At 41.3% G+C, this 72089-nt stretch overlaps 1 protein-coding gene across 1 annotated transcript; it reads left to right on the forward strand.

Annotated features, from left to right (window-relative positions):
* Nucleotides 1–31753: 31753 nt before the first annotated feature.
* On the forward strand, nt 31754–34517 carry LOC122646047. The gene has a single exon (XM_043839503.1). It carries the CDS (start codon nt 32275–32277, stop codon nt 34339–34341), a length of 2067 nt encoding a protein of 688 aa, XP_043695438.1. The 5' UTR covers nt 31754–32274; the 3' UTR covers nt 34342–34517.
* Nucleotides 34518–72089: the final 37572 nt, after the last annotated feature.

Raw genomic sequence — 72089 nt, forward strand, 5'->3', positions numbered from 1 at the left:
AGTTAAATGGGTCATGAGTTAAATGGGTGGATCCAAGATAAATGGATCATTAGGCTAAATGGGTACTTTAAGTTAAATGGGTCAAGAGGGCTTAATGGGTGGATCCAAGATAAATGGGTCATTAGGCCAAATGGGTACTTTAAGTTAAATGGGTCAAGAGGGCTTAATGGGTTGATCCAAGATAAATGGGTCATTAGGCCAAATGGGTACTTTAAGTTAAATGGGTCAAGAGGGCTTAATGGGTTGACCCATTAGTTCTACTTGGTTAGAGAAAGGAATACCCAACCTTGGGTCAAATAGAGTTAGATGGACCCTTAGGTTAAATTACCACTTAAGCCCAATGGGCCTCTTAAGCTAATGGGCCTGCCCACTAGTTATAATTAGGAAAGAACCTAATTAAAAGATGAGCCCACAAGTTATGGGTATAATTGCTCTTCACACGTTTCCCCAGGGCAAGTGGGACCCACAAATAAATTATTTCCAACTCAACTAAAATAGCCCGGGCGGTCCAAATCTTGACCCGCACTTCGAGGGCATCGAGGAAAAGGTAAATAAATAAAATTAAGGGCTAGAACTTACTATTTTCTTGTCATGGTTTGTCCCCCATTTCCCTGAATAGTTTCCTCCACAGGTAAACCCGCACTGTGGTCAATAATTTTGTAGCTGGGTTTGACCACCAGTGAGAACAGCTCACCAGCATACGTGGCAGTGATAACCACACGTCACGGGGAAGAAATAATAATTAATTATGATCCGGGGTGCGGGTATAACATCCTCCCCACCTTACAAGAAATTTCGTCCCCGAAATTTGAGGTAGCAAGGGTCTCAAGTGATAAGAACTGTTGGATAACAACATCCCAAGTCACCCACATCTTGAACTAAGTCAAAGGTCGGGTCAAGATGAGGCAGTGCCTATATGACACAGCAAGCCAGGTTCCACAATTCCCTTTTCCTTACATGGTCACATTACCACAGGGGTGTGGTTCACAATAACCCTAGGAACATAGGGTTCCTACTACTAAGTTAAGTCTCAAGGAACAGAGGTTGCCAGATCTTCCAGATCAGGTGATACCACTCTAGCCTTCACTACTCTGGTCAGTCTTGGGTTACAGGATTTAACCTGTTCATGTCCCAATATAGGGTTCACATTCTAAATGCTTTCACATCTGGTTGTCTCATTACCTAACCCAACTTTAGAATGATTTGGAATATTGATGGAATCTCCTATTGTTCACTCCCAGTACGGAGGGAACGCATTTGGTGATCCATTACCCCCATTCACATCTGTCGTTGGAGAAGGTCTTGTTACATCCTTCAGTTTTAGCTTTCACAACCTTTAAACCTACTACACCGTTATCCCATAGGGAAGAGTCCACATCAGTCCTCTTTCGAGAACCAACAACCTTTACTAGCTTTTGTCCAAGTCAACTCTTCAAGCATGTCTCAATAATTTAACCTACTCGATCATTAAATTCATTATTCATTTCCCTAAGGTTTGGTCAACCAAGGTCAAGGCTCCAACTAGTTTCATAGTAAGGTCGAGGTAAGTCATACTTGTAGTACCAGAGAATCACTCTAGTCACACAAGTCCAAGGTTCTAAGGGATATCTATATATATTTATCACACCAATACGTAGGCATAAATTCAATAATTACATTCACATCCCTATGGACATATCTGTCATCTAGGTCAATCCACAAGAATAAGAAGTTCTCAGGTACGGTTTGCTAAGTCTTTTTTTTTTTTTGGAAAGTCAAATCACGGTGTAGGACTTTCTCTATGAGTCTAAACAAGGTTTGGATAAACCAAGTAAAGTTCAAATAGAGTCGTCACTAGCTTGAGGTGTTATGAATGACTTCCAAATACACGTGACCTTCATGGCTTACTCAAATAAACCAGTCTATTATTTTCCTTTCCTAGTACCTACCCACAGGTTTAGATTCTACGCACCCCATTAAAGGTCTCTACCCGCATAGGTTTAGGTTTCCCTATCCATAAGGTTCGGGTCTTTAAATTCATAGGACCTAAGGTCTTCATCCTCAAGGGTAACTCTTCTCCTCTTATGTAAGAGAGGAGTCACAGTGATTACCAATGCCTACTAGTTCTTATTAGCTGGCCCAGTCGGGTACAAGTCCTAACCTCTTTAAATTTCAAGGTATTAACTAGACTTAAGTGGTCCCCACAAATGGGTCACACAACGGGGTGTCCGATCTAGGGTATAGGCACATAATCATCACATATAGGTGTGGTCAAGAGGTCTCAAAATCCTAAAAGAATCAGGCGGACTCACGGGCGGTGTCAGTACTCTGGGTCCATTCGTGGCTCCTCCGCAAAAATAGGTAGAGTGGACTAACGGGCGGATGTGGAATGCAAATCCGTTTGTTCGTCCGGTCTCAGAAGTCTCAATGGCTGAGAGGGTGTAAGTCAAACGGATCTACGGACGGACGCATGAGTGTGGATCCGTTCGTGATCAGCACAACTTTAAAATGATAATTCCAAGTGTGTTTTTTTTTTTTTTTTTTTTTTTTGGGGCGGATTCACGACAAGTGGATCCGTTCGTCCGTCTGTTCGTAGAATTTTAACAAAACAGAGCCGCGAGTTTTAAAACTCACTTTTGGCTCCAAAGAAAGGGACATAACCGCGAGGAGAAAATCTCTACAGGGACTTCCGTTCAAGCTTCCCTTGGGTGGTTTTTTTTTTTTTTTTTTCTTGTAATCTCAAGCCTCAAGGTTCAACTCTCAGTTGTTCAAGATATGACTTTCTTCCCATTCCTACTTTCTCTTTTCTTGGATTTGGGATGAATCATTTCAAGTTGTGATCATGTCTTGACTTTGCTTGTAATCCCATGGCTATGTACACCAAATCCATACCAAACCAATTGGAACTAGGGTTTTTGTGTGTAAATCAAGTCCTATTTGATCGATGGCACTAAGTTGTTGGATCCTTGTTTGATTATTACATCTTTTATAAATTTTAAAGTCTTTGCAAATATTTTAGAGATTGTTGCTAGGTTTATCATGCCTAGTTGAATTTTACTTGGATTATGCCCAGGTTTTGGTTGTGGTAAAATCCTCAATTCACAATATTTTAGGAAAACTCTCCAAATTCAAATCTAATTCTTTTACATATCATAAAATCTCATAGAAAATTATCACATTGTCTTATCTTTAAGCATATTCTCTTGTACACATGATTGTTGATAAAATCCTTAAAATCTTTCCTCTTTTCCTCAAATAAATAATTCTTGTCTCTTGTTGGGGTATTTTCATCCAATAATTGGCTTGTTTGATATTGGTTGGGATGTAAAGTAGCCAAAGTATATGTTGTCCACATTGATCTCATTATTCACATTCACGCATTAGGCATCTCACATGGATTTTACATGTGCATTGATCTTATTCATATCTCTTCACTCCAAATATCTTCCTATGGTTATCATGTCTCATTTTCCTTATATGCTTTTGTCATAATACAATTTCCACATCTTGTAGACATTTCACTTCTATACTTTTATTTGTCAAGCATAAAGCTTAAGTTACCGGGGTAAGATATGCCACAAGAGGGGCGAGGGAAACATCAAATGGAGGTGATAAAAGCCTAACATAGGTTAGTTCATCAAGATAGGGCAAGAAAACCCTTTCTGGCTTGGGCGGTTTTAGGTGTGGTTTCAGTAAGTTGCAACCACAGGTAAATCCGGGCTTTTACAGAACCAAATTTTATTCTCAGAAATTCGTGGATTCTCAGTGGGTTTCACAAAATTGAATCCGCGGGTGAAACCGCATGGCCCAAAAATTAAAATTTTAAAACCCGCGACTTAGGGGTTTATTTCCCTCCTTCCAAACACAATCCTAATACATTTGAAGAACCAAAAGCCGTGATCGTTCTTGCTCTCTCTTCCCTCCTCGGTGGATTTTAGTGCTCCAATTTACTCCTTAACTACATCCAATCGCATTCAGGTAAGATCTCTCTTTCTCCCATCGATTTCTCTCAAGGAGAAACCCCAAAATCGATTTCAGGTTTATAAAACTTGGGGTTTTTGTTTCCTTTTGCTTGGTAGGTTACTCACAACCTAATCTTAACCATTTTCTCATCATAAGCAACCTATACAAGGGCTTACATACAATCTTGGCATCTAACTCAAGGATTTAGGCTGGATTTTGGAAAAACCAAAACCTAATCAAATTTTCCTCTTCCCTTTTGCCTGTATGAATCGGTCTTACTAGATAGGGCTTAGTCTACACTATTTTGAGTTGCCACAAACCAACTTTACTTGTTTCTCAAGATTCAAACTTCCCATCACAAAATCTGAAAATTCTTTTTGAAGCCAAAGGCATGCTCCATGATCGAACAAGTCTACTTCTTGTTTGAACTTACTACTTTGTATAAAATATCATGTCCTAGGCATAATATGACCATGAATCTTCATCATTTATCATGTCATTCACATACTGGCCATGCCTTTCCTTTTTCCCTAACTTCTTAGATCACAATTGGATAAAATCAGAATTTTCTAGCCTAAGAATCCTGCTGTAATTTAATTTGCTTTGGAAGGAAAATCAAGGGCTAGGTTTTAAACTTCACAACCTTACATTGATCATCTACTTAGGCCTTAGCATTCAAGGTATTAATTTGCTATCTACTTGGCTTTTAGCTGCAGGTTAAAATAATCAATGGCTCCAAGAACACGACGTGCACGCGTTGAATAAGTTGCACCAACTGTCCTAGATCCACTATGGTTTCAAAAGATGGAGGATCAAGAGCTTTACCAAGACTACTTCAGCTTCAAAATATATTGGAAGGGCAGGATGTAGTGTTGGATGATCTCAAAGCATATAAGGTGGGGGTAGGGATTTGAGGCATTGGGGTGGACCAACATTCTCAACCTTCCTGAACCATACTACCAGAAACTCATTTGCCATTTCTATATAAATCTGGACATCGAGAACCCGGGCACACAAAACTATCGGGTTGTTTCATATGTAAAGGGGGTTCCTATAGCCTTTATTGCAGCACAGTTGACCGTCATTATCAATGTCTCCATTGGGGAAGAGAAGACCTACTATTCACCTGGAAGGAATCTCTACTCCTTCATCAGATGAGAGGTAGTGACATTCTGACGACCATAAGGTAGCTGAACCTACGAGTGGTGGATGGCTTCGATGAGGTCATGAAGCAACTCTCCGACCAGACTCGACGCCTAGAGGGTATCGAGAGAGGGGTAGGTGACATCGACACATCTCTTGGTCGCGGTGGTGGCGGTAGTGCAACATCTAACCCAGCTTTCTCTCAACAAATTGAAGTTATTCTGGATCAGTTCTTCTAGTCCTTGTCTTAGGATGACCAACTGGGGACTTTTAGAAATGATAGACTTGTATATTTAATCTGAGATAAATAGAATCAAATATTTTGAGTTGGAACAAATGAGATCTTGCATTTTGAGTTGGGAAAGGCACAGTTATGCCCAAACAGAGAATCTGGAACAATTATAGTATTTAGATTGGTATCTTTTGATTGAGCAGGATGGAATCATATGTTTTTGTCGGAATAGATGAAATCATGAATGTTGAAATGGGAAGGATATGATTGCCTCCCAAGAAGATTTGGAACGATTGGATATTTGTAATTAATCTTATATGTATCTCTACGTATTTGCTTACTTCTTTCTTGTTTAAATCATTGTTGATAATTATACTTGGTTATAATTGATTCATTAGTGTTTATGAATTATAGCATATAATTGTCCATCTATGACCTACTTAAGACTCAACCAAGTAATTACATACTTATAGCTTAACAGCCTATGGTTCAAGTCCTAAGTTTTATGTTACCTATTATCTTCTAAGTTTTTGTTTCACCACAACCGGTCTTCTCCTATGTCTGCACACAATCGTTTATGTTCTTGAAGATTTTTAGTTTAGAACCTAATTTTGGAGAGTAAATCAAGAGTCTGCGAGACTGTGGTTGGTGCAGAGCATCATGCTCTGATACTACTCTGTCACGCCCCCATCCCAACAAGGGATACAATACATTATAAGGGGTGACTAGGATGACGCTTGTCATCCTACTAAGCTGCCAGGATCACTGACACAGTGTCCCAACGCACAGTCATAACTAATATTAAAACAATATAATATCAGAGTGCGGAAAGGGAAGTATTACATTCCAAATGATCAATAGTTTTGCGGAAGCGTATAAAATCAATAGTTACAAGATGATCAAAGCCTAGATGATAAATACTGTAGTTAATCTATTTTTCATTACCATCTAATAATGATCAACAAGGGTATAACAGTAAATGTTTATACATGGGCCTACGCCCTAAAATAAACAAAAGGGGAACAAGTCCCTAGAATTCTCACGGCCCGTAGGCGCAATCGTCACAAGGACACCGTTGCCATGTTCCTCTAACACGCCTTCCGGCTCCTCCGTACTGTATCATAATCTAAAAATTGTGTACACGAGGGGGTTAGCTCTCCACTGAGCCAGTGAGGGGATGGGGATGCACAAACACACAATTCACATAGTCCAATGATGCATGCATTTGTTAAGTAAATTTTCCACCTAACATCACAACTAAGTCAGAGGTATATGCTACTGTGACAACTCGGGAGACACTGTGGGTCACTTAACTTATCGCCACAATGAAACCTCAATTGTCACCTGGGACCTACGCCGATCGAAGCCTCCAAGACCACTCAGTGGCAGACCCCTGATAACCAATACTATCATGACTGGCCTCTCCCACCTCCATAGAATCCGGTGTACTGATTACCCAACACCTAAACCCCTGTTGTTAAGGGTCGTAGCATAAGGGTGTAAAATCCTAGCCACAGCTACATGCAAGTCCTATCGTCCCGAGAGGTAATCCAGGCGCATCAACTTTTCATCTGGTTTAGTGCCCGGTTACCAGCACGGCACGGCGCATACAATTCAACATGACATTCAATATAATTTCTTCATAATTATATATAGTATCCGGGGTTCCGGCACCGGCACCCACCGGCACCGAGACCCATCAAAGTAAAGCATCTCCAATTAACATCATAACATTCATATATAAAAATATGCAATATGCGCAAGCATGCTTAATAATTTATAATGATGACATAATATACAATGCAATAATAATATCAAACCCAAACAACCAAACCCACTCACATATAAGTTATGTTCCGATGTTATGAGTTGTCGCCGCAATTAAGTAACACGTCGCAAGATGAAAACTTTAAACCTAAATAAAGAGTGAAAACAGGGTTAATTAAGTAAAGGGACGGATCCCCAAAAGGTCTCCCATAAATCATTTAAGTATAAGGTTTCAGAGGCAGGGTGGTTTTATGGGTGGTTTCATGCCCAATTCCTGCAACCACATGTAAATCCTAGCTAACCAGTGGCTTAGGAAGGTCTCTGCCAAGGGCGGTTGCAGGTGTGGTTTCATGCCCAAATGCTGCAACCACAGGTAAATCCTAGGAAACCAGGGGCTCAGGACAGTCTCAGTCAAGGGCGGTTGCAGGAGTGGTTTCTCAGGAAATGAAACCACACATAAATCCTAGGAAACCAGGGGCTCAGGACAGTCTCAGTCCAGTGCGGTTGCAGGAGTGGTTTCTCAGGAAATGAAACCACACATAAATCCTAGCTTTCCAGGGGCCTTCTCAGGGAGGTAATCTCAGGGTGGTTTCTTGCAGGTCTGAAACCACCTGTAAAACCACATACCTGCAGAATCGAAATTGAAAGGTTTCTCACCCGGGATTCCTTTCCCAAGGGGTTTAAAGGTAGGGAGGCTTCAAGAAAGCTTCCTCCTAGGTTCATTAGGGTTCTAAGACCTCATTAGGTCCATGTAATCCCAAGGATTTAAGAGGAAAACAAAGAGAACCTAATTTAGGACATAATAGGGTAGAAACCTTAAATTTCTCAAATGGAAAGAGATTGCTTAGGCTTAGAGCTTGTAATGGAGTGAAATAACTCCACCATGGTCTAGGTTTAGAGGTTCCATTGATTCCTTGGGTTCCAAGAGAACCCTAGGTCAAATCTCTCCCATTTCCCAAACTCCAAAACCCAAAATAGAAGAAAAGAGGTGAGATTGAATGGCTTACCTACCCCCAATATAGAAGGTTCCATGTTGAGGCTCCAAGAAGTGATCTTCAAACCTCCAACCAAGATTCTCCATCCTTCTTCCTCCTTTTCTCCTTCCTTCTTTCTTCTTTCTTCTTTCTCCTTTCTCTCCTCTTTCTCTCCTCCACAATTTAGGTTAGATGGGAGAAGTAATGAAAATGAATGCTTCTCCCCCCCTTTTGTCTTATTTATAGAAAATGGACCTTGGGTCCTTTAAGTTAAATGGGTCATGAGTTAAATGGGTGGATCCAAGATAAATGGATCATTAGGCCAAATGGGTACTTTAAGTTAAATGGGTCAAGAGGGCTTAATGGGTGGATCCAACATAAATGGGTCATTAGGCCAAATGGGTACTTTAAGTTAAATGGGTCAAGAGGGCTTAATGGGTTGACCCATTAGTTCTACTTGGTTAGAGAAAGGAATACCCAACCTTGGGTCAAATAGAGTTAGATGGACCCTTAGGTTAAATTACCACTTAAGCCCAATGGGCCTCTTAAGCTAATGGGCCTGCCCACTAGTTATAATTAGGAAAGAACCTAATTAAAAGATGAGCCCACAAGTTATGGGTATAATTGCTCTTCACACGTTTCCCTAGGGCAAGTGGGACCCACAAATAAATTATTTCCAACTCAACTAAAATAGCCCGGGCAGTCCAAATCTTGACCCGCACTTCGAGGGCATCGAGGGAAAGGTAAATAAATAAAATTAAGGGCTAGAACTTACTATTTTCTTGTCATGGTTTGTCCCCCATTTCCCTGAATAGTTTCCTCCACAGGTAAACCCGCACTGTGGTCAATAATTTTGTAGCTGGGTTTGACCACCAGTGAGAACAGCTCACCAGCATACGTGGCAGTGATAACCACACGTCACGGGGAAGAAATAATAATTAATTATGATCCGGGGTGCGGGTGTAACAGGAAGAGCTGGTCTTTCTGTTATAGATGCTAAAAGGCGCGAATATTCTCTCTTTTATGAAATTACATAATATACATTATGTATATATTTACAGTATTTACACTAAATGATAAGTCACGAAAAACTACATTGTAAATGATGAAAAGGTAATACATGTACCTCAATGCGAGTGTACCTCAGATCTCGGTGATTCCCTGGCTCAGGGGAGACGGACAAATGGGCCAACACGGGCTTTTGAACAGCGTAATGGCTCTCTTTAACGTTCTTTTGTTATCTATATGCGGACAGAATAATGATTATGAAAGGGGATTTTCGCTATCCGTACACTGAAGGGATAGTGAGATAGAGGGGTGGAAACCGTTCTTTCACTCGAATGGATAATCGACGGATCTATCCATACATTCAGAGTCTTGCTCCAATGGGCACTCAAGAGGGGGAGAAATGAGGAAGAGAAGGCTAAAAAATGAGCTTGGAGGGTCTCTCTGCCCGAAAATCCTTGGTTTGGGGGGAGGGGGACCCTCCTATTTATAGGGAGAAGCCCCTTCATAATCCAGGTGGGGACCACCGCGGTGCTGTGGTTGACTGCCACGATGTCGTGGTGGCCCCTGCCACAAAGTTGTGGCCAATGTCAAAAAAGTGCGGCATTCATCGTTCGTATCCCGTTGTCATCATTGCCAAGGGTTGACCAAAATCCAGCGTCTATAGTTTACCCCTCTTTGACCGAGGCCTGTGCCAATAGCCGAAGGGTAAAGACAAAAGACCAACTGATTTTGTCACCAAGAGCATGTTCTACTGACGCTTTGCTCAAAGGCGGCAGAGTTGTAAAAATAAACGGTTAATCACAATAAAATCCTTCGATAAAGTTCAAAAGGAACACTCGGGAAAAACCGAATCTTTATTATGTGAGGGTAATATGGTACCACTCAACCAGAGTTGCCAAACAGGCTGTTAATCGCGATGAAATCTTTCGATAAACCTCAAAAGAAAAAATAACCAAATCTTCATGGGTCAAATGACAACACAGATCATTCGGCAACTCAAAGTAACTTCATTTCGCACCCTTTTATCGAGTGACCCATCTGGTCACAGGTCTAAGAGTAACGGTCTTCATTCTATCATTCCGCACTCTATTATCGGGTGACCCATCCGGTCACACGTCTAAGAGTAACGGTCTTCATTCTGTACTCTTCTGGCAAGTGACCTTCCGGTCCTGAGAGTAACAAGCGACCCGAATGGTCAAAAATCAAATGCTCTAACGGTCAGGAATCTCTTGCTAAATTTTGAAGAATCATCCGTTAAATCTTGAAGAAGATTCAGACGGGTTAGAATCATTCGCTAAATCTAGAAAAAGATTTAGACGAGCTAGAAGTTAATGAGGAAATGACTCCACTTAACCAATAGAAAATGCATGAGGGTGATATGGCACCGCTTGACCGAGAATCAAGTTTTGAGGGTGATATGGCACCGCTCAACCGAGAACCAAGTTTTGAGAGTGATACGACACCACTCAACCGAGAATCAAGTTTTGAGAGTGATACGGCACCACTCAATCGAAAATCAAGTTTTAAGGGTGATGCGGCACCGCTCAACCGAGAATCTAGCTTTGAGGGTGATACGGGACCGCTCAATCGAGAATCAAGTTTTGAGGGTGATACGGTACCGCTCAACCGAGAATCAAGTTTTAAGGGTGATAGGGCACCGCTCGATCAAAATTTATTTGTGTGCTGGAGGAGCACAACTGATTATTTCACTAGGATATGGATAAATGACTGCCCCACAGGGGAATGAAAATCAGATCAGATGCATGGGGGTAATTTGGTGCTACTCGACACCTTTCGGTTGATCACCTATACCCTTTGGTTGACTACCAAGTAACATAGGAATGATACGACACCCTTCGGCCGATCACAAAGCATAATGTGGTTTTGTCTGATTTGGACGACTATTGAAATGACACTCTTCTGTCGATGATGGCATGTAGAAAGTCACTCTTCGGTCAATCCAAGACAATGGTACGTGGAAAGACACCCCAAGACATGGACATGATGTACTTATAACCGATCTGGCTGATTTGTGAAACGACACACTCCAGTCGTTCCGAGGGAAAGATATAGTTTCAGTGAGGGACAGGTCTCATCTGAAAGGCTTACTGGGCAATGAGTAATTTATGAGTTTTAATAATGGTTGGATGACAAAATTACCCGCGAGTGCCAAAGAGATCACGGCGATCAGACTGTTTATGAATCCGGTGGTGGTTGGATAAAACAATGATTTGGATGATAAATTGTTCAAGGATTAATTTGTACACGAGTACAATGGGAATTGATCAATCTGTATGTGAGTTCAATAGAGATCAAAAGATTCATTGGGTGATCGAACTATACATGAGCATAGTGAGAATCAGAAAGTTCAATGATTAACTTATAAAGAGGATTAGATGATGGACCAATCTGTACACGAGTACAAGGAGGATCAAATGATGGGTCAATCTGTACATGAGTACGATGAAGACCGAAAGATTCATGGGGTGATCAAATTACACCCGAGTAGTGAGGATTAGAAGATCAATGGTTGGATTAACTTGTACATGAATACAATGAGGATCGGATGATGGATCAATCTGTACACGAGTACAAGGAGACGGAAAAATTCATGGGATGATCGAACTATACGCGAGTATAGTGAGGATCAAAAAATCCAATGATTAACTTGTACACGAGTACACGGAGGATCAGAAGATAGATCAATCTATACACAAGTACAACAGAGATCGAAAGACTCATGAGATGATCAAACTACAAGCGAGTATAGTAAGGATCAGAAAGTTCATAGGGTGATCAAACTTTACGTGAGTATAATGGGATCGGAAAAAAATAATGAATGACCAAGCTATATGTAAGCATAACAGGGTTTAATAGGGGACCAGCAGATTGACATGGTGATCAAACTACACACGAGTATAGTTGTAAAGAATCAATGGGGAATTAAGCTATACACGAGTATAGCAGGGATCAAAAGGATCAAATTGCACGAGAGTGTGGAACCATACGTGAATCCGAAAGATCAAACTGACAGTGATTCAAAAAACCAAATACACATGAGTGCAGAAGTGGTTAAAGACTTGGTCAAACTGTATACGAGTCCAATGGAACCAAATGATCAGAGATCGAATACATGAATCTCAATAGTGATTAGATAGTCCAATTGCATGTGAGTGCGGGAATGATTGAAGGTTTGGTCAAATCGTGCGAGGGTCCGATGGAACTACATGATCAGAGACTAGACTGTATATGAGTTCTGCCATGATCGGATGAATAGATTGCATGTGAGTACAAAGGAAATAAGAATTCAGATGGTATATGATCAAGGCATTGGCTAGGAAAATGCAATCCCAGCATGTGCAGCCATGATGAAAATGGAAAAGCAATCCAACATATATACCATTAGATGTCAGGTAGTGCATGGGCACTATGATGACGAAAATCAGATAGTACATGACTGTTGTAATAATCAGAGTACTAGAATGCTTAAAGGAAAATGCAATCCTATGCACATGGATCTATGATGACAATGGAAAAGAAGTCTACCATTAAAACTCAGGTAGTTGCATTATGGTCCAAAATGCAACAAAAAAAATCTTATGCAAGCAATTTTTCATATTTTTATATATTTTTTATTTTTTATTATTTTTTATTTTATTATTTTTGCATGCAAAGGAAATCACAGTCCTAATGTAAATTATGTCATGCAAAAAGGAAAACACAATCTCATGCACGTAATCAATTTTATGCAAATGTTTATAACACAAATAAAGCAATCACATACAACCATAGATACTTACCAAATATTCTTCATTCTTATGTTGCACAATGCTTGTCCTTCACAAAAGCTTAGTGAACAATTATATGTTACAACATCACCAAAAAACCTTGATAGAGAAATCTGGGATTTACTCAAACAAATTTTTTTTTTTTTTAAACTTTATTTATTAGAGAAATTTATTCTGAAAACCTACTGTTGTTCATATTCTAACTCAGTAATGCACAATTTCACATAGGCATATTATTCACATCCCGTTACACACGTAGGCTCGACAAACATCGATTGGCCAACATCGAATGGGTGTGGGGTGAATTTTTGACAAAGCGAGTCAAAAGGGATAAATTGAGGGAATGTATATGAACAAGATGGGTGGATAGGTCACTCTTCCCTTCCTTCATGGAGAGTCATGGCATTTTATCCCAGACAGTATCATCCTTCTCTGCTTGTATGGTCATTTCGCCTTTTAGGCTGAGACTCTTCATGATTGGGAGTCGATCCTTATGGACAACATGCCCCTTTAATTTCACATGCTTTTGCCTGGTGGATTGTTTCAAGGAAACAAATCATTTTCCTAATGATCCTTTGTCCTTCTTATCTTGGATAGAGATTGCCCCAGTGACAAGTTGATTTTTCTGGTCATCTTACTGGTGGAGAGGGTGAGTACAATGCTGCTGGCATTTAATCCCCTAATCATCTCTTCATAAGCCATAAATCTTCATGATCTTGGCAGATGTGCTTATTTTTCTTTACACCATCGGATCGCATCATAGACGAATGGGAAATTGTACATGTGGGAGGATCGAACTTGATTATTACTTCATCAAGTTTCCTACGTACCCCAAATAGGGATCAGATCAAAAGTAGTTCAGAGCAAAGATGCCTTATCATCAAAGCCTTGATAATTAAGTTCCATCATAGCCGGGTGAGCTCGAAGCTGTGGATGAGATTCTCATCATCATTTAGCCCGGGAGGGCTTTACCAGGTTGTAATGGGGCTTAGGACTGGGTTCTGAGGAATGGCAGAGGCTCAAATGTGTCCCTAGGGTCTAACCATGACTCAACACTTCTGCTCCCAAAATTCTACCAAGAGTCTGGTAACTGAACTTGTTGGAGAACTTTCTTTTCAATAGTGTAATCGAGAAGTTTGACAATCCTTCGAGTGAAGACTTTGGTAATTTCAACTTTGATAAGTTTGACAATATTGTCTTCGAAGGAAAAGTGGCTCTTTTTTTGCCTCATGGTCCAAGTGCTCCCAATTATTGGCAATGTCTTGAGCCAATGCATCTTCTCTCTTTTCTTTTTTCTTTTTTTGAACCCTCATCTCCTTTTTTTTTTCACTATTTTTCTTTTTGCTTTTATCTCTTTTTTTTTTTTGAACTCTTGTTTCTTTTTTTGTTCTCATTCTTTTTTCTTTTTTTTTTTTCTCTCTTCTTTTTTAAACTCTCATTTTTTTTTTCTTTTTGAGATTGGCCCAATTTTGGTTGTGGAGACAGAGCTACCTTTGTTTTTCTTTTTAAATCCTTCGGAAACGTATTACCCTTTTGACATCTTACTTCACCGAGAGACCTCTTCCAGTTAGACCCTAGAAGCTAATGGGACATTTTGATGAGCAGGAGGATATATGGATAATGAGGTGTAGGTGGACCAAGGTGGGTTTTTTGTTTTTTACAGGCTAAGGCACAATTGGGGGGCTAGCGGATTTTATTGTCTCAAGGTTTATTTGAGATGACTAGCGGCCAAAGGGGGCCTCCCTTAATAGGCTTTATGAGATGAAATCTTCATCGAGGCTTCCGGCTCGTTGGAAGGGGATCAGATGTATGGAAAACTCTAGATCTTTGACCATCAAGACTTTGACATTGGAAAAATGGGTAGTAGGTTTTTTTTTTTTTTTTTAATCAGTCATGAGATCATCATAAACTACTATTTGAATGGAAGCGAAAAGAAAGAGATTGGATAGATGGTAAAGAAACGTATTCATTGATAACTGTGGAACATAGTGGATGAGATTACAAAAAGAAACTTGACTGAATGAAAACCTAGAGACCTAAGGGATACAGACCTGATGATGTTTTCAGTGCAATCCTATCTACACAAGAGTGAAGTACTATCACTGTTTTGTCATGGGACTGGGCAGTTTGTACCATAAAATATGCCCCTTCCAACCAGAGCTGGGTATTGGATCCACTTTAAGTTAGCCAGCGAAACTGATACTCATCAAGTTAATGACCATAGTGTAACGCCTTCGGGCGACAGTGATGTCCTCAATCAGTGTCTGCCACCATTCCGTTGGAGGAATATAGAGAACTTTCTTTGGCGATTCTACCACTTTGCAGGCTGGCAATGTAAAAGAAGTATTCTCTTTTAAAACTGGTGGTAGCATCAAAAAGATTTTTCCATAAACTTGGAGGAATCTGTTCTTTAGGGACTCCGTAATCTCACCTAAATGATTCCTTATCTTCTGCCAATCATCCTTTCTGTATCCTCTGTTAAAGAAATCCACCAAACTGAATGTTGTACCAAAATAAAAGGTGCAGTGAGGCCAATGCATGATCAAATTCGCATTTGGTTCTTCTCGCGACTCCTGTATCCACTAAGGATTGTGGAGGGTATAGATGACACTCAATTTTGCAAAACTGAATAATTGCTCGAGCTATTGAGTCTGAGTCTAAAATCGAAGAAGGAATTTCATTGTGTTTGACCGAGGGGGAACAAATTCTGGATGCAATTCATCCTGGCTCATATAGGTCAGCAATTCTAGAACACGAAAGCTGAATGCTACCACGTAGCTTTTGCAAAGATACCAGAGAAAACAAAGGGCTTCAGTAGACAACTGGTAGAGGTCTCTTATCCTGAAGATATTGAAGAAAAGATAATCTGGATGGACAGGAACTCCTCTGAGGTCGTCATTCCCGCGGTTGAGGAGAGTAATTTCATGAAATGAATCCAGACAATCTTCACTCCTTGATTGTAAGACCTGATGCATGATCTGTTCTTGGAGATGGAAAGGCAAAAGGTCAATCCGAGATTGTAATCTTACCAAAACCTCTTCTTCCTTGATCTCTTCATTGCCTTCAGACCCATTCAGCTTGGTCATATCGGTTGTTGAAGGAAGAGAAGATTCATGGACATCCTGGGTGAACATCATTGATGGAAACCTTTGACCTGTCACTACCTCTTCTGAAAAAATCGACAAAGCTTAGATCAAAGAGGTGGGATCAAACCCTTCTAAATCTTCTTCGAGGGCATTGATTGTCTAATTAACAGACCATTATTTTGCCCCTGGCTTGAATTTTCCTGCTTCCAGCAGGTCTTGGATAGCATGCCCAAGTGCAATGCATTCCTTAGTGGGGTGCCCCTCTTGGGTATGATAGTCACAGTATTGATCTAGGTCATACCAAGATGGTGAAGGATCCCTGACCGGTCGTGGAGGAACTGTGCCCAAAAGTTTCAGTTTCTTCAATTCAGCATATGTCAAAGACCTAGCCACACCCAAATCGGTGAACTCACGTTGTCTTGAATTTGCCATATTCACCTCCGAATTTTGGCTCTGATAGTGCATTGTGTGGCTATACTGGCCATGTGCCTTTTTGAACAATTTGTCTTCAATATGCTTCCCTACGACCATTAGCTCTTCAAAAGTCTTGAGGTGTTGGTAGTAAAGGCAATCGTGATATTCTCCGTATAGATTCTCCAAGATTATCTCCACCTGTTCCACTTTAGTTGGACGATTCCACATCCTTATGGCCTTCTCTCTAAACCTCATAATGAAATTGTAGAACCCTTCAGTAGGGCCTTGCCTTAGTGTCTCCAACTCTCTCCGTGTGACATCCACTTCAGTGTTGTATGAGTACTGCTTTGTGAAGGCTTTCACCACCGTTAACCAAGTCTGAGTCTGTGCCTGATCCAACTGTGTCAACCATCACAAAGTAGGTCCAGTAAGTGAGTAGAGAAAGGCCTGCCCCATTTGATTTTCCGTGAGGTCCCAAGATTTAGCCACTGTAGCAAAGATTTTGAGGTGGGCCTTAGGGTTTCCAGTCCCATCAAACTTGTCGAGTTTCCATTTGAAATCTTTTGTTATCTTTCCTTCAGTGAAGAACACCAAGTCATCTTCAGGCTCCTTGTGAACCATGTCCTTGACAGCAATTTTAAGCTTTTCCACTTTCTCCCTCATCATACGTTCCCTTTCAGTCTCGGGATACTCTTGAGGTGCATTGATTACGGCATCTTCTTCTTCCCTCACAATCCTAGCGGGTACCCTAGACATTGTCGGGGTTACCTTGGGGGTCATTGGTTGAGCACACTCCGGCTCCCCAAGAATAGGTGTTGTGCCTCCTTGGGACATGTCTTATACTATTTGCAAGATTTGCACCATAAGCTGCTTCATCTCTGCCATCTCAGAATATAGTTGGTCCATTTGCCGACCCAATTGTACTTCGGGTGGATCATTGACTAACAAATCCATGGTGATTTTGTGTGGGAAGAGCCTGACCGAACTCTGCCTCACGATGTTGAGTGAAGAAGGGGAAGTTTTGAACACCTTTGGATTGGATCAGGCCAATTCAGGTTAGCCTATTGTTATAACGGGCTCACGCGGGTAACATGAAGTCTTTTGATGTGAATTGTGCTTTACATAAGAGAGAATTATTTCAGATCACAAGGAATTTACTTGAGTATGTAAAAAAAAAAATGTATTAGTTTTTTTTGTATTTTATTTTTATCATTTTTTTTTGTATTTTATTATTATCATCAAATTTTTTTTTTGGCTTAAGTAATCGAAGTTATCATCAGATCTTCCGATAGAAGTTCTCTCAGACCATACTTCAAATGCCATTGTCGCCCAAACATTTATTAAAAGGAAAAATAAACAAAGAAGAAAGCCTAGTTTCAGGTTCCAGATGATTATATCTTGAATCAATACGAGATGCCCCATTTTCGAGGGATATGTAGGATTCCATCATATGGGAGTGGACTCCCATCTTTCTTCAAGGGACTTGACTATGGAACTCCCTACTTTGGGTGGCGTCTTGTATTGAAGCCAAATTAATCATCAAGTGACCTTAAACTCGGTCCTTCTTGCATCTAACAAGGGTCAGTTTGTGTCGTACCCTAATCATATATGGTCTATTTTCCTACATGATGCATGCAATGGGTAGGCTGATAGGACAGAAAAAGGTCAGCCTTGACAGAACCGATATACCTATCGCTTGTGGTTATGAATTGCGAGTACGTGGTTCTTTTAATATACCTGGAGAGTAGGTTACACAATCTCAGAGTAACCGTGCTAGTGCCTTTTTTGAGTGGCTAAAGCACCCCACAACACACTAGTGATTACCATCGCTGGTGATTCTAAACTCGTACAGTAAATATCAAAGGCTGTGGCTTTGCCGCGAATTACCCATGACTACCCATGGGGTCCAACGACTAACCACGAGGTAAATGTGCATTGTTCTCATGCTGTGTGTGTGTGTGTGCATGAAAGTGGTACAGGAAGCGGCTATCATCCGATCTCAGAGTACTTAGTATGGCATACCTCACCTCCCCGAGGGTAAAGGTACAACAGGGAGTACCCTCGTCGTTTGATTTTACTTCAAGCACTATGCATGATGTAGTTAGTACACAGAAAAGTTAGCCACACAGGTTTGCACACAAAATTGGAGAGAATATTCTTGCATTTATTGGTAGCATCTATTTTAGAAAGCTTGACCTCAAGTGGATGTTTATCCACCTATTCCCCAGTGGAGTCGCCACTATAAGTACCGTGGTCCTCTGCGATGAGGTTTCCTCAGCCTTATTGGCGATAGACTTTTTGGGTCTGATAAAGTGGGGTATCATTTTGACACATCATCATGGGGGAAGGATTATGCCTCATAAAATATTAAAATAATAAGGAGTTGCCACCTAGGTTTAGGGCCTAGGACCCACAAGGTATAGCCCTATCCGTTATGAACAGAAACGGGCTACAGAACTCTATATGGTCTGGTCAGAGATTCGGGTAAGGGGTCAGGTTACAAGCATGGGAAGGTGTTAGGCACCCATCTTGCCTGGTAAGAGCCGGTCTTTCTGTTATAGATGCTAAAAGGGGTGAATATTCTCTCTTTTCTGAAATTACATAATATGCATTATGTATATATTTACAGTATTTACACTAAATGATAAGTCACGAAAAACTACATTGTAAATGATGAAAAGGTAATAAATGTACCTCTATACGAGTATACCTTGGATCTCGATGATTCCCTGGCTCAGGGGAGAAGGACAAATGGACCAACACGGGCTTTTGAACAGTGTAACGGCTCTCTTTTAATGTTTTTTTGTTATCTGTATGCAGACAAAATAATTGCTATGAAAGGGGATTTTCGCTATCCGTACATTGACGGGATAGGGAGATAGAGGGGTGGAAACCGCTCTTTCACTCGAATGGATAATCGACGGATCTATCCATACATTCGGAGTCTTACTCTAATGGGAACTTAAGAGGGGGAGAAATGAGGAAGAAAAGGCTAAAAAACGATCTTGGAGGGTCTCTCTGCCCGAAAATCCTTGGTTTGGGGGGAGGGGGACCCTCCTATTTATAGGGGGGAAGCCCCTTCAAAAGCCAGGTGGGGACCACCACGGTGCCGTGGTTGACTGCCACGGCGCCGTGGTGGCCCCTGCCACAGAGTTATGGCCGACGTCATCCGGCTGATGTCAGAAAAGTCCTCGGCGCTGTGATTTTGTACTTGGGTGCCATGAGGGGCCTCCACAGTGCCGTGAGAAACTGTCACAGTGCTGTGGTCAGTGAGATTTCTCTCTTTTCCACTTTTTTGGGCCAAAAATGGGCTTTTTTAGGTGTTGGGGTGTATTTGGGCCCATGGGCTTTGTCTTTTTAGGTTCTTGGAAGGGAGGAAGGTGCGGCATTCATCGTCCGGTAATCATGGCCCCCTGTTGCTTGAGGAGTGGGGTAGAAATCCGGGATGGGGTCCAGGCCATGATTATCGGGGTCTTCCCACGGGGAGGTATTGAGTACTACTACCGATGTGGGTTCCATGTAACAATTAAGGTTACGTCTCGGGGAAAGGGGAAAGTTCCGAGAATGTTTTCTCGAGTTGTTGATGTAGCACAGACCTAGAGACTTAGGCATTTTTTGATAGGTGGAATTAAGAATAAAATTGAAATTCATGCATATAGGATTTTTTTTGCTTATGCTTGTCTGTGGTTTATCCTTTACTTGATGGGCTCGGTGGAGCTCACCCTTGTGCAACCTTTTCTTTTTAGATGATCTTGCAAGTGGATGTGATGGTAGCAGGGAGGATTACTTCGAGGCGGAGGTTGATGACCATAGTGAGTATGTTGGTGTGGATCTAGAGGGGTGTGACCCCTATCATGTGAGTGATTAGGGTGTCCCTGGAGAACATGAATTGATGACGTGGATGTAGACGCTGAATTTTGGTCACCCCTTGGCAATGATGACAATGGGATACGCCTGCTGGTAAGGGTTGTAGCTCCAAGGAATGACATTCCTAGGCTTATGCAAACTAAATGGTAGAACAAGGTTCACAGTGCTCCTGCATCCCATACTATGACACACTATACCTCTCGTTTCCAAGCCGACTACGGCATCTATTCTATCGCCAAAGATTCACCTTCCAATACATTCCATATCGCATCAACAACAATCCACAATTCCATATCCATAAGCCATAAACAAAATAACTAATAGAACATTTCCAAATAAGAATAGTACTCATACATGTGCATGATTCCTAACAAACAATCTAAAATGGATTAAACATTCCCAAAAGAATTCAATGTCTATCCCCACTCACCTTGTTATACTTGTGTTAGCATAACTGGATTGATTCTCGAGTCGGTTGTTGATAGGTTTCGATGACCAATGAACTATGTCCTATGATTATGAAGTCATACATATGTGTTAAAAGGTGCCCAAGTGATAATGGAGTCCTAGGGTAGGTCAGGGTCTAGTTAAAATAGGTTTGGAGTCAAAATCACAATTGACAATAGCTCTGGTCGATGGAAGGTGTTGACCACCCCTATCGACCAGAGGGTTACAGTAAGAAGCTTATAAATTTTCCTGATATTTGCATTCTCTGGTCTATGGAAGGTGTCGACCACTGACATCGACCAAAGGCTGTACAATAGCTGAATTTTAAAGGGAAACAGGATTTTAGAAGGGGGTTTTGGGTTGGTTTTCTTAAATTGGTTTCAGGGATGATTCTTACATATGGAATTGAGTTCCCATAGCCCAATTTAGGTCAAAGATATGGGCAATTTGATGGATTAGAGTTGGGATCATCCATGCATGGGGGTTTTGGTTCCCAACACATGGATTCAACCATGCATGGCTGATTATGAGATTAATGATACAATCTGAGCATAATCAATGAAAGATAGTTAGTAATTGGGTTAGAAATAGGATTTGCTTTATGCTAATGGCCTTGGGTTAGACATGCATGGAAGAATTTGGGTCTTGATATATATATATATATATATATACCAATTCAAATATAGAAGAAGGGTATTTTATCAACTTCATAATCCAAAACAGAATTGTGTTAAGTAAAAGAGTTTGATTGCAATTAGGTTCCAATTGCATCAATTTAACCAGGCATGGTAATAGATGATTAAATTCATCACAAAGCAGAATTTTAATTAGGTTCCTAGACTATTGAATAGGTTAGAGATGGAGGGTTTGGGTTAGTCTAGGTCTTACCTTCAAGGGATGAAATTGGGTAGGGGTTTGTGTAGGTATCCAAGGCCTCTCCCCAAGTTTCTTCTTCCTTCTCTTCTCTTCCTCTTCTCTTCTTCTTCTCTTTCTCTGCTTCCAACGAATTGAACAGTGAAAGGTTTTTTTAGGTGGTTTATATAGTTAGTGGTTATAAGGGTCTGTTTGGTAATGGTTTAATTGGCCCAAAACAAAATTTTAAGCCAAAATCGCATACTTGGATCAATTCGTGGGTCCCGTGTACCAACATTGTTGGGGAATCACTTCAACTAGGTAATTGGGACGAGGCAGTGAGATCCCCGACTCGAGACATCGGGCCCTGTACTTTAAGACAAAGATTTGCTATGACAACAACTCTGGTCGATGGAAGGTGTCGACTAGGTCCATCAACCAGTGGATGGTTCCATGCTGTCCAAGTGTTGGGACACCCCATGCATTGGTGTTTTCGCGCTTTAACACATTCCCAACAATATTTATATGCCTAAAATACCCAATACGTAATTAAGGTTTCTTACCATGAATGGTACATTTGATTGTGAACCTTGCAATTGCACAGAGGAGGTATCTGTCGTTTTGCTAGTAGGTGACATATTGACACAAGTAGGGGTGCAAGTTTGGCCCTGCCGGCCCGAAACCGCCCTGGCCCGCCCTGAGCCCGAACAGGGTCTGGGCTGAGATATTTGGCCCTGAGGGCGGGTTAAGGCTAGAAACTTCTGGCCCTGAATTAGGGTCGGGTCGGGTCGGGTCGGGTTAGGGTTGAGCCCTCAAGCTAAGCTTGGCCTGGCCCGGCCCGACCCTGATTTAAGTTATACTATAAAATATATATTGATATAATTTATACATTACGAACTTTAAATTTCACCCACATTTTTTTATATAATATACTATATATGAAGACAATAAGTGTTATAATATAATTTATTATATTGTTATTTTATGTAAAATTAATAAGTTCTTCCCAGCCCATTCCAACCCATGCATTTCTTTCCCCCTCCCCATGATCAGGGCCAATTAGGGTCGGCCCGACCCGACCCTACCCTGAGGGCGGGTCAAGGTTGGATTTTTCTGGCCCTGAGTAAGGGTTGGGTCGGGCTTGGGCCCAGCTAAGGGAACTTAGGGTTGGGCTACGGTTCTATAAAGCCCGGCCTAACCCGACCCTGTTGCAGCCCTAGACACAAGGGTTCCTTCTTCCCTGTCTACCCTCGAACACTCAACCAACATTCCATAATGTACACGAGGCTACAACTTTGGGTTTCGGACCTACAATTGGATTCGAGTTAGGGTTCGGGTTGAAATTGAGCCAAACTGTAACACAAACTGATAATCAATTTTGATATGTTTGTCTGTTTATGAGAAACTTCATTGTGACTTATTTGAATGGCACTTTTGTTGTCACTAAAAAGTGGAGTTGGAGTATTAAAGAGACACCTGTAAGTACCGTGGTCCTCGGGACGAGGGTTCCTCAGCCTCTTGGTGAAAAGAATTGGCTTCGATGAATAACAGTGTATTAGTCCGATATATCATCATGGGGATTAGGATCATGCTTTATAAAGAAATGAAGTCACCACCTAGGGTTAGGGCTTAGGACCCAATGGGTGTAGTCCCATCCGGGATTAGCAGAAAGGGCTACGTGATTCCATATGGTCTGGTCAGAGATTCAGGGTAAGTAGTCAGGTTACGAGCGTGGGAAGGTATTAGGCACCCACCTCGCCCGGATAAACCGATATTTCTACTATATGCTGGTTTTCGAATATTCTCCCTTAATAATATATCCCATACTAACATGTAAGGCTAAGTTATGATGCACTAATCATGACAAAGAAAGAAAAATCATTTACTATGTACACTAAAACGAGTTACTTTAATTGTCTACATTATGCCAAAAATAATAAGAAGGAAAGATACAGATACCTATCAAGAAATACACGAAATAAACGAAAGCGCACCGAGTGCAAAATATGTGATGTCCCATGGCTTAGGTAGAGACGGACGATCGGCTTGTCTCTCTCTTGTAGGACAGAGTAAGGACTATATGAGATGGGTTTTGCTACTCAAACTTCGGGCAGAATAACGGCTATATAAGGGATTTTTGTTATCTGTATGCAGAGAGAATAACGGCTGCGAAGGGGATTTTTCGTTATTCGTACACTAACGGGATAAAGACGTTGAGGGATAAGAACCGCTCTTTACTCGAATGGGTAATCGAAGGATCTACCCATACCTTCAGAGTCTTGCTCCAACAGATGCCCAAGAGGGAGGGAATTGGGAAAAAGGGGCCAAAGAATGAGCTGGGAGGGTCTCCCTACCCAAAAAAACCCTATTTTGGAGGGAGGGGGACCCTCCTATTTATAGGGGAGGGAGGACCCTCACCCTTGGCCAGATAAGTCCTCCATGGCGCCGTGTAGATGTCCACGGTGCCGTGGGGCACTTTTCCATGGCGCCGTGTGTGACGTCAGCAGGCTGATGTCACACCCCTTCATGGTGCCGTAGAAATCAAGTACACGTCCCCACGGTGCCGTGGGAAGGAGCCCACGGCGCCGTAGGAGCGCAGTACCACTTTTTCCTGAGTTTGGGCCATTCTAGGCCCATGGGCTTGGTCTTTTCGGGTTTTCCCCTCCTTTTTGACTCTTTAGAATATTTTCTATCGGGGGGCTCAGCCCCCCTACACCCCTGCAGGGGGGCTGCCTGCCCCCCTAGACCCCCACGGCCCGCTAACCGACTAGCAGGACCGCCGTGGTGGGGGAGGGTGAGCAGTACCTCCTTCAGTGTTCAGTAAAGGGTCTTATGAGTCATTTTATGGATGTTAGGGTGATTTGGTTCAGATGTAGGGATAAGAGTCCTTCTTGAGAGAGATACCGATGTTTGTCCGTGTCCTGTTGTCATCATCACCGAAGGTGGTGACAAAAATTGGTGTCTACAACACCCATATCATGAAGGAGCCAGCAAAGCCAAATTATCTCAGATGTAGTATAAAAAAGGCCTCGATACTTAGCTTCATTACTGGAGCGAGACACAATATACTGCTTTTTACTATGCCAAGAGATGAGAGAATCTCCAAAAAATAGATAAAAACCTGTTTTCGATCGATGATCAGTAACATCACTGACCCAATCAACATCTGAATATACCCGAAGTTCGAGAGATGAAGAGGTAGGAAAAAGTAATCCTTTAAATAATCTACTCTTTAAATATCAAAGAATGTGAAACACATTAACATAATGCACAGACCGAGGAGCAGCCATGAACTAACAAACTACATGAACAAGATAAGCAATATCAGGCTTGGTGACAGTAAGATAAACTAAGCTCCCCACCAAGGTCCGATAGAGTTTAGGACTAGAAATGGGCTCACCCATCAGTGGGATGAAGTTTGACATTGAGTTAGAGGGGAGAGTCAATTGTCTTGTTGTCAATGAGCCCAGCCTTGGAGAGAATATCAGAGGTGTACTTTGCTTGAGAGATAACATAACCATCAGAAGTCAAAGTAACTTCAATACCCATAAAGTATCGTAGATGACTGAGACCTTTCATCTCAAATTGTTGGTGAAGAAAATGAAAAGATTCTGAATTCCCTCATGATCATCACCAACAATAATCATATCATCTAATATAAAAGCAACAATATGATGCCACGATCTATCTATCGAGTAAAGAGGGAAAAATCATGGGAGCTTGAGGAGAACCCAAGTGTGACAATGGCAAAACTGAATTTTTCAAATCATGCCAGTGGTGTCTATTTAAGACTATAAAGAGCACGATGAAGGCGACATACTGCATATGGCGGATGAGAATAACCAGGGGGAGGTTTCATGTTGACCTCTTCTTGAAGATCTCCATTGAGGAAAGCATTTTTTTGCATCCAATTGATGAAGTGACCAATCACGGAAAGATGCAACTACAATGGTCATTCAAGCAATTGGACCAAAAGTTTCTTCATAATCAATACCATATTTTTGGTTATAGCCCTTTGGAACTTATATGGCTTTGTAGCATTCAATTGTTCCATCTGATCGGGCTTTTATCTTGTACACCCACTTACTTCCTATAGCAGTTTTACCAAGAGGAAGTCCCAAGTATGTTGTTTTTGCAAGGCTAGTTCTTCTGTCATAGCTTGTTGCCACAAAGGATTAGGAGATGTTCCCGAAAAGATGTTGGTTTGTGGAGTGCAAAAAGCGCAAAGAAGTAGCAATGAGAGTAATGGAGTTAGATTGATTGTTCTCTTGTCCGTACTGGATACCATCGAGGATAGATTAAAATAGACTCTGCAGGAATGCATTCAGAAATATCGATCTTCTATTATGAGATCCGGCAGTGAGGGAGTTGCAATGGGAGCAAACTCTTGTGAAATGTTAGACTGAACATCAACTAGCGACCATGAGTACAATCGTTGTAGGTTTAGAAGTTTCGACCTCAGCCACGATAGTTGCTACGACCACGTTGATTTGGGTACGAGCTCTTGGCAGCGACGTTGGCCTCAACAGTTGGGAGATCGATCGAAGAGGCCCTTTGATCTTTGAGGATTTCTTGGCTTAATAGAAGACCAATGAAATCATCCAAAGGTACATGGTCCAATCGAGATGTAATTGAGGTGGCAAAGGATTCATAATCAGCACTGAGACCACGAAGAATAGAAAGGATCGTATCAGCTTCGGAGACTGGTTGGGCAGCGGCAGCAAGGTTATCGACGATGCTCTTAACACGCTGCAGGTATTCAGCCATGGTGAGAGTTCCTTTTTTTATTTGGAACAGCTGGTAGTTGAGTTGCATGACCCTGGCCTGAGATTGAGACGCATATGTGCGTTCAAGAGTGGTCCAGGCAGCATGCGAGGTGGTTGCACCAACAATTTGAGCAAGTGCTCCCTCAGTTAACGATGAAATAATCCAAGAAAGGATTATTTGATCTTGCTTGCGCCAGAGGAGATATGCTAGGTTGGGAGAGAGAATAGCCGAGGATGGAGATTCAGATGAAGGAGGGAGAGTTTGAGGTGGAATGGGATGGCTGCCATCTACATAGCCATACAAATCATGCGCATGGAGTAGTGGCAGGAACTGGGATTTCCACAGAATATAATTCGTTCTATCAAGTTTGACTGGTAAGAGAGATACAATGTTGGTAGGAGAAAGGAAGGTGGAGGGGGTGTTGGCGGAAGAGGTGGTTGAGTTATCTGAGTTTGCCATAAGGACCGAGTACTCTAAGTCTTAGGCGAGTGATACCAAGATAGAATTTCGAAATACTCGAACTTGATATTGCTGAAATCTCCAATATCACTTCTGTGATTGGAGTGGTATATTTATATTGTATTGTGAGGTTACACGTTGTATTTGAATTTCAAAATACAGATGAGAGTTTGAGTTTATCTCAACTCAGATACATAGGAGAAGAATTAGGAACGTCCTTAGCTATGCTTGGGACTCTTTGGATTTGATCCACATGGGATAACGATGAGTTGTTGGATGAAGATTTAAAATTCAAATTTGTATTTGAATTTCCATTATCCATTACAAATAGAATTAGTGGTACTGTAAGTGAGTCTCAGAGGTACAGATGTCTGGAAACAAATCAAGTATGTGGTCAGAGGGTGCTGACTCACACGGGCGATTCTGAGGAAGTGTTCAAAACATATTGTTTTCCCAGAAAATAGTTTGATAAGAAATTTGTAATTTTCAAGCAACTGAATTATAACATCTATATCCCTTATGCTCAATGCCATAGTCAAGAAAAACATAGGGAGCGGAACGAGTAGAGAGTTTGTCACGTTCATGTCTCAGGAGAAGGCTGAAACAGGTGCACCAAAAAAGATGAAGTTCAGAGTAGTCGGGACTAACTCCAAACAACTGTCCAAAAGGACATAATCCATTAATAACAGAGGAAGGAATTCAGTTAATAACACAGACTGATGTAAGAGTAGCCTCTCCCTAAAAATTTTGGGAATAGTAGATGACAAGATCAATGCACGAGTGGTTTCAATAATATGTCTATGTTTATCGCTTAGTGACACCATTTTGTTGGGAAGTATGAATACAAGAAATTTGGGGTAATGTACCTTGACTCTGAAGTGAGGCTCAAAAGTCAATGGAGATATATTCCCCCTAAATCCGACCAAAATTTCTTTTATTCTTTTTGAGAACGTACTAAGTGTGGACCATGGTGACAAATTGTTGATAAACAAACAATACTTTAGAACGAGAGTGTAACATATATAACCAAGTAAATCGTGAGTAGTCAGGTAGATGGTTGGGGTTGCAGGTGTGAGATGGTGACAATGCACAGGGGCGGACTTACAAGGGCTGGATATGGCCGAGCTATCAGAGACTGGTCGGTGCTGTCAGGAACTTGTGCACAGAGATAGAACTTGCACACGAAGGAATACGACCACTGGTTGAGGATGGCGATCAGGTGAGAGCTGACACAAGTTGATTTTGGTTGAGGCAGGCAAATCATGTGAGAGCTCACATAGGCTGTTTATGGTTGAAGCTGCAATAGGAACAAAGAAGGGGAGGGACAATAGAGTCGGATTGAACATACATGCTGTGATATCATGAAAATTCCGGTGAAAAAGCATACTTTGTATATTCACAGTAAGGTTAAAAATACAACGAGATGATACCCATACAAGGTAATAAGAGATACATGGTAAGAGATATGCTAAAAAAGAGAGATACATGGTAAGAGAGGTATACAGGAAAAGAAATATTATACACAATATTCTCAGAATATACAGTTAACAGGGTTGCTTATTCTTAGTGACACTGAAGACTTTTTTGGGTCCGTTGGGTCCTACAGATCATTTGTACCTAAGTTCGACGATTGTCGGTGAGGCACTAACATTTAGACTAGGATTGAAGACCTGAGGCTGGATCATGTCCTTGTACAAGTACCGTCCAAGGCCACCCACATGGAATCCACTCCTCCTGTGAGTGGCACTGAAGGGCCTTGGATTGTACTTGTACAAGGACACTATCCGTGCTTGACCTGATGTCAGGTTTTGGTTTGATGCTTGGTTGATGAAGTCTTCCATCTGTTGACTGAAGTCTCTACCATTATCAAGGATATAAAGCTTCTATAGGGAAGTTTTGAGTCATGTTCTTTCCTTTATATAAATAGATCTGAAAAATGTATTTGCCCACTCTATTTCAAATGGACAATAAGTCACCCTCATCAAGGACTCAAGGAGTCCTTGTTTCTTGGGGGGCTTCTAAATATTATACTTCACTTTCATCTCTTAGAGGCTACATAAAATATTCCCCACTATAGAAAATATATGGGCAAGAGATCACTCCCTTGTCGCATAGCTCCTGCACTAGCGCGGGGACCAATGAGAGCATATGTAGGGGCAGCAACATGGATGTGATTTTTGGCTTCACAAGGGACAGGGTAGTAATTTCATACGAGCTTGTGTGTGAGCGCAGGGACCATGTGACCAGGCAATGTTCTTTTTCCCGCATATATATATGTAATACAAGGGACTTTTTTTTTTTTTTTTGGTGGAAAAACAAAAACTTTACTAACTTAAGTAAACATAATACTTACAGTCTCAGCTATATCGTCTGATGAGGACTTAGTAATACGTGCATGTCTGGCTAGTCTATCTACCGGTGTGATGAAAGATCTATGTTGTTTAATAATACTTACAGAATGGAGGGATGAAATAAGGTGGGAGATATCAAACAACAAAGTAAAAAGATGATATGGCCATTCACATGTAGTCGAATGCTCCAGCCAATCTTTCATCTCCTGTGAATCCGTCCATTCAACTACTTCTTTACAGTCTAGTCAAAGTGACCTTTGGAGCCCTGCTTGGAGTCCTCGCAGCTCCGCCTCCTGTGCTGACCCTACATTACCACAATTCATAGCAGAAGCCAAGAAGGTGTTGTTATAACATATTAAGAAACCCCATCCCCCATATGAAATTGACTAACAAAAGTTGCCATCGGAAATGATAATACATGTCTCCTTCAAACCCAATTGTAGATAATCGGATTGTGAGAAACTGATGGAAGAATCCTGTGGCGAATTAGGAGAGTAGGAATGGGATTGTTGGAGGGGGGAGGGATAAAGAACCAACTCATAGGTCCAACGCAATATATTTTGCAGAACCTGTTGTGGGTTTAGAGGTTGTTTAGAGAATTGAATTTGATTCCTATGGATCCACACAAAATACAGGGTAATGCAGATGATGCTCAGAATATGTGAGTCAGTAGGCCAAGACTCAATACAGTTATTGAAAAAACTTTGTATAGCATTAGTTGTGGTAGAACCAGTGAAACCCTCAGTTCGGAAGCCAAGAGGCCCCGCAGCCCAAATTAGTTTGGTAATGGCACATGAAAAGAAAAGATGCCACAATGTTTTAGATTCAGAAGAGCAGAATGGACACCAATTGGGCAGTTTATCATTCCAAGCTAATTTGGACAGAGTAGGGATCCCATCGTGAATCACCCGCCAAGCAAATAGAGTGAATTTGGGTGGAATCTTTAGCCCCCATAGTTTCGTCCAAAATTTTTTGGGTAAGCTAGGTGTGGTGTGGTGTGATTGGGATGCTAGCATAGCAGCCATTTTTTTGGTGGTCAAGGAGCCCGATTTTGTGAGGGGAGAGAACAAATGATCCCTAAATGGGTTAACCGAAAGTTTAATGGAGAGAATGGAAGCACATATAGATGGTGGAAAAATAGATGCAATTAAAGGTCTATTCCATTCCCTATTAATTAGGAGTTCATGCACTGTACCAAATGATGGGTTTACAAGCATCAATTGGTTTAGAGAGGTGAATCGTTGAGAATTAATGTTCCCAATTGGGATCTAGGGTTCCTCCCAGAGGTTAATTGAGGAACCGGTACCAACCCTCCATCGTACACACCCTCGTAAGATTGGAACAACCGAACATATGCTGTTCCAAGTCCAAGAACCACGTTTAAGTGGTGTCAAAGGATTGAGGAGGGAAACCTTAGCAAAATATTTACCTTTAAGCAGACGAGCCCATAAGGACTGTGGTTCAGTGAGGAGACGCCATCCCAACTTAAGAATCAAAGCCTGGTTATGCTTCCAACGAGTTCGGATCCCAAGTCCACTCGATTCCTTTGGTTTACAAATCAAATTCCAAGAGATGAGTGACAAGGTTTTACCAATAGAAACCCCAGAATGGAAAAATTTTGAACTGAAAGAATCCAACTTGGTGCAAACAGATTTGGGGAAGAGGAAACATGACATGTGATAGGTTGGAATGGAGTGGAGCACTGAATTGATAAGAGTTAACCGTCCAGCTTGGGAGAGAAACTTCCCTTTCCAGGTGGATAACTTATTGTGGATTCTAGTGATAATGGGGGATAGAGCAATTGTCTTAGAGCGGGCCGGAAACAATGAGGTGCCCAAGTATTTAGAATCCAGTCCCATTTCCTTTATATCAAGAGCCTTACAAATCTTCTTCCTGAGATTAGGGTGTGTGTTTTTGCTAAACATGACACTGCTCTTATTTAAGTTGAGTTGCTGGCCAGACAGGGATTCAAAGAGATTTAACACAGCTTTAATAGTATGAACGTCAAATGGAGTTGCCCGACAGAAAAGCATGGTGTCATCAGCGAAGAACAGATGAGTGATTTCAGGCCCACCCCTAGATATTTTGATGCCTTTGAATAGATTTAGGTCTCTATAAGTATACAGTAAGCGTGATAGGCATTCCATGGTTAGAATAAAAAGGTAGGGGCTAAGCGGGCATCCCTGTCGCAGTCCACGCGTTGGTTCAAAGAAATCAAAGGCGCTACCATGGAGTTTAATAGAAAAGGAACAATGCAAGAGAGCAGACAACAGGTGATTCCAATGTGGCTCAAACCCCAAGAATCGAAAAAGTGCCAAAAGAAAACTCCATTCTACCCTAATACAAGGTACTTTTGACCAATATAGGGATGCATTAACATTTAACATACATGGAATATGTGTTTTTTTCTTAATGAAATACATGGTACATGGTAGTATTTGATTGAATTTGACTTCAAAATTTTACATATGGTCGTAGACCATTTTTTATTTTTTTATATCCAATGGTTTAAATTGCCACAACACCCTTCCCGTGGTACATATAGCTACTTTGCCTGGCTTGCTTGGAAGACTTCTACGATAAATATGTTAAAGTCATGGGGGGAAAATGAAAAGGGTGTATTTATACCTTTTTTTCAGTGGCGTTGTTCGTGTAACCAGTCGTTATGGGGAGCGAGGAATTCGTAAATCTTTAGTCCCTTCTTCAAACAAAGCTGAGGGGAACCGAACCAGAGGGCGTCCGTCAGTACCCGATGCTTTCGCCATGGTTTATCGCTTCTGCTTTACTCCCCAGGTACGAACCCCTTATTGGGGTAATGGATTTGGGTTTTGATTTTTAGGGTTTTATTTGCTTTCCTGAAAAAAGAAAGCAACAAACCCTCTTGTTTACCCCCATATTCAAAGAACACAAATCCTACCCTTCTTGTTGATGATGTTTAATTGCGTGTTTGAGCTTTTGGGTTCTTGAAAACCCGGTGAATTTTCCATATCCGAAGCTAGAATGAACTAGGGTTTTGTACCTTGTTTTGAATGGTGATGAATTTTAGGGTTCTGTGCTTCTTTTTGGTTCTGTTTTTTGTTCTGTTCTAATTGAAATTAGGGGTTTTTGAAATTAGGGACTGAAGGAACAAACGAAGGGAAGATTTGGGTGTTGAGGGTTTTTGAGTTTGGTTATGTAATGGCCTATGACGGAAACGAAGATCAAAATAGGAGGATGGATCTGAATTTGTATCTGGGTCTACCTCGTTCACCCCGGCGAGCAGAATCGGATCTTGGTTCTGATCTTGCACTGGGATCCTTACCCATCCCTGGTGAAGGCGAAATTCAAGGCTCAACTGAGATGTCTGGTTACGCAGATGCCTCTGATTCGCATGCTCCATACTCACCATCTCATGCTTCGTACTCCCCAAACCCTCAGACTGTTGAACCCCTTGACCCTAATGAGAATTCACCTTTTGAGTATTCTGATTACTCCCCACAACCACCTTATCCAACTGTTACACTGTCAATCGATCCTAGTGATGAACCACTTGTTCATGAAGGAAGGTCCCATCTTGAGTATAATCCTTACTCTCCATCATATAACTCTCCATCATATATTCCTGTTTCCCCAATTGTAGAAGCTGGGCTAGAACCTCAAAGTGATGATGTAATCGATCCAATTGATCATGCACCTTACTCTCCTATCTATGTGCCGGCCTCAAACCTTGAGCATGATGGTGAAACCCTGGATCATGAGGATAGCAACCATATTGAATATGTCCCATACTCACCTTCTTTTGTTCCAGCTTCGTTCTCACCCCCTCGTGAGCCCGATGAACCATTGATTCAAGATAATGATCCCCCATACATCCCTAATATCCCAACTACTGAAGTCCACAGTGATGCATTACATGAGGGGATGGGGTTCGTAGCATATCAAGCAGCCACACAAACCAGGGAAGCTTTTCGTCGGGAGCTTCTTCAATGTCCACAGGTTCGTTTCCGTAGATTGATTGAATCAACTCGGCGATGGCGGCTCCGGAGGTTCAGGTCATCAATTCCATACAGGTTTGGTCCTGATTTGGGTGCTTTTTCCTCTGGAAGTCATCCCTTTGATGATGAAACACCGGTTGAAAGATCTCCTGAAGCTCACTGTGGGGCACAAAAAACAACTTTGGAAGGTCATGCTGCTGAGGATTTGGAAGAGGAAAAGGAGCAGGGTAGTGTTGGTGCTAATTTTGACTGCAATATCTGTTTGGATGTAGCTAAGGAGCCGGTGGTTACTTCTTGTGGTCATTTATTTTGTTGGCCATGTATATACCAATGGTTGCATCTGCACTGTGATCACAAAGAATGTCCTGTATGCAAAGGGGAGGTGAATGAGTCAAAACTAATTCCTATTTATGGTCGGGGGAGTTCTGAGAAGGAGTCTGACAAGAAGGGGCAGGAAGATGGGGATTCAGGTTTGAAGGTACCTCCCAGACCTCGTGGACAAAGGTTTGAGAGTTTGAGGCAGAGGATACGGAGACCTCATTTAAGGAGATCTGTGGAAGAACGTGGATCGCGGAGAGTTATACAGGGTGAAGAACCACAAAATGAAAACAGAGTTGATAGGCAGGGCGAGCCAGTTCTTCATGGAGTTTTCGATGCAGCTAACCGTCGAACCATAACTAGGTTGATGGAAGTTCAGCGACTACAAAGGACGGACTCACAAAGGGCAGAGAGCTTACAAAGCGTATTAAACTTTTGGGGAAGTGGACCATCCCGAAATGCTACTGAGTTGGATTCAGACCATGCACGTGTTGGTATCTCACCTCCCAATCCGTTTCATGGAGGGGGCCCCTTGAGTTCTTCACCTGGTCTTTCACGACACGGGATTAGCTTTTGGCCTCAACATGCTTTCTTTAGTTCAACTTCAACTTCAACTGATAGATTGGCTGCCATAGCTGCTGATGTTTCTAGTGTGAGAATGGGGAACAGTGGTAACCATTCTGGGGCTTCAACATCAGCAAGCCCTCGGGTTACCAATGTTGTGAATGTTCAGGGCCCTCGAGAGGCAGTTGTAGCTGCAGATCAAGCTTCTGCTTCAAGCACAATGGCTGTTATACAGGATGATGCTGGACTTCCCGTTGATGCTCCTGCAGAGCCAAATAGTGTGGGTTCTTCCCATGCCCCTAGAAGGCGGAGAAGAAATAGTGTGGCTGGTTCATTAGATGTAGATGGAGGAGTTCATCAAGCGCGCAAAAGGAGACGGATAAACTAATTTATAATAGAACAAAGCTTTTAAAATAAGATTCTATCTTTTCGCTTTCTCCTATGGGTGGATTGAATCTCTTGCGGGGGTGTATACTGTAATTTTTAGTTTCAATTTATATTTTGTTGGCTTTTTTAGGTAAGTTATCATATTACTTTTTTGACCAATGTAATTTGGTTTCATTCCATCTTGATTTTCCCCTTCTTATTTTATGGGGCATATAATATGTACTAAAATTTTAATCCATTGGCCTCTTTGATGTTAGAATATTGTCAAATGTTTTGGTATTGGTATAAACTCTTTTAACTGTATGAGCTGTTTGCATCTTTGATGAAAGGTTAGCCCAAATTTCACGTGGCAGCTTCGCTGCTGTGGTCTATGAATCTGCAAGCAGGTAGAAAATGAGTCTTAGTCTCTGTTGGTGTTATTCCTTGGTTTCTTGGGTTAATGTATATCTATTAGATTAGCTTAATGTTGTAAAAGAGTAAGTGGAATGGTGCATTCATCGGTGTGTCTGAGCAAACAGGGTAGCTGATCTCATGAGTTGGACTGTCAATTCATGTGAGTACATCTTTTTTCTGGAAAATTTTCCTTTCAATACAAGGTTGTATTCACTTATTTGAGACAATTCAAAGCTTATAGTGATCTTTTTACAGGTTTTCTAAACTCTCTATATCAAACATCCCACAAATGGTTGTTTCAGAAAACTCTCCTTATTACATGGCTAGCTGCTCTAGTCAATGTAATTCCTTTTGGACTTTTGTAGTTAACCTGGGTTAACAATTCAACTTGTCCAAATAAGTCAGCTCAATGAACCTGTGTATGTGTGAACATAAGAGACATGGGGGTCCCAAATTCCAAAGAATTTGGGATGAAGATGCAATTTCTATCTACTTGCCTATGCTGTTTTAGAATCTTTAATCTTTGTATCTTCTGGGTTCAAATTCTAGTAAAGTATTCCATATTTGTGGCTTGGCTCTTACAAGATTCAAGATGCAAGCCCTTAATCTTTAATCTTGATTGGCATTTATTTATGTTAAGTTATTAGATTTTATCTCATGGTCTAGCAGCAGCCTGATGTCACTGTAGGTAGATATCTCTATAGAACAGAGGATCTGGAAGGGAGAAACGCTGGTTTAGTGTTTCTATGAACCAAGTTTATCTGAAATGTCTCTGAGCTGTGCTTCTTGCAGAACAGAGGATCTGGAAGGGAGAAACGCTGGATTTTTATTTTATTTTATTTTTTTGGGTGCTATTTTCATGAAAGTGAGGTAAGCCCTTCTCCCTTATTTTCTTCTTTTCCCTTTCAACTATTCTTAATGACCAAGAAGAAATCAGACTTCTATATTTTCTCCCCCTAGGCTCCTATTGAGGATATATCTAATGTGTCAATTGATTAGGTTGCTGTTGCAAGCAGAACTTGTGTTTAGAACAAGGGTTGAGAAAGAGGAGTGCCCCTGCTATTGCAGTTGCAATTATTCTGTCTTTTAACGTTTGAGGTTAAAAGAAGGGTTTTCAGGTCTGTTATTTATAAACTAGAATAGGGTGGCCTAATAAACCTTATGGGAAAAAGAGTGCTAATTGGTCACGTGAATCCTGGGCCCAGACACAGGATAGCACGAAATTACCGCTGAGGCCCCAGTGAACTAAAAAATCTCATTCAGTCAAAGCTCCTGCATGCGCTCTTATTGCCCCTCCCCTCCCACACACTGGTGCAGGTACTGCACGACCAGACAGCGATCTCTTACCCTAAGCTTATATAGAGGATGATATGTTAGATTCCCATTAGCAAGCAATGATAGGCTGGGAAAAGCATACTGGAGTATTTGGGATTTGGTAAATATTTTTGTTAGAAAGATTTTGACAAATATTTTGAGAGACCTGTTGTAGTTGTAATACCACCAAGTATGCCTGTATATGAATTTTTTGTTTTTTGGGAGGGAAAGGGGTCTCCTGAAGTTATGATCTATTCATTCCTCTATAGAAAATAAAAAGTGGGGTAGAAATGAAGATTGACATATAGGAAGGAGGAATGTGATTCATTGAAAACTTTTGTTAAAAAGAGGGGAAAAAACTTAAATTTTTGGTGTTTGAAGGGAAAAAGAAAAAACCATTTATTAGTTGAAGAGGAGGAAAATGAATTTCTAAGCTCAGAAGCAACTTCTACTGGTAAGTAGTTCACAGGGCTGCATATCAGTCCTGGCTTGGACTTCAGCTCATAACCTGGCCAGCTTATGTGAGGCAGGCAGGTGAGAGCAGAGCTTAGGTAAGCATGAACAACAGCTTGTTGATGGCTGCTGCTTAATTGAATTCTTCAGCAAGAGATCCAAGGGAAGTGGAAAGAGATAGAGATGAACCTATCTATATATTCAGTTCATCTTGGATGGTCAATGACATACAAGAAGATAGATCTTGCTTGACAATAAGCATCGGTGGATTTGAATTTTTATCCGCTGCTATAATTGGAGCGCTGCAGTGCGTATCGTGCGGCGCAGCAGTGATCATGTGTGCACAGCAGGCCCCACTGCACACACATGGCCGCTGCTGCGCCGCACGATGGGCACAGCAGCGTGCCAGTTACAGCAGCAGATAAAGGTCCCGGTGGATTTTGCTTGAGCCGTTTATACTACTTAACCATGATCCCCAGTGAAAACCAGCCTCTCGCCCTCCAAGCTTGCAAGTGATTTCTTTGGGTGTTTGATGGCAGAGTGAAAGTGCCAGCCAAATTGAGCTCAAGATTTTTGGCCAGACATTTACTCAACTTTATTACGACATACATTGTGCGAGAGATCTTCTAAAGAGGCCGTGTTGGTAACATGTTGAATGTGAAATTATGTTAATGAAGTGATGGAATTCTCAACCATTGACCATTACAGGTAGTACGGGACTTTTCTTTTGAAATCTTATTGTATTTGAGCAGGGTTTCTATAGTTTTAATGATGAGATTGAAATTGGAAAAACAGGGGAAGAAGATTATCTCCCTGAGGAACTAGCATCCCTGCCATTGGATCTGCTCAACAATCACAGTTGCTTCTCGCCTTCTGTCTCCAATTTCGGTCTCTGAAAAACCTCACCATACAAGATGGGTCTGGTCTCTCTGTTTATTAGATAATCACACTGGTTAATGGATGAGTGTGAAGATCAGAGACCAGACAGGACCCTTGTAATATACACCCCCATTTCCACCATTAAGGAATAGAGAGGGAGGGGGGAGGAAAGGTTTACAAATCTCCCACTCCCAACGGCTATGGGGTGTTTAAACTCAATAGCTTCATATTATAACCGTTACATCCGGGGAGGTAAATGTATTGGTGTGGCAAATGGGCTACATAAGCTTACATTCTCCCACTTGACCCATATTGGCACATGCCAAGAAGATCTATTGAGTTGCAATTATGATGTTAAATTGTATGTATACTATACAAAACATCAAGATTCATTTCTTATGGTTTACATTTTGTTCAAAATGAAGAGTCATACCTCATGAGTCATGGCGGTATATGTATACAATTATGGACACTCTCTTTACTTTTACTGTAACTCCCTCGTTTTAGATGAACTCTTTATGTGGTGAGTTTTAACTATACAGAATCAATTCCAAAGTCAATTATAAAGATAACTTTATAGGCATTTGTTATTCAAATCTTGTATGTACACAACAAAAGAATGACAAAATTGTATTTTTGAATAGTCAGTCGTACATTGCAATCTCTTTATTAAGACATTAGGCATATAATGTAGGAGAAAATAACCCTATCTTGTCCTGTGCTTAGCGTGGCTACCACGCCTAGACATAGAACCGCCTTGGGGCACCTGGAAATGACCGCCTTGCCCCCATGTTAATGTGGATTTTCCAGGAGCCTTAAGGTGGGTCTGTCTTTGAGCGTGGTCGCCATGCAAGGCGCACGACTAGGTAGCGTTCTATTCCCCCCAAAATACATTATGTAAAGCTTATATAACCGACATGATCTATAAACTCCTTAGGCGGAAGCCCTTGATGAAAGAGTCAAGCACTTGTATACCTCATATTGTCACCCCTGGTGGGTATCTTGAATGTGATGAGTACATCTTTAGAACCAAGGGAGGTTCTATTCGTGAATTTAGGGGTTTCCCCTACATTCTTTTTTTGTGATAAAGTTTCCCCTACATTCTTGACAGTGTCAATGATCGTTCAAGCAAAATGGCTAAAATACCCTGAGAGGGTGAATCATGATGATACTAAAGTTTGGTATGAAATGAGTTCATTTGTCCCCTTATTCGGGAGAAGATTCCTTTTCAGTTAAATGAGACCCACACTGGAGATAGTTCTTGTTGATTAGTACAGTCCCTGATTTTTATACCCAGTAAAATATATAGACTACGTGAAAAAATGGCTTTTGAATAATTTAATTCAAACATGTGGAGCCTAAGATACAGGCATCCGAAGTTTTGAAAACAATCCTAGGTAGGTCAAACCTGTTCCAGTTTAAAATAGAACTAGTGTGGTTCAAAATAGAATTGGTGTGGACACCTCATTTTATCACCACCTGAAGGCCACTCTGACAATGATGAGTATCCCTCGAGGTTGAGGGTTCTTTTATTTGTGGTTTGGGAAGGTCACCCAATTCCTAATCTCCAGTAAAAATAAAAAATATTTATCCATTTAGAATCCTCCTCAAGTTGGATTAATGGATCATCGAATTTGAAATGGGCTAGATTTGTTCACAAATTGTTCATAGCAAATGACCAAAATACCATTGACACAACTGGAAAAATGAAAAAAAAATGTTATTGTTCCAGGAAACTTGTCGGCATGTCTGATAGGCAGAATATTTTGTTAAATCTACATTTGGTATAGAAAAATTTCATATATCCCTGAAGGGAGAAGATTTAATGGAGTGAGACCCACATTGGAGGCAGTCCATGCTAGCCAATATAGCTCCTAATTTCTATACCAAGTCAAAGTATGTAAAATAACGACAAGAATGGTTTTTGAATCACCCGATTCGGACATACGGAGCCTAAGATATGGGCGTTCGAACGTTCCAAGACCAACCAGGGACAAGACCAGCCTAGCCCAGTTCTACTTGGAACTGGCCCGGTTTAGAAGTGAATCAGCCATAGAGGCAAAAGTTCCACCTGAAAATATAAGAGGAAGTCTACACTATGAGGACCTGATGCAGGCCCGTTCCAAGACCACCAAATAATTGTGGGAGATCGGCCTGTATTCACGCTCAAATCCAGCTCAAGGCCTCACATTTAGGTTTGATCCATAATGCAAAGCAAGCCCATGACTAGCATTTTTTTTATTGTGCAATATGAAGGTTTGATCTCAGCCATTAAAGCTCAATTGAAATCAACGGCTGAGATATTGTAAGAAATTCTAGGGTTTGATATGTGAACAACTTCATAGTGGAAGATGATGTGGCATCCTCCTTGGTGATGATTTCAACTATCCTAGTGGAAAGATGATGTGGTAGCCCTTCTCCCAAAGATTCTCTTAGTCCAAACTCATTTAACTACTTCTTCCAAGAGTCTTCCTTGAAGACTATAAAGTTCCATGAATCCAAGAGAGTTTTCTTTGAAGACTACAAAAGCTAGAAGCATCTAATACAAAGTGCAACCCCCTATGTTATACTTTGGGTTTTGTTTTTTATTCTTTAATCTCAACCATTGATACATCATTAAGATCAATGGTTGAGATGCTGTAGTCACTTTTAGGGTTCTCTTTGTTTGCCTATGAAAGGCATATCTATGTAGCTTGTAAGCCATTCTATTTTTGAATGAAATATTATCTTGTTGCTTCAAGTACTTTGTGAACTAAGTTGAGTTCCTCCCCCTGAAACCAAGCTGAGTTTAAGCTTCAATCTTGAAGAATTAAAGATTTTCTGGTGACTTCGAAGTGTTGCCACAATCAACCTTGAAGAGTTGGTAAGTTTACCTCCACCAAAGGACCTAGAAGAGTACTTTCTTAGAGTTACTATCATCCCTACCTATCCCCTACATTTTCCTCTCATTTTTTTTTGATATTTTTGTTACATCCATATCATCATTTTCAACCCAAATCCGAGCTCATATCATCTCCTTTTTATTTTTTATATTGCACACCAAGTTTGGAAACTCATTCTATAGTTTCTCAGATTCGGACTTGTGTAATGACCTCCACTTCATAACCCTATACACTACAAGAAATTGGGCCTACGACGGCGTTTTTAAACGCCGCTATAAGTCAAAAAATGCCGCCATAGGATATAACGGCGTTTCTAATTTGTGCCGCTGAAATGTCGGCAAAGGTACGTTTTTGTAGTGTGTCTGTGTATGTACCTTTTTCGCGGCGTTTTGTAATAAATGCCGGGAAAATGTACTACAACGGCGTTTTTAAGTGTCGTGATAGGTATTGAATTTCTATTCTTTTGCGGCGTTTTTCAATAAACGCTGGAAAAAATTAGTACAACGGCATTTAAAAGTGTCGCTATAGGTACCGAGTTTATACTTTAGCGGCGTTTGTCAAAAACGCGCTGAAATGAATTTTTTTAAAAAATTATTACTATATTCCATCCATTAACCTTTTTCAAAGATAATAGATTCATCATGTCACCTATTTTTATATCCAAACCAAATTCATATATAAAACAAAGATATACCTCACCAAATACCCGACCCATTTCAGATTCGAAGTACATCCACAGAGATGGGATGAAATAAGAGACTTAAGTAAATATATCCTAGTCATGTTAAAGTCGATACATTTAAAAAGCAATGGACTGAAACAAAGATTAAGCGATCAATAGTCCAAATCAAACTCAAATCGACCCATTTATATGCAATACCGAAACAAGGACTTGAGCAAGTAATTATCCAAATCAATAGTGAAACAGCGTGTCCTTTAATGCACAAATTCAAAATTCATCACAAATCATCTAAAAGAATTCTTAGTTTGAGATGCTCGGGTCTAATCGATGCCTTAACACACTTGAGGGGATTTTAATCTAATAATTGATGGTATATCTCTAGAACTGTCATAAGATGGTAAGTTACAAAGAATGCTCAGTACGAAACATGAAGCACATTAGGTAGTATGAGATCAACACAAATACTTGTTAATGATTAGACAAACAATATCACAAGTATGGATGGTCAACTAAGTATAAGAATATGTTAGAAATGAATATGTCTCTTTGGTCTCAACTATATAAACTAACTTATTCCTCTTTAGCTATATCAAAGAATGATAAATGAAACACAATGTTAAGCTAAGCATGGCATAACACAGAGAAAATGAAATTTATGAACTAACAAGAAATAGAGTTTTAATTGGATCATTATCACCTAGCATCACACTTCATTATACTAATAATGAAATATTACTCTTATAAAGTACTTAGCCCTTCACTCATAATCCAATGAAAACATGTTTTGTAGCCACAGACTGATTATAATTGCCTCTTCTTACAAAAATGATTACTTTAACTTTAGCATTTCAAGATTCCTAAATCATGTGGATGTACGAGAGCACTCGCCAAAAGATCGTCGGAGTAGATCTGCACTGCAGAGATAAAGTCTACATCATCGGCATTGACTTGAGCCATTTGAAGGGCTCTTTTTTGCCTCAACGACCAAACCGTCAATCTGTCTTTCCCTACCAAGACACAAGTCAAACCAAGAAATTCAATATTTTCATATGTAGACTATCATAACCTATAAAGTATCAAGTAAAATTCCCTTACCCAAAACAAAAAACAAGTAAGCTTCCCATTGATTGTTCACTATGTAAAACATGAAAAAAAAAAAAGAAAGAAAGAGGAAAGTCTCGAATGGTGGGTATCAACACCAACAATGAAACTTCAGTGCTAAGTTGAACTTAAACAAATGACATTATGAATTAATCAACCAATCAAATTGACTTTGGTTTTCGGAAACAAATAGAACATAAGATGAATCTAGCTCTTAGAACTCAATGAAATAAAATACAAGCAAATAGAGACTAATTAATATATGAAGCCACATAATAGGGATAAAATCAAATAGAGAACCAAACTAATTGGACGAGTTATATGAAATCCTCTATAACCAAAGAAGGGGAATAGTTTCATTCATGATGGTTAATCAATGGGAACCCTTCCTTGCTTGACAAAATGACAAGATATATGAGAGAGTGTTAATTAGTTGTGGATGAAGAAGATGGGATCCTAAACATCCAAATAGGTCACAAGGATCACTGATGACAACTCTTTTACAAGTTGCAATGTAATATAAAGGATTCATAGTGACACTTGGAAAGGGGAAAATCAGTCAACTAAAACTCAGATTAAAGAAGATCGCAAAATTTATAAACCCAATAGGAGATCAGTGTACACTATTAATTTAGAACCAACAGAACATACAATAGCATGTACCGAATCGGGGTTTTAGGTCTTAAAAGTGTAATCCTACTCAAGTAGGACTCGATCAACTACTCAAGAGAAACATTATTTGAAAACAGAATGCGGAAGAGTGCAATATCCATAGAAGGTGTGGAGGTTACCTTTGTTTAACCGTTAAGTTTTCTTCCAAGCGTCTTAGCACTGCGCTCGCCTACCTTGGATTAGCTCTGAATTTTTGAGAAGCGATAGCTATGCTTCCCTGCCGCGGTGCTGCCTTAGTGCCTCAATTCTTACTTTCCTTCGTTGCCGCGGTTTTCAGTTTTCTTCCTTGCCGCTGCTGCCTCAGTGCATCGTCCTTGTCTACCTTGGCTTTAGCATACCTCTCCTTTCCATCCTAAAGCTTCACGTCATGCTCGTTCTAAATGAGGGATGACCCATCACTATCATTGAAGTTTGATCAATACTAGAGTCACCCTCCTCAATATCCTCAACCAAGAACACACTTTGTCTTCCATAAGCACCCACATTTTTTTTATTCTAGGGAATTGCCTTAGGATTTCACTTTGTACATGGAAAAGGAATACATGTATGTAGAATATAATATTAGATATACACATTAGCTCATATAAATTTTGAGAGCATCTTCTCTCTTCATATCGCTTATTTGCTTGCTTCTAAAATTTGAAGTGCATACTCTACCTTTCAATAATTTATACTTTGTAATATAACATTAAGAACCATTAACTATCAATCTATCATAACATCGGCATCAGATACCCTTCCATTGCTTAGCTATTAGCAGAGAACTCCTTATCACAATCCGATCAGGTTGCATAACACCCACCAATAGGAGCATCCAATGTCAATAAATGTGTTGTAGGACAACACTCTAGGAACAGCAAGATGAGTGTATAACATTCTACACCAAACTTAATTGCTACGAGAAAAAGATGAGTACTCGCAAAATATCACTCAATAATAATGAAGTTTAATGTCACATTCCAAGAAGAATGCTAGAAAATATCAAACTAAAACCTTGCCAAATATGTCTTTAATTTTATGGTCTAACTTATCACAAGGAATGTTCCGAACATAAATCGTACGATAAAAATGACCACCCATTATAGGATCGGGAAAGCACCGTTTCAATGTGGATCACGCATTATATGGCATGCTTAATTTTCAAGACAAATAAACTCCTTAACCCCTCTAGTATCTACTCAAGTCTTTCACTTCTTTACCTTTCTTACAAAGCTCTCAACATTGAAAGAACCTAGCCTACAATAATAGGGATTGACCTTTGAGAGTCCATCACTTGTTGGTTGTGGTTTTCTCAACTCATCCAAAATCGAAACATTTTTCTTCATTCGAAAGCCATAGAAGAAACATGATATGCTATTTCTCTACCTCAAAACAAAACCCCGACATACAGGGAATACCGATATGCTATTTTTCTACCTCAAAGCAGTAACCACGACATACAAGGAATACAGGTGAAAGGGATCGCATACGAATGATAAATATTCCAGGGTTGAAAGCCTGTGCCAATATTGGCGTTTGTGTTTAAACCTTTTGGGAGGACTAAGGATGTACAGAGTTTCCTTTAGTTGAATTTGATTAGCATGTGAAACATTGCCGATATTTGCTTGGGCTGTTGTGCTCATTGAATGCGGAGGATAAGAAGAGTTGGTGGCTCAAGATGCCTAAGCATTTCAAGAAGGTTCTGCATTTGTCTAGCTTAAAGAAGAATCTCTTAAAGTATCTAAAAATCTTTCTATTGCAGACATTTTCTAATTCATGTCTCCTATTTGATAGGACTTTGCTACTAATAAGGTCGAAAGAAATATTGCAGATTATTTTGTATATCTTTTTACTTTGTAGAGTCCTACTGGTGTTGCATTTCAAGCAATTCCACAAAATATTTGCCATTGGAATAAGTGGAGCCTAAGACATGTAACAAATTCTAGAGAAGACACGGACTAAAACGAAATATCTAGGGGTGGAATGCAACATTATTATTATATTCAAAGAGTGGCTAAAAATGAATTCAAGGACATGCATACTACACTATAATAGAGATTTTGATTTAAACAAATTCCACAACATGGAAAAGATTTCCAAGAATTGACTTATTAACTAATATTTTTATGAACTCCCCAATGTACAAGTTGAATGACCAATTCCAAAACCCAAGCACTGTTCATGGATTATAAAAAATTACCCTCCTAGATTAAATCTCAAGGGTTAAACTATTAAGAATAAACTAATATTTTAGCTCTTACAAGAGGTTTTCCAAAGTAAGATGCAGCATCTCACCTTAATGGTTCATCTTCTTCCTTTCTTTTCTCTCTTTCTTCTTTTCCTTTCTTTTCTTTTCTTTCCAATACCAGTGGTTGAGATCCCAAACATGCACACAACCACACTCACAACTTACTAGGACATGGCAACCACACACATACACACAAGAACACACATGCACACACATGCAAACATAAACACAAGTAATAGGATCGCCTCCTCTTCTCCTTATTATTTTCATTCTTTTCTCTTCTTTTCTCTACTTTCTTACTTTTCTTTTCGTTAGTAGCGTGGCTGAGGCCACTTGAACCTCAACCAAGCACCCAAACACCACAAACACACACACTCACACACTCATACATACAGCCTAATGGGCAGCCACATAAACACCCAAAGACACACACACTCTCGCAACCACTTGGGCAGCAACACACATGCACCCGGACTTACACAACCCACACACGCATATCAGTCTCTCTCTCTGTGCTGGCCAAGCTCCTCAGCCCCATGATCTAGGAATTTAACCAGGGCTGATTATAGCCCTTTGATTCAAGCATATTACCATGAGGTTTTATAGTCGAGGTTTCCAAAAGAATACGACAGTGGCAAGGTAGATGGACCACAAGAAAGGCCCTTTGTTACTTCAGGAATGACCAGTCGGTCTCGGTTCAATCATTTACAGAGGTTCATTATGGAAATAAAATGGAAAAAAGAAAAGAGAGCATGAATCATATTGCTCATATCAATCGGAAAATATTGGTCAAAATGAACTCGGAATTGCATGAGAAATGAAGACTTGAGATTATACATTCAACAAAAGTAACTATGAATCAACAAGTCGAATTCCTTCAACAGAATAGCCATTCGATGGTCTCGGCATTTGCCATGCGACCAAATTCAGTTCCATTGTCCACAAAAATTCAATTAGATGAGAAGAAAATGGAGAACTAGGTAAAAACACATGAATCGTCTCCCATAGCTAATACCTAAACATGAATTTCCAAAATTTTCTCCAACTAAATCTCATAATCAAATAGGACAGAAGGCCCAAGAATTTAATCAACTAAAATGTAATTTGAGGAAGAATCTTACTTCAGAATGAAGAAAATCAAGGGAAAATAGGTTGGATGTTCACTAAAAGATAATTCGCGACCATACACTCGTGAACGGAAGCTCCAAGGGCATCCCGCAGTGAATCTCTATTGAATCAACGACTTAAGCATTTCGCAGAGTCGGTTCCCAGATCTGGTTTGAATCGAGCAAAACCTCGATCATTCCAATCAAAAAACCTTGAAGAAGAAAGCCTCAAACTCCTTTTCTTTCTACTCTCTCACGTTCTCTATCCTTTTCTTTCTCTCTCACTCACGTTCTCTCTCCATTTCCTCTTTCTCTCTTCTTTTCTCTCCCACCTGCTCGATTTACCTTCTTTCCCACTTTATATTTGCCCTAAATCTCACTCCCACCTACTGTATTTGTCGGGAGCAAGAGAGACGAGATCACAAGCGGCAAGTGCGGTCGCCGTGAGGCAAAGAGGAGATCGCAGCGGCAGAGAAGTCCGGAATAGTGAGAGAGTTGACGCTGCTCCGCCGCTGATAGAGGAAAAAGAGCGCTGCTCGGAGTTTGAAAAGATTTTTTAGAAAACTTTGAGAGAGAGATGTAGAGAGCGGGGAAACAAAAAGGTTTTAGAGAAAGAGAAGGCAAGCGGGGAAGTGAAAACAGTTTTGGGTTTGGAAATCTATTATTTTATACGGCGTTTGTTTAAAAACGCCGTTGTATTGTAACATACAACGACATTTCTTTGAAAATGCCGTTAATAAGAAAATTAAATCATCCTTAAACGGTGAGCTACGGTGGCACTTGTTAAAGAAAACGCCGGAAACTAATTTGTTTAACGGCAATTGTATACAAACGCCGCTATATACTCATATATGACGACGTTTGCATCTATACGCCGTTATACCTTTATGTATGACGGCATTTTTAAGAAAATGTCGATATATCTTCATATATGACGACATTTGTAAAAAATGCCGTAATAGCTCAACCCAAAGTGCCGCCGTTGCACCAATTTCTTGTAGTGATATCACCTTCCTTTATTCATAATTTCAGAAAACTTAAGGAACAGAAGTTTTGATCTATCTGTTAGCTTTTATATGCAATTGTAATCACCTTGAACCGAGTTATATACTGGAAGTTATACCCATTTTACTTCAATAGTGCGAATCTGCCCAAAATTGAGATTTCGCTCTTGTAATTATTCTCTCCCGATTCGAGTTTATCTAAACTAGTTAAGAAGTTACATCAGGACCTACTTGCCAAAAAAGGTTTGTCAATTGATAGTCCCTATTGGGCGAGGGGACCTATTAAAGTGTTGAAGATAATCTTTTTAACATGGAACCTTTCAGCCATGGCTATTGTTAGACACCCAGGTCTACTCAACACTTAGGCCCTAGACTCGACAATGAAGCTCTTTCTTCAGTAGAGCCTCGATGTCAAGTTGACCCATTTCATTGTCGAAATCTGTAGATTTCCAGAATGTTACACCTACCGTTTTTGCAAGATTACGATGCCAAATCTGTCACTTTCAAGTTCGGTTGCATCACCAAAAAAATGTAATCCCAAAACACCAAAGTAAAAATCCAAATTTAGTGCAAAGTATTGAAAAAAATATATATATAAGAAGCTTACACTTGGCAATAAAATCCTAATGATGAGAGAACTTGTTCAACTCCTCCTTTAAATACCTCATCATAGGTGACCACTATCTTCTGGGTTCCCATCCAAGTCAAGTATTCGGCAGTTACTTCAGCTTCTATAGTAACGTCGCCATTCTTCTGCGAGTGTTTCGATCGCCACAAGCTTGCAATCAATTCCTTATCTAGCTTTTTTGGAAGATGAAAATTCTCCAACTCTACAGGATGCCTTGATATATCTCATACTGTCGGCAAAATCGGGAAGGTTAATAAAAAGAAGAATGAGTTAGTCCTGTCAATCGAATATAATATATACTAAAGTACCAAAAACATCTCCAACAAATGTCTTCAGAAGAATATTGATCGAGGGATCGTGCCCAAGTCTCCTTTCTATGGTAATTGATCACCATGGTACAAACGACAATGTTTCATCTTGAATTGATAACTCCTCAAAGGGGTGACTATTTGGATTCATTCCACCAACCATATCTTTCTAAGGAGTGTGCCCCGGTCTACTTGATGTAGATTGGGGCACACTCCCTAGAAAGATATGTAAGCGGTTCCCTCGTTATAGTTCAAAGTGTCCCGATTGCCCAAGGCAATGTTCTCAACTTCCATGATGGTATAAATGGTTAAAATGAACCCAAAATGATTTTTAAAATAATGGCCAACGGTTTAGACACATTTAGGTAGATTGAGACTGAGCCCATAGACCCAGACCCTAGCTGGAATAGGCTTAGAGCCGGCTACATTTCCCCCTAGTACTGCATATGGACCAGGTACATCTTACTCTAGAATAGCACCTGATGCCATCAAAACGGCACTTGATGCACCTCAGCTGATGCAGTTTCTCAAGAAATGGTGCCATTTGAACTCCATCTAATGTTGTTTTGGCAAATTTCAATGCGAGATTCGATTTGACTCCCAATCTTTCGACCTTAGCACTGTCTTAGACACCTTTATAACTCAAAAGACTTTCACAAGATTCCAGAAACCTTCCTTGGATGGATCAAAGTGATTTATCTTCCATCCTAAGCAAGATCAAGCCTTCTTCTTATGGTAAGAAGATTTCTTTTAATGGAGGTTGAGAACCCATACCTTGCATGGTTTAGGGACCCCTTGAACTATAAATAGGTCACTCCTTACACATTTTGTAACGATTCCAATCTGAGGACCAAGTGGGGCCCATGACACCAGAATCCAGTCAGAACCGCACATAAAAACATTCGATCTAAACATACATTCTATAAATATGATTAAGTCAAAGAGCATAAAAACTTAAACCATTAAATAAGTGGAAGGCAAACAATCTAAAACTTAAAACATGGTACTGATGGCTTTATAGTCTTCATATCTTTACTCTCCAAAGAGAGGAACAGAACTTTAAAATGATTACAATCGGTCGGGTCCGAGACCCTCCTTCAAAATAAAACTTTACATTCCTTAGGTCATATCAAAAGATATTGGGTATAACGCCCAAAAATAACATAAAGCTTCAGTCTATAATCCCTCTATCAAAAGCAACTCTTTTGACCCTGTCATCTTCAGTCACATCGGTAACAGTTAATCAATCGAGGAATAAGCTAATGCCCAGTAAAAAATAACATTGCTAATCATGCTCACAATATAACAGTAACATAAGGATTCAATTACTATTTGCAAACATGTTCTCATATCATATCATTTGAATCATAATACAGTTTATCAATCGAATATTTTCAATCAATCATTCATTTACAATTGAGTCTTATTTCATTTAATTTATTCTCATCCTTTTGTAGATACAATCTTGCCAACCTTTCTTAATCATGCAAGATATCAATCTCGTTCATTGGCATGATTGTAGTCCATCAAACTATAATTCTTTCCTTAATCCATCATTGACCATCTCATTCGTTCGTTCCTTCACTCTTCTATGTCACTCATCATTTCAGTTCTATCCTTAACCTTAGCATTCCTTACATTTGGTTCAGTTCTCAGTACCACCAAAGTGGCTTCTATCGATACCACCGTAGTGGCTTCAGTTCATACTTTGAATAATAATCAGTCAATCAATTGTTGTCTATAATTCGTTCAATCATTTGTCAATAAGTAGCGTTTCATTCATTCTATCATTTCTCATTTCATTTCAGTCCTTATCATTAGTATTCCTTATCTTTGGCTTACTTTCAATCAATACCACCAAAGTGGTTTCAGTCCATAACATGAATCATAATTAGTCAATCAGTTGATTACTATAAATCATTCAATCATTCATCAGTTAGTAGTATTTCATTCGTTCTGTCATTTTAGTCCTTAGCCTAAGCATTCCTTAATTGGATTTACTTTCAGTCAATATCACCAAAGTAGCTTCTGTTGATACCACCAAAGTGGCTTCTGTTTATATTTTGAATAATATTCAACCAATCATTCGTTTGCTATAAATCGTTCAATCATTTGTCAATAAGTAACGTTTCATTCATTCTATCATTTCTCATTTCAATTCAGTCCTTATCCTTAGTTCCCCAAATGTTGGGTATACCTTCAGTCGTACCACCGAAGTGGTTCCAGTTACGTACCACTAGAATGGGCTCAGTCGTACCACCAAAATGGCTCTAGTTACAAACCACTAGAATGGGTTCTGTCATACCATCGAAGTGGCTTCAGTCATACCACCGAAGTGGTTTCAGTCATACCACCGCAATGGCTCCAGTCAAACCACTGGAATAGTATCAATCATACCACGGAAGTGGCTCCAGTCAAACCACTGGAGTGGTTTTATTCATGGAGGATCCTCACAGAACCTCAATTTGGCCTTAGAGGATGAGGTCATTACTTCTGGACTACAACTTACCGCTGACTCGGTTAAAACCCAACTCTTGAAGCAAAAGGTCGAGAAACTAGAACATGCTATGAAGAATGTGAAAGGGGTGGAAGACCAAATGGTAGATTCAGAGGGACTTTGCTTCTTCCTTGAAGCACAATTACTTGAGGATTTCAAGTGGAAATCTGAGAAAGTTGATGGAACTGGAGACCCACGAGCCCATCTCAGGGTATACGTCGGCCATATGAGAATTCGAAACTTTTCTGAACAACAGATGGGCCAAGCATTCCAAATGTCTCTGACTGGGCCCGCTTTGAGATGGATCATGTCCTTAGACTCTTCTCATACTTGCACTTGGGATGACATGGTGAAAACCTTTAAGAACCAATATTCATACAACACCGAGATGGAGTTAACCTGTCGAGATCTGGAAACTATCAAAAACGAGACTAACGAAGGGTTCACCCAATACTTGATGAGGTTCAGGTCCAAGGCTACACTGATGTGGGACTGGCCCACAGAAAAGGAACAGGTTAAGATGATCATCAAGAACCTCCAGATGTTCTACAAGACTCATCTGTTTGCTCAACCCTTGACTACCTTTGAGGCCTTGTTTGAAGCAGGCCAGCAAGTTGAAGACGCCTTGAACCCTCCTGAATTAATTTAAGGAAACCCTAAACAAGGCGTGACTCTGAACAATCAATGAACTGGGGTTGGTAAAAAAACCTTTCCAAATAAGAATATAGAAGTGAATGAGGTAGCACCAACCATAGAGGCTCCCTTGTGATCGAGAACAACGCCCCAAGGGCAAGGGCGAACCGACAGAGAAGATAGGTTATAGATGTAGGCATGCCATTGAGCCTAGTCCTCAAGAAGTTGATTAAAAAAGGACTCCTAACCAAGATCTAGCCGGATAACTTACCGAACCCATTACCAAAATGGTACAAGCCCAACCTCTTTTGTGAGTACCATCAACAAAATGGGCATTCGACTGATGAGTGCTATCAACTGAAACATGCAGTCCAAGATCTACTTGATGAGGGGAAGTTTGCGGTTTAGTCAAATTAACCCAATGTTCAAAACAACCACCTTCCATAGCATGACGGAAATTCTAAGTCCATTAACAATCTTGAAGAGGAGGACCGGCCCATTAATATGCAAGCCTTAATCATACCGGTCGAAAACCAGCCTGATCCTCCCATTACAGAATGGATCGAAGAATTGGGCCAGGCCTTAACCGCTCTCGTTCTGGCAGAATCTCTACCTGACGATATCCTCATGATAAACATAGGGGTTGATAGTGATGAGGATTACCAAGAATTCAACGAAGAACATTCCCATCAAGAGGAAGAAATTCTTGTCGATTCAATACCTGAAAATGCCTAAATGAAGAGGGTCAGGAAGGCTATTATGTTGATGTTACCACTGACGAGCAATTCTATGACCCACCTCATGGTCCTCCCTCTGGTTCAATTGAAGTTAATCTGTCACGTGATCATACCTAAGAAAGAAACGGACTTGTTGCAACCGTCCAACAATTGAGGCATGCAATCATAACACTTGATCATGATCATCAGGAGCAAGATGAGAATCTGTACAACATCTTGGAAAGGACATATCACATCATAAAAGAGGTCGACTCATCTCTTAGAGCCCATGTTGCAAGGGACCCACACCCATTTGGACATCATAGCCGAAGAGCATATTGGCAATATGAGTGAGTAGAAGACATAAGGTCCTTACCAGGGATGGCTCGAGAACTCAAAAATCTGGCGCAATTTATTCGAGGGCATACTAGGGACATGGATAATCATCGACAAGGCATGCATACATTCTTTAGAGAGCTCTGAGGTCAAAATGAAGAGCTGGTTCAAGAGAGCCGGGACATTATTGCGCCTAAAAAGAATGAATGGAAGAGCTCCACAATGTGAATCGGGGAATGGATGAACAGTATTGGAGACTGTGGGATAGGCACACTGACCTTTGGTATAGCGTTCGAGATTAGATCAAAGCCATCAATGAACTAGTCCAAGGATCCAATGCGTACATTCACAGAAATGTGCCTGGAGGACTCAACCTAAGCTCGAGACGATAAACTAGCCTGCCCTTTCCTTGCCATGAAGATGAGATCTTTGATCATCTCAAAGAATTAGATGAGGAAACCCGAACAATTGAAGCCATGGTATGGGCATTATGCGACAAGCTTCAAGAACTCACCCTGACTGCCGATGAACTCAAAATCAACATGATCATCATAAGTGATGGGGAATCGGACGAGTCGGATCAAGATGTTGACCACCTTCTAGCCCAGTTCGATTCCAAGCTCTGTTTCCCATCTGATGAAGAGTGTAACAATGCCAACACTAGGAGTGGGAAGAATTTCAAGTAGCCTGACTCAATGTAGACAACCCAGCTGAGTTGGCAAGAAACCAGAACCAGAATCATAATCATGCTACCATTGAACCAGAAAATGAGGTTCTGAAATAACTCAAGAAAACTCAAGCCAACATCTCAATCTGGGGATTGTTAACCGGTTCTTGAACCTATAGAGAGGCAGTCCTAAAAACATTGGCTAGTGTACATGTACCAATTGAAATTGAACCATCGCAGTTAGCCAACATAGTAGTAACTCTCTATGCGGTCAAAGCCGTCATGTTCTCTGACAAGGATCTTCCACCTGAAGGCCCAAATCATACAAAGGCACTCTATGTCACAGTTGATTACAACATAAGTCATATCCCTTAAGTCTTAGTGGACAATGGTTCAACCTTGAATGTCTGCCCATTACGAACCATCCAGACATAGGGATCGACCCATCAAAACTACATCCCTCCATACAAGATGTGAGAGCCTACGATAATACCCGAAGGAATGTCATTGGAATTCTGAATACTGAGATTACCATGGGACCGACCAAATTCCAAGTCGAGTTTCAAGTCATCAACATCCCTTCATCTTTCAATATGCTCTTTGGAAGGCCATGGCTCCATGCAGCTGGGGCAGTGCCATCCTCTCTCCACTAGAAGCTCAAGTTCATTGTCAATGACAAGGTCTTTACCATCCTGGCTGATTCTGAAGTGATAAGCATGTTGGCCAATGTAAAGGCTAGCAAAGAATCAGACTCCCAGCTAGCCGGTTTTTATTTTGATACTGTGTGTGCCCCATACCCGGCACAACCCCTGAGGGAGAAACTTCCTCTTACCAATCTGAACACTCACAATACAGCAATTCCAAACATGCTCAAGAAAATGGGGTATTTTCTGGGTATGGGCCTTGGAAAGTCTCACCAAGGAATGTTAGATCTCATATTGCCCTCTCACAATAAAGAGTACTATGGTCTAGGTTACAACCCAACCAAATAGGATCTCTTCAAACAGGTCCAGAAAGAGAAACAGAAGAGGATCCAAGCCTACATGAGAAAGCTATACAAAGAGGACCCCGAAAAGTACAAGAGGGTAAAGAAGTCAAAGAGCCCAAAAGCTGAGGTAAATGTCACTACATCTTACCCTACAACTCTCAATGCTTATTTCATCAAAGAAGGGGATACCCTCCCTTATTGTGGATTTAATGAACCACAGTGCGATGAAATTTCTCAACAACTAATGCCAAGTCTTGAAATCTTCTTTACAGATCAAACGGACTGGTTGGAGATCTTTCAAGAAGATCGTGTGGACTCCGACAAAGACTGGCAAGATGAAGCGGCTTCTTTCTAACTTGTAGACTTATTCAAAGGAGTAATCGCAGTGCTAGATGACCTTGGAGATTGGAATCCAAATCTGCAAGCAATGATCTACTACGAAGGCATCGATAGTTCTAGTCCTAGTTTACATTTCAGCTCTTCTAGTTCCAATTCTGAGTCCGAGTCTGAGTCCAGTTCATTTTTTAGTTCTTCTGAGTCCATGTCTGAGTTCGATGTAGACCTTGAGTGTGATTTCAATGAATTACTTTCTTTTGGTTACATCAATGAGGATGAAATGTTCAATGATTCTACACCTGATCTCCTAAAAATAACACAACAAGATGAAGAGAAAAGAGCTCAACCAATTCCCGAAAGCTTTAAAATCATCAACTTAGGATCATCAGAATTTCAAAGAGAAATAAAAATCGGCTCAACTTTGAAAGAAAAAGAAGTCCAACCTCTGATTGAACTTTTAAAAGAATACATGGAAGTGTTTGCATGGTCATACGATGAAATGCCCGAAATTGACACCAACATTATCACACACCGTTTACCTTTATACCCTGGGATGAAACCAGTAAAGCAAAAACTTAGATGGATGAGACCAGAATGGATCTTAAAGATCAAAGAGGAAGTCACTAAGCAACTCAAAGCAGGGTTCCTAGAAGTGACAGAATACCCTGAATGGTTGGCCAACATTGTGCTGGTACCCAAGAAAGATGGACGAGTCCGAATGTGTGTAGACTTTAGGGACTTAAAACAAAGCAAGTACAAAGGATGACTTTCCCCTACCACACATTAACATACTCGTAGACAATACGGCCAAACACGCCCTTCTATCTTTTATGGACAGGTTCTCAGGGGATAACCAAATCAAGATGGCACCCGAAGACATGTAAAAGACATCCTTCATAACTTAATGGGGAACGTACTGTTACAAAGTAATGCTGTTTGGACTTAAGAATGCCAGGGCAACCTACCTAAGGGCGACAACTCCCATTTTACATGACCTAATGCATAAAGAGGTCGAGGTCTATGTTGACGATATGATTGTCAAGTCAAAAGAAGGTGAAAGCCTTAAGAAAATTCTTTGAAAGGATTCAGACATACAAACTAAGGCTAAACCCCCAGAAATGTGTGTTTGGAACCATAACTGGATAACTCTTGGGATTCATAGTTAGCCACAGGGGCATCAAAGTCTACCCCACCAAGATTGAGGCAATCATGGAAATGCCACCACCCAAAACCGAAAAAGAAATTAGGGGTTTTCTTGGAAGAATACAATACATTAGTTGATTCATTTCTCGGTTAACCATGGTGTGCGAACCAATCTTCAAACTACTCAAGAAGAATGAGCCAAAAGAATGGAATAAGCAATGCCAGGTCACATTCGATACAATCAAAGAATACTTAGCCAACTCGTCGATATTGGCACCCCTGATATCCGATAAGCCTTTGTCGCTATACCTGTCTGTAATAGACATGGCCATGGGAGCAATGCTAGCACAACACCAAGAAGATGGTAAGATAGAACAGGCCATATACTAGCTGAGCAAGAAATTTTTGGACTACGAGACTTGATATACACGATTAGAGAAAGTCTACACAGGTCTGATCTGGGCCATAAGGTGGTTGAGCCATTACATGATAGCCCACCAAGTGTTTCTGATCTCGAGGATGGATCCAATCAAGTACCTATTCGAGAAACCTGCCTTAATAGGGAGATTGGCACGATGGTTGCTCTTATTATCAGAATTTGATGTCAAACATGTGGCACAAAAGTTGATCAAAGGACGAGCAATCACTGATCACTTATCAGCACACCCAACCCTGAAACCAGACCGTTGGAAGATATCTTCCCCGACGAGGACATTGCACAATTGGAACCAAAAAAAGCCGATACGATTTGGCAATTACTATTTAACGAAGCAGCCAATCACAAGGGTTATGGGGCCGTCATACTGCTAATTACTCCTGACGGAACCCATATGCCCTAGGTGTTTAAGCTAAATTTTGAATGTACCCACAATATGGCTGAATACGAAGCTTGCGCCATAGGACTTAAGGCCGCCTTATCCATAGGACCCAAGAGACTAGAAGTCTATGGGGATTCTTCCTTGGTTATATGCCAGATGCAAGGAAAGTGGAAAACTAAAGATGAGAAGTTAGTTTCCTATCAAGAAGATATGGAGACACTATTTAGGGAATTTGAAGAGATCACTTTCTCCTACCTGCCAAGAGATAACAATCGGTTTGCCAATGCACTAGCTACACTGGCATCCATGGTTGAGATAGAATCCAAAACAAAAGTACATCCATTCTCAATCAATCTAAGACATCAACCAGCATACATCAATCACATCCATACATTGACGATTGATGGAAGACCATGGTATGTGAATTCACCTAGAGGGGGGGGGTGAATAGGTGAATGTAGGGAATAAAAATAATCTTGTGGAAATAAAATATTTATCAAAGAGAAATAAAAATTACAAAGATAACACACCAAAATTTATAGTGGTTCGGCCAATACTTGCCTACGTCCACTCCTCCCAACTTAGAGAGAATTTCACTAAAACGAATCTTGAGTATGAGCAAGAGAACTCGTACAAATCTTGAGAAACGAACAAGAGAACTCAACAATAACTAATCTTGATTTTTGAGCAAGAGGACTCAACCTACTCTTGATTCCGAGCAAGAGGACTCAAACTACCATATAAAATAAAAGGGTACGAAGATTAGGATTACCTCAACCTTAGATGTATGAAACTACTTTTCACCTTTGAAGCTTGAAGCTAATTGAGGTGGAGTAGCAAGAGAGGGAATATACTTGAATGAATGCTTTTATGAAGAGTACACACTTTAATGCTTTGAATGATCAAGTATCAATGTCTTTTTGATGCCTTTGATTAGCTTTGATTAATTATAATTAGCTTAATTGAGCTTACCTATTTATAGGCAAATGTGCTTAAAGCATCTAAGACTTAATGCTAATTTCGAACATAAATCTGTCCTAATCTGGTATGCCATTTCCCAATTCAGTATGCCGGATCATGGAATATATTCGTTGACCAACGGCTAATTCCCAATAGTCAAATGCCAATTCGGTATGTTGGATCATGATTCGACATGCTAGATTGTGATTCGGCACATTCCGTTTGCTCTCTGTGAGCAAACGCTAAGATTGTATTAAGCAGGTCAAAAGTGATTCGGCATGCCGTTTCCAGATTCGGCATGCCGGATCAGCAAATTCTGCTGAACCATGTTAAGTCCTTTGTTGGACTTACTTGGATGATTCCAAATTGGTTTGGTCATATGGATTGGGTTAATTAAACCTCCTAAAGTCCATCTAAATGAATGCATGCTTGTGTGTGTGCATTACATCATTTGTGACTTTAATTATGATTATACACTTTAGTATAATTCTAAGTCTTCAATCTTCTTCAGGTCTTAAATTTCACTTCTTTACATAAATGTCTTCAAATTGAGTTCCTCTAACTTGTTTTGATCTTTGACTTCAAAACTTGTTCTCCATTCTTCATGATTCTTTGAAAGATTGGACAAGGTTCAATTTGCTTTAAGCATCAATCTCTTGAATGGAGTGCTCGCTCTTGAATTGAGTGCGTGCTCTCCCTCACTTGGTGCTACGCTCTTATCTATGCATCTTTTAGACAAGAGTTAGTACAATTAGGTTTATTTGTTATCATCAAAATATTTATATCATTATGATAGATGATTGGAGTTTATGTATGAGGACTTTTCCTCAACATGGTATGCAAACATAGTGGATTTCATCAAAGAAGGGCGATACCCTTTGGAGGCTACGACCAAAGAAAAGCGTGATTTGAGGAGATACGCTACACAATTCATTCTATTGGAAGATATCCTATACAAGAGGTCGTACGACGGAGTACAACTATTATATGTTGATGAAGAACAGTCAAAGCTAGTCATAGATCAGATTCACCAAGACATATGTGGGCCTCACATGAATGCAAGGATGATGGCTAAAAAGATCCTCAGACTAGGATATTATTGGAACACAATGGAAGCCGACTGTGCACAATACGTGAAAAAGTGTCACATGTCAGATATTCGACAACCTTATACACACACCACCATCAAAGTTGCACACTCTGAGTTCTCCTTGGCAATTTGCCACTTGGGGCATTGATATCATCGGCCAAGTGGTCCTTGGGTCATCTAATGGTCATGAGTACATTCTGGTAGCCATTGACTAGTTCACCAAATGGGTGGAAGCACAGTTATGCCAAACTAATGGCAGCCAAGGTGGCCAAGTTCATAAACAATAACATCATGTGCCGATATGGAGTCCCCCACGAGCTCATATCAGATCAAGGGTCACACTTTAGAGGAGAAGTGAAGAAATTATGTAACAAGATGAACATTCAAAGACATACGTCATCACCTTAGAGGCCTCAAACTAATGGTGCAGTGGAAGCCTCCAGTAAGACCATCAAGCGAATAATACAAAAAATGGCCGACAAACACAATGATTGGGCCAAAAAGCTACCCTACACACTTTGGGTATACAGAACATCCATCCGAACTTCGACTGGGGCAACACCCTACTCACTAGTTTATGGAATGGAAGCAGTCCTTCTAGTCGAATTAGAGATACCTTCTCTTCGGGTCATGTTAGATAGTGAAATTCCAGAAGTAGAATGGCTCAAGACAAGATTCCACGAACTGAACCTCATCGACGAGAAAAGGATGCGTGCCATCGATAACATGAAGAAATACCAACAAAGGATGACACAAACATTCAATAAGAAGGTTGTACCACGCCAACTATTGGTTGGTGATCTAGTAATTAAGGAGCAACGAGTACCCATACACGATCCACGAGGTAAATTCAAGCCCAATTGGAGTGGCTCATACATGATCAAGGAGATATTACCTGGCCAAGCAATTCGAATAGTGGATCTAGATGGGATTGAGCTCCCTTACTTGACAAACATGGATCTGCTCAAGAAGAACTATGTCTAAAGATTCCTAAACAATGGAACTATGTTTGACCTGATCCCATAAAAACTTAAGGGTACATAGGCATCGTAGTGAAACAACATTAGGACCGGTCACACACACACACACAAAAAAAGCATCAAAACTTTCAAGCTAAGTTAAAGTTCAATCATAAATTCAAAGTCTGAGCCACATCAAAGTTCAAAAGAGAAAAAGCAAAGTACCAATGCAAAACGAACAAAGTAAAGCACTACTCTTGGTAATCAAAACATCCTAATAGCTCAAGTCTTCCACCTTCCTCTGCAACTTTGCAATCCTTGCCTTCAAACCATCGGATAGTCTGTGTCTTCATCACCATCTTCTTCTATTTCTCTGAAATGCTTGGAACTTGAAGAGCTTAAAGCTTTCTTTCGCTCCCATGTCAAACGCCTCCTTATAGTCTTCTCTTTCTTCTTTCCTTGGGTCTTCACCCAGTCCTCATATTCTGTAGTCATCCCACCATCATCAATAGCTCCCACAGTCTTTAATATTGTTTTGGATCGCTACAGACTCGTAATCCTTCCCACTAATTCCTTGTCCAATTGTTCTGGAGGATGGAAATTCACCAAATTTTTAGGAACATCCTGAGTCAGTCCGAACTATCGACGTAATTGAATGGGTATATAGAAGGAGGTGTGACCTAAACCCATTAGGCGCACATAGTTACATCCAGAAGAATTCAACACCGGTGCATCAACAGGCCACCATGAACACCACCAACGGATATCATTGGAAGAATTATGGGAGAGACCATGTTCCCAAGAGTCTTAATCGTGATACTCCATCACTACAGAATGGAGGTGATAATGTTTGATCCTAAAGTCTCCCCTCATCGACTTCACAAATTGCAACCTCTCATAAAGCCAAATCTGCCATACAAATAGAATGAAAGGTATTTCTAAATGTATGGCAAAACAAAGAAAAGAAGGAAAATCACAAAGACAAAGAAAGAATACCTGTAGCAAATAGGGGTTACCAGCAAAATCTTCACTACGAGGAGTATGACTCCCATTCCAGATATCCAACCCCCTCATTGTTTTTGCCAAGACAGTAGGAACAATGTCACCACCCCGTTAGATTTGCTTGACTACCTCTATCAACGCAGGGGAAGCACCCCGAGCACCAGAATCAAGAAGGAATTGAGCAATCACACAAAATAGAAAGGCTCTCTTCCTACACTCCATAAAGCCATGGTCACCCCTACATTGACCTTCAAATAGGCGAATGACCGCCAAAACATCAATATGGGAACCATGCATAAAGTGGGGAAGACGTCCTCTCTCTAATCCAAAGAAGGACATGATGTCGTTGGAATAGTCGTCCTTCAGAAGAGGACATATCATAGCATCATAACGCGGAGAAATGAGGCATGCAAGAAATTCTTCATAAATAGGACATACCTTAGCTGTACCAAAGTGGAACACGTGTACTTCAGGGGTCCAATAAGGAGAGACTCCTCGAAGCAAGTCCCATGCAAGTGTCATGTGCTTTAAACCCATCAGAGGTTGGAGATGCACCCTCCCCAAGGGTTCACAATCATCTCTCAGCATGGAATCCATCCATGAACTTAAAGCCTTGTCCAAATTGGAGAATAACAAGAAAAAAGCAAAGTACAGAAGAAGAGAAGAAATTCTTGAGAGGAAACACCCAAGAGAACAAGAATAAGGGATTTAACACTCCCCAAGTCCCTTAATATAGCCCCAAGGATGAGCAAGGGCTTAAGAAGGAAAGAGAAATCAAAACATCTCGCAACAGGGCATTCCAAAAAGGAAACAAATTAGAATTAGAAACGCGGAGTCGACACTGAGAGACCCCGATTCGATAGCAAACCATGTCATCCTCGACATCGAGACCCTGTCGAGGAATCCACTTCGATGTCGAGCCTAGTTGGTTCACTGTCGAGCAGCACATTTTTATTGTCTAACTTGATTTGACAGTCAGTTAATGGTACTTGATAATCACACAACCAAACTCGATGTCGAGGAAAAAATTTTGATCGACAGCAGCTCGATGTCGATACTATAATTTCATAGCTTGTGATAACTTCATGCATTTTTGGGCGGTCCACACTAGACCAATGGGTCCCTGCCGACCCCACACATCATCCTACACCCTAGGGTCACAATGGACCATCTCACACCGTAATCACATTCACACATATTATTTTAACCTACTGAAGCACACAATTGATCAAAAATCCTAAGTTTGATTTAAAAAAAACATCAAATGTTTAAAGTCATCCCCCAAAATATTTATAGGGCTCAAAGGCCCAAAATTGTTCACCATCCACTCTCAAAACAAAAAAAAAGAGAGAATTTACTGATCCGCCTTGTCCTCATCAGACTCATCTCCATCGCCATCCCCATTACCATCCATGTCATCATCCTCCTCGCTCTCCTCTTGCTCATCCTCGACCTGTGCCCCATGGCCATCGACAGGATCATCAATCTGGATCACTGAAGATCGTGGCACCAGAACCTCTGCGGCTGGGGTAGGCTGGGCAGTAGCCAAGGCCTCATCCCTTTTTTTCTGGAGCCAATTAGTAGTCGCCTCGTATCCCAGAATGTCACCCTCCTGCATTACGTAACAAGCATTAGCATCCATACATTTGAAATGTATATACTAACCATGCTGGCATTCACACAATAAGAACCACTACTTACCAGCTTAAGGATCCTCTTGCTCTGCGAAGCAACTAGTTCTTTCAAACCGGCAACCATCCCCAATAGGTCATCGTACCTATAACCAAGGACCTACACCAACAACGATGGTCAACCATTACAAAAAGAAGAGAAATGCAATTTCAAAGCAAAGTCAAAACACTTATAAAGTCGAAGCCGCATGGACAGCCGACCACAGAAGAAGAAGGATGAGGGATAGGTACTTCTTTACCCTGACATATAAGGGACCACCCAGGCACTAAGAATAAAGCATCTGGGTCCTTGTGCAAACACAAGGGCACCGAAGACGATCGGACCCCAGCACCACCAATAGGGGAAGGCACCGTCTGAGGAGCAGACTCGAACGAAGTGGCCTCATGAGTCGAGGTACCAACACCAGCCGTGGCAGCACCAGTAATCTCTCCAGCCTCATAAGGCTCGATGCCAGTCAGAGCCTAAGCATACAAGGGACAGTTAGCAACCAAGAGGCAAAATGAAAGTTAAGAAGTAAACAAGTTCGAAGCTTACCCATGGACCCAAGGAGTGAGCCTCACACACATCAGCTCCTTCATCCTATACCCGCGGTAATGACCCCACGAGTTAGGCTCAACGAAGGGCCAAACATCGACACCCTTCATGAACAGGTGCATCTCCTTCCTCGACAGTCGCTCCAGCTCGAGCATAAAGTGTGGAGGCCTCATAGGGATACCAGGCCATTGCCTGTAGGCCCGATCTCCTAAGTACCAGGCATACCCAAAAGGCCCAGAGAAGACCATGTGCCAAGTCACAAGTTTCCTAGCACTGTCTAGCCCTGGCTGCACACCCAACTCTATGAACTCGAAGGGCTGCCACACCACCTGTCAACACAAGCACATTCAGGTTAGCATCAAGCTAAACATAAGGCAAGAAAAATAGTCAAGGTAAAGCAAAATTTTACCTCCTATGGTGAGAGTCGGTTTAACATCTCCCTCACCTCCGATACTGGAACCTTCCTCTCCTTGGAACAAGTGTTATCAACCAGCCACATCCCAGACCGAGGAAAGTATGTATCATCTCTGGCCCTCAATCTAGGGGCCCGTATCTCCAGATGATCATAGCACCAGCACTGTAACCAAGTCAAAGAACATCAATACATGCAACATATTGAAAACAAGTACAAGACAAATCAAAATATAAGGAAAGCGAAGACAGTAGCTTACCTCTGGTACAAACCAAATGCCGTTGACGCATTGGGTGCGCCGTATGGCCAAGGAATCCAGCATCCTCAGCATATGGGCATGGGCTGCCCCAGTCCAGTTGAAGGATTTCACCTTTGACAAATCCTTGAGGTACCACACCATGGAGATGTGGATCCTCATACCGTTGGTGCTAAACAAGGTGTTCTCCAAGAGATAGAGGATGAAACACCTTGCCAGCTGATCCAGTTTCTCAAGGCTGGAAGAGTCGGTCACTGTCTTCTTCTCCACTCATGACGAAACCATTGCACCACCACATTTGACTCAGGAGAAAGGGAATCGAGTTACTGCTTCAGCTCCTCCTCATTGTACTCCCAGGCACCAGGACACCCCGTCACGACCTCTCACCACCAAAAGAAAGGCCTATATACAAGAAGTAGCAAAGGGGCGTGACTGCCATCTCACCCACAAGCAGATGAAATGTGTGGGTGGTAGGCCACCACCTCTCAGCCAAGGCCTATGCCAAAGACGTATCGAAAGACCTAGTCTGAAGGAGAGCTAGATCCTCAAAATCGGCCGCCATGATCCACTGCTGGACAGCACTGCATAGCTCACCATACCAGTTCAGAACGATGGAACGTGACCCATATTTGTGGTAGGTGACGGGCTCTTACAAACAGAGTAATAAATCAAGAGTTGGTTCAATACCCTAGTAGGTCAAAGTTCATCAAACGCAAAGGTTTTAAAAAATGAATTGGTCCTCTACAATGGAAATCCATAGAATAACCTAAGCTAGGCCAGCATAAGCATCACAAGCAACAAGTATACATGAGCATCACAAGCAAAGCAAGTGATAGAACTCATGGGTTCGGCACCAAAATAGGTCATCCTATACAATAGAGTCCTATAAAGCAATGCCATCAATCCCTAATGGATCCTAACAAGACAAGATCGATACAGTGCAACACAAGCAATCCAAGCAATGGTTCAAAAAAAAAAAATGGGACTATCCATACACAAACCTAAGTTAGGGTTACCTAAATCATCAACAAGCATGATAAAATCAAGATTGGGCAATCTTCACAAGCAAGTTCACATGGTTACAGAACTAAATTCAAAGGAATCCAAGGCTTACCTTGGGCGGCTTCCAGGCATTGCCGCAGATGTGGGATGGCGTGTCTCGAGCAATCGGCCCTCATACCACGGCCTCGATGACTCCTCGATGACTTTGGATGTCAAGTGGGTCATCTTCATCAATGCTCAAACCCTCGATCTTGCCCATGGGTCTTTGCCCTATCTTGCCGACATCACAAAGAAAGAACAAGAAGGACCAAGAAATACAAGGAAAAATTAGATTTCGTCACAATTCCAATCAGATAGAAATAGAGAAGAAGAAGAGACGATCGTTTCAAACACAAGAACACGTGATTTGATCCACAAATAAGGTCGCACGGCCTAAAATGGTGGAAAATCACTTTGGCAACCCTAAGCTCTCGGAGAAAATCAAGTTTGGAATGATTTTGAATTGAGACCTTTCGCATTCATAAAAGGGATTTTTCTCACAGAATCGACATCAAACAGGGTTACGTTCGACATCGACGCACTATCGAATAAAGCACTTTGATGTCGACACGGGCTTTCAATGTCGAAGAAGCCTTTTGCAATGCAGAGAAACACATTTTGCCACCAAATTTTAAATTTTGAGCAAGTGGGTCCACCCCCATGGTGACTCGGCACCCCTAGCACGCCAATGCCCACCTTACACGTGGCCCACACTTGCAATTGTACAAGATTCCAATCTCCAATCATGCCTGTAAAATTGGTGATTACCAACTTGGGATCTCAATCAGCGTATCATGGACACCCCTATACCAGCAAAACACCAGTCTGCCCTTACCATGGTCAGAGCTGCACAGTCACCTACAAAATTACAAAATAACCCCTTCGCAAAGCACCATGCCCTATCAACGATGAATTTATCCTGAGAAATGCCCACACCATCGACAATCCCAAGCACCACGATCCATTAACGGTGAATTAATTCCCAGGAGAGCCCGAACTATCAGCAATCCTCAACAAGTACACCACACCCTATCAATGGTGATTACTCCCAGAGCACCCGTACTATCGGTAATCTACACAAGTGCACCCTTGCCTTATCAATGGTAAATCAACGACCTTGGCGAATGAGCCCGCACTATCGGCCAGTCACCCCAGCCAGCGTAGCCCAAACTATTGGCAGCCCGAGCATTACTATAGTTTAACCAATGGAGCCACCCGTGTAGGTACGCCTCTATCCCTCACACTCTAGTGTCCCTGAGCAAGACATTGGCGAGTTTTTGCTCAATCCGACAAGACGAAGTGTTCGCAAAATCACTTCTTTGACTTGTAACTATGCATAGTCTCAGTTAAAGAGGGGCATTCGGTAGACACCTCATTTTGTCTTTCTTCTCGGAGGTTTCCCATAACGATGATGAGCACCCTCCAAGGCCTAGAGCTGGTGTATCTGTGGATGTAGCGTCAGTGTGCACTACCCGAATCCGTTTCCCAATCACCCATTCCCCAACCAGAGCCTCCAAAGCCCTCCAAGCACCCTTGGAAAGGCTAGCCCTAACCCAGACCCCTTGGAACCAACCTGGTCCAAATAGCTCAAACCATGCCCATCGACACTGAAACCCACCTCGACACTCAAAGGCCCTGAGTCGACATTAAGCCCACTTGCCCTCGACATTGAACTATTCCACCTCACTGTCGAACAGTCCATTTTTACTGTCTATCTCACTTCGACATTCAGAATTCAATTTTTGACACTCAGAAACAAACCTTCGATGTCGAGCCCTGTTCATCGACAACCACTCGATGTCAAGTGTACCCCACTTCGATGTCGAATCGGGTAGTTTTAATGTCAAAATTTTGCTGATCTGAGAAGCCCAAATGTACCATAGTTTGCTCTGATTGCGATTCCTTTCACGTCCCAGCCTATTTTTGGCACTTTGGATCTCAATCTTGGCTCCCTTAGGCCCCATGAAACTCCCCCAAATGTAATAAAACACTTGCCACCCATCCATTGGTCCTTACCTTGACTTTACACCCACCGTTGATGCAAATACCCCCCATTTGGACTATCCGGATTAACCCAGCCATACCTACACGAATTTGGGAGTGCACACGCCCCTCTACATCTATAAATACACCCCCTTTCATGTTGAGGAGGTTTACATACACACACATGTGCTTCATATGAGCTTTGCCAAGTCCCAGTTCATAGACAATCCTTCCTTGGAGCTTGCTCTCCCCAATTCACTTGAGTCTTTAGCCTTTGGTCCTCACTTAGCCTTAGTCTATTGCCTCCCATCACTCTCCTTACAACTAAAAACCCCCTAATCAAGACTTGAAGACACCAAATCGGAAATCTCGATGCGTGGCTAAAGAAGCATTCAAGTACAAAAGACAAGAGAAGCCACAACAAGCGGCAATACTTGCTCGACGTACAAATCTCCTGAGTTACACAAGGGAAACCTCCATGCTTTTACTTCAATCTTCTTTTACTAGGTAGGCCTTTGGTCTTTAATCCTATTCAATTTCTATTATTTTCTTATTTCTATCGAATTTTGCATCTCCAAGAGGAGTACGATCCTGTCTTCCTAGATGGGCTCTATTATCTCTTTCATTCTTATGTATTGTACCCTATCTTTCATGCATGCATCTTCATGAGCCCAATCCCCCATAGTTTAAGACTCCCCCATGCATACTCATCATTAGCATATTCTCCTTTCCTTATTCTATTTTCATGTTCCCATGCATATGTTATCGTCTTTGCTTACATGCATTCATCACATCATTATGCTTAGTCTAAAGTCACTCATGTTTAGGTTATTTAGGCCATTGAGTCTCTTTATTTTACATTCCAGTATACTAACCCTGACCTTACAACTGAACCTCCGGGTATGTGTTCCCTTCACTCTCCTTGTACTTTACTTTCTTACATTTATACCTTCATTTTACATTCTATCAAAGCATGTCTTGCATTCCAAAATGCCTAGCAATAGAAGACAGGCAAGTCCGGGCAAACTGGGGTGCCTAATACCTTCCCCAGACCGTAACTTGACCCGTATCCATACCAACAGACCATTTATCCCCAAAAGGGCATTTTATGAGAGTCATTACATTGACATCATGGGTCCTAGACCCTCCTCTAGGTGGCGACTCCAACACATATCTCACCTCTCTTTCTCTCTTCTCTTTTCCCCCCAAAGAGGGATGAGGTAGAGGACACGTGGTGACCCCCCACCATACGGTCATTGTCCTAACAGATAGCATCACTCTCTGAAGATACTATCCACTTGGCCATCGACAAGAATACCAGCTGTGTGTTGTGGGAGTCGCTTCATGCCTCTTATGGACCGGCCTCCAATACTCGCATTCTTTCTCTTCATATGGCCCTCTAGGACTTATCACAAAAGGCTGATGAACCTATCTCACAATTTCTCCCACGAGCTAGGCTATTTCAGATGAACTTGCTGCTACGGGTAAGCCCATAGCACCGACTGACTTTAATCTCCATATTTATCGCGCTCTTCGCATAGACTTTAAGCTACTGATTCCTACTTTATTAGCCCGCCATTATGCCATTGCTTATGATGAACTATTTATCCTGCTTCTCAGTCAAGAGTTTCCCAATGCCACCTCTATGGCACAACTCACCATCAAGGATGAAGGTCCAAACCCCGCACCTACCGCTAATATTGTGCAACAAAACACCACCTCCCCCCCCAACAACACCTCCTCCTCTACTGGCCGAGGGGGGCATGGGCTTGGTGGCCGTGGCTGCAGTAGGCGTGGTCGTGGTGGACGATTTCATACTTAGGGCCATTTATTTTGCATCATATGCCATCGCACCAATCACCTTGCTGCTAGCTGCTTCTATTGCCAACAACCCTTCACCCACCTATTCCATTCGCTCACTATAACCATTACCCACCTCCAAACCCACCAAACATTCCATCCCAACCCATGCATTACCCCCACCTGCCTACACTTGGTACCCAAACACAGGGGCCTCTCACCATGTTACTCCGAACCTTCATTTCCTAGCATCCTATGACACGTACTCGGGGCAATCTCAACTCCAGATTGGTAATGGTAAGGGTCTTTCCATTAAAAACATTGGTAATTCCACAATTTCTTCCTCACCCCACAACTTTCATTTAACTAATATCCTCCATGTCCCCTCCATTACTAAACCATTATTATCCATTTAACAATTTGCTAAAGATAATAACTTGTTTTTAAAATTTCACCCTTCTACTTTTTTTTGTTGTCAAGGATCTCAAGTCCAAGAATACCCTTCTGAGGGGGCAGAGTAATGCCAGCCTCTACACCTTACCCATCCACTCATCTCCTACTACCTACGTAGCTGAACGGACTTCTCTTGATGGATGGCAACACCGCTTGGGTCACCCTCACTTTCAAGTCTTGAATTCTATTTTTGCATTCCAATAAATTGCCATGTAATTCAATAAAAAGTAGTGGTTTATGCTCTGCGTGCCAACTTGGAAAGGCACATCGTCTTAGTTTACTGCTTTCATCGACCCGTAGTAAATTTCCTCTTGATATAATATTTAGTGATGTGTGGGGCCCATTGCATCATGTGTTCTCTAACGGACATCATTTCTTCGTCATATTTGTGAATGATTATACCCGTTTTATATGGTTTTACCCTCTCACACACAAATCTGAAGTTTTTTCAACATTTCAAAATTTTCAAAATCTTGTTGAAAGGCAATTTTCTAGAAAAATAAAAAATGGTTCAAACCGATTGGGGTGGTGAATACCGCACCCTTCCTTAGTTTTTCACATCCATCAGCATTCTACATCTCCTTTCAAGTCCTCACACTTATGAGCAACAAGGGATGGTGGAGAGACGTCACCGTCACATTTTTGAAACCGGCCTCACCCTTCTTGCTCATAGTGGTGTCCCTCATGTTTATTCGCAATTTGCTTTTGTCACGGCTGTTTATTTAATCAATCGAATGCCATCCCGAACATTGGAGAATGTCTCTCCGTTTCAGCTATTCACAGGCCACACCTCTAACTACACATTTCTTAAAATCTTTGGTTGCCTTTGTTTTCCTCTTTTAAGACCTTACAACCAATACAAAATGGATTTTAGATCTGCTCCTTGTGTGTTCTTAGGATATAGTCCCCAACATGGGTATAGATGCCTTGACACTAAGCGCAATCGAATCTATATTGCATGGCATGTTCGTTTTAATGAAGATATTTTTCCCTTTTCGAAACCATCTATCTTGTGACCAGAGCCCCTCTACCTTCCAACCCTTCCTCACCTCCCTTTGCCATGGTGCCCATTACTATTGTGCCTAGCCCTACTGACCCTCACCCAACCTCTTCACCGGGTGCCTCTGCCACCCCATACATTACCAACCCCACCCCAACCCTCATACCGCCCTCCCCTCCCTCCACGACACCTTCACCAACCAATCCTATCCATTCCCCCTCTCTCCAATACAATAAATTCGGCCCCTAACCGACCTATATCAAGAAACAAGTACCCCCTCCACCACCCACTCGCACTCACCACATGCAACTTCGACCTCGAAAACCCCCTCAAACCCATCTCACCCATGCCCTACCCCTGGCTCAATCCACCTACTTCTCTGAAGCCAATAAATACCCGAATGACGTGCAACAATGAGTGAGGAGTTCAATGCCTTACTCCGAAATAATACATGGTCTTTGGTTCCACCAAACCACAACGCAATTTGGTAGGGTGCAATTGGATCTATCATGCAAAACATAAGGCTGATGGTTCTCTAGAAAGGTACAGGGGGTCGATTAGTGTCAAAGCTTTTCATCAACAACAAGGGTTATACTACATTGAAACATTCAGCCCTATGGTCAAACCAACCACAATTAGAACGGTTCTCTCTATTGCCATTTCTAAGGGCTGGTCTAATCGGCAACTGGACGTTAATAATGCCTTCCTTCATGGAATTTTGAAAGAGGAAGTCTACATGACTCAACCCCCTGGTTTTGAGGACCCTACTAGACCTCATTTCATATGTAAATTACATACATCCCTCTATGGTCTCAAACAAGCTCCTCGCGCCTGGTTCCAACGATTGTCCCAATTTCTCATCCAAACCGGTTTTATTGCCTCTCAAACAGACCCATCTTTGTTCATCCTCCATAACAGATCCCTCACCACCTATGTGTTAGTTTATGTGGATGACATTATTGTTACCAGCAGGAAAATCGACAACATCACTAGTCTCGTCACCCAACTAGCCTCCACATTTGCCATAAAGGACCTAGGCCCGCTCCATTTCTTTGTAGGAATTGAGGTCCATTCTCACGCCACTGGCCTTATTCCCAAAGCCATTACATTTTAGATATCCTCACCTGAGCAGGAATGACGGACTGTAAGCCTGTAACAACACCCATGTCCTCGACCATGAAGTTATCTGCTCAAGGGGGTGCTCCTATGTCCGATGCCACACAGTACTATTCCATTGTTGGGGCCTTACAATATGTTACCTTGACGAGACCTGATGTTGCCTATGCAGTCAATCGGGCCTGCTAGTATATGCATGCACCAATAGAGGACCATTGGTCACTTGTCAAGCGCATCATATGCTATCTCAAAGGAACACAAGATCATGGCTTACTACTACACAGGTCCTCTGATCTCAGTCTTCAAGCTTTTAGTGATGCTGACTGGGCTGGAAACAGTAATGACAGGAAATCAACTGGTGGATATGCAATTTTTCTTGGACCTACCCTCATCTCATGGGCCTCCAAAAATCAACGCACTATTGCCCGCTCGTCCACCGAGGCTAAATATAAGGCTCTTGCTGATGCTTGTGCAGAATTGACTTGGCTACGGTCCTTATTTGCGGAACTCTACCTACCACTATCTCTCACCCCAATCCTATGGTGTGACAATATCGGGGCTACATATCTCTCCACCAACCCAGTTTTCCATGCACGGACAAAGCATGTTGAAATTGATTTTCACTTTGTTACGACAAGGTAAACAAGAAAGAACTAAATGTTCAGTTTATTTCCACAAAGGATTAAATCGTAGACATTTTTACTAAGGGCCTCTCTGCCAACCGGTTCCAATTTTTCCGGGACAAGCTAAAGATTCGATGCCTCAAATCTCCACCTTGAGGGGGTGTGTCAACAGAAGAATCAAGAATCACCAAGATTTCTTGCACCGGCTGGCAATGCTCTCTCTAAACACATTTTACACAAATGCTTTCCCATTATGGTACATAAGTGATAAACCAAAAATATATGAGCCAATCCCGAGATGCCATGTGTCCTAACCCGAAGAGGAGGCCAGCTCAAGCCCGGCCACGACAAAACTAGTTTGGCAACCCAAGAGGAATAGGACCCAAGAGGCCACCCCAAAGGCTAAGTCTACTATGCAAGCCATGGGATCCAACTATGATGTCATCGGTAAGATCTACATTATCCTATCACTAAAAGATCGTAATGGGAGGTATACCAAAGGGAGGACTATTCCCAAAGAGGTACAAACCTGATCAAACTCAACACGAGAAGAGGACGCTTAGGGAACCTCTTCCCTAATAGGACTCTACATCTCACAAGGAGCTATTCCAAGTACAACTCTACTACGTGATAGATTCTTCCACGAAGAATACTTATCATCAACTGGGACTCTCCAATACTTATCATCGACTGGGACTCTCCACACCGCTATACACAACTATAAATACTCAGGTATTCCAAACCCATTATTCATCTTGAATTCTAGTAATTCATATGTTGTTGAGAGAGATCTAACTTAGGCATCGGAGAGTCCTAGGCCAAAACCACACCGGTTCTCCTTTGTCCCTGATTTCCTTTTGCAGGTTGTGGCACCCGAAGGACCTGCTGGAGATTTCTTAACACAATAGATTGGCACCATCTGTGGGAACGACGCTAGCCAACATCTCTACTAGCTTGCTTCCTCAAGCACTCAATGGCACCACAGGGTAAGAAGGTCGCTCTCTATACCAATGCTCCGAGGGAGAGGAATAAGATGCCACCGCCA

The sequence above is a fragment of the Telopea speciosissima genome, chromosome 11 (assembly GCF_018873765.1).
Source record: "Telopea speciosissima isolate NSW1024214 ecotype Mountain lineage chromosome 11, Tspe_v1, whole genome shotgun sequence".
NCBI lineage: Eukaryota > Viridiplantae > Streptophyta > Magnoliopsida > Proteales > Proteaceae > Telopea > Telopea speciosissima.

Coding starts and splice junctions, on each gene's coding strand:
- LOC122646047 (XM_043839503.1), top strand. CDS start 32,275: ATGGCCTATGACGGAAACGAAGATCAAAATAGGAGGATGGATCTGAAT.